We start from the raw sequence: 60,948 nt of genomic DNA on the forward strand, positions 1-60,948 counted from the left end.
ATATATATTATATATATATATATATATATATATATATATATATATATTTAATACATATTATATATATATATATATATATATATATATATATATATTATTATTATTTATGTGATATGTTTTGTATTATTTATTAAATGTTCATAATTATTTTAGTCTTTTGTATTGTCAATGTCAATTTTGAAATACGTTTGTGTCATGTCTAATTGACAAATGTTTTACGTGTTTGGTTCATACGCTGGTGTATGTGAGTTCGAATCCCAATATGAATTTACTTTTTTATTTTTGAAATATTTAAAAACCCCATGTTCATTTTATTAAATATATGTAATATACGCAAAAATGCTAAATTTTAAAATGAAATGAAAATTTACAACATAATCCGAGTTGTTGGTTTTTGAAGTTATACTATTATTATATTGAATTATGTTGCAGTGTATTGTATTGTATTTTTATATTAATAACAAAATAAACAATGAATTTCACTGCAGAGTATGTGTAAAAAATTTTTTTTAATTCAATTGCTTTTATACATATATAAAAATAAAAATATATATATTCATCAAAATATTGATTCAATCCTTTATTTACTTACTATACTCCTATTACAGATCAAATGTCTATATATAGCAAACAATGCACCATATACCTGTATACCTAATTCTTTTTCTCTTTCTGCTCTCTCTTACCTATAGCATTACATATGTAATGATTGTGCAGATTGACTCCCATATAAATTTGTAACGACGAACGCGTGTATAGAAGTATAACTTCTACCGGCAGTCCCACTGGACTGCCACACCAGTTTTTTTTGATAATTTGTCCCATTTTTCTTGCGTTGTTCTAATTTTGTCCTCAAATTTCTATTTGTTTGATATCTGACAAATATTTTTTTAGCTGCGGCAGAGGAGTTAGCGGCTAAAAAGACTAGAGTGAAACAAAGCCTTATGAAACGCGCAAGATCGGTGGCCATATTCTCCTTAAAATTAAAAGAACGTCGAGCAAGGGAAGCTCAAGAAAAAGGTTTAAAGCCTCCCGTTACGCCAACTGCCCCTCTTCCACCACCGCAACAAGGAGGCGAGTTAGCTTGTATACCTATTGAAAAGGTGAGTAACTAATGACTTACAAGTTTTAGATGGTATGAAAAATCCTTCGAGTTTTCGACTCACTTAATGGAGTCATCTTCAGGACTTTTGAGTCCGGACGCGTGTCTTAAAATATTTTTGTCTAAGTAATAAAAGAGTATCTCTTTTATTTTAGCTTATCCAATTGGATGATTTGAAACGTCTGCCGAAACCTTCTAACAGCCAACCAGGTGCTTTGTAGCAACATTCCCCGAACTGACATCGATAAGTAAGACATAAGGTCATTTTTCAGTCTTCAAATTTTGTAATAAGTGAAGAAAATGAGTCTGAGATATACTTTTTAAAAATTGTAATTTTTTTCGATGTAAGTATCTCCTATTAATAATTAAGTTATTTTATTTATGTTATACTACCTCTGACTATCAGATAGTTAGATGATCTGTTGTTTTGTAATTAATACGTACATGTATGTTGAAGGTAAAGGGTATTTTTATAAAAAAAACATTATTATATATAGGAAATTTAGATAGTTATTGTCTTCAGATAGATCAAAGATATAAATAAGCAAAGTAATTGTGTTGAATAATGAATAATGTTTACTTAAATCATGGTATACATGATGCCATGTTGATAAATAAGCTCAATCCGACAGAAAATTCCAATCAACAATTGTTCAGTAGCTAAAAATATCAACGAGAACTTTGACAATCTAGACAATGGTTTACCTAAGTCTGATGTCACCATGGGCGGGGCTTAGAAAACCCTTTATTTCTTTTTTGTGTTTATTTGTCCCATAAGAAATTGGAAATATTGATTTTTTTTTATTTGTTTGAAGAGTAAATAAGGACTTTTGGTAATAAACATTCATTCTGTGCGATTGGTATTATTTGTTGTTCATGAATTTGTGAGGTAAGAATATGAAATTATTAAGATATTTACAAACACTTAATGTTCATGTTTTAATGTTATGTTATTGTTGTAGTTTAAGTTGTAATATAACATTCTGTGGAAACCTTTCTATCAAATTACCATAATGGGTGTTTAAAAAATGTTTTTTGAATGTTGTAATAGTTTTTGAGTTTATTTTTTAGATCTGGGCATATAATGGCTAGTAAACATGTGTTGAAGATATCCAGTATTACTGAATTTTTCAGTAATGACAACAAGACTACCATTAGCTATTTAAACTACGAGAAAACGAATATATTTAGTCTTTTAGGGGATAAAATCACTAACACCTAAAAAAGAATAAAACATTAATTTAAATTTTTTTTAACTTCGTAAATAAATTCAATGATTTATTGATTAATTTTGAAATAACCCCGATAAAAACAACAACAAAATACCTTGAAATACAGTAAAAAATATTTAAAGTTTTAATCAAACTTACCTACTTTACTTTATCGTGTCCTGACATCATTCATAAAATTTCGGCCTAGTATCCGGCTACGTCGGTTCCATCTTTGTTGGCGAGCCACAAATCTTCGAGGGTACATCGATGAGGACAGTTTCTGCACATAAGAAGATGTTCCATATTCTCTGTTTCTCCACAGTCACAGTTCACATCATCTTGGTCTATTCTTCCCCATTTTGCCATGTTTGATTTGACTGGAGCGATCCCCGTTCTTATCCTATTCACTGTTTTCCACGTTTTAAAGTCTAGGGACTGGCCGGTCCATTGAACCTGGGGAATAGGAAAATACTCTATCCAAGCTTTTCCTCGATTTTAGTCGCTTTCGTGGTGTTCGGACTTTGTATAGGGCATGTCACTCATCCGCGATCTGTTTAATTTTCTCTATGTGCTCTGCAACGCCTCTGCGTGTTGAGTGTTGTGCAAAACCCGCTGCTTTATATAGATTTGAGAGTGGCGTTATGCACCCCTTTACTATCGTGCATGTCTCATTTAACGCAGTATTAACTTGTTTGGTGTGGGCATATTTGCATATTTGAGAAACACAATGCCGTTGTTCTTATAACGCCAGGACGTGCACTCCATTTACTTCCCGTTAGCTTTCTTAGTATGCTGTTCCTACTTGGTACTTTCCCTCTCGTTTTTATACAATGTTGTCTGTAGGTGAGGGACCGGTCCAGAGTTACTCCAAGATATATAGGTTCTAATGTATTAAGATTCCACGCAATTTGGAGTTTTCGCTTGGCTTCCTTTGCGCGAAGGTGGAAAGCGCAGACTTGAGTTTTAGAGGGATTGGGTCTCAGGGAATTCTGCAGGTAGTACGCTGTCATTGGTTTTAAAGCAGTTTCGAGTTTCTCCTCCACTTCCTCAAAACTATTTCCTTGAGCACATATTGCAAGGTCGTCAGCATAGAGGAAGTGCTTGGTTTCGGTTGGCTTAGGTTAGTTGTTTGTGTATATATTGAAGAGCACTGGTGTTAAAACACTTCCCTGTCGTAGGCCGTTTTTTTTAACTCTCCACCTACTTACTTTACCCTCCAGCATAACGAAAAAACGTCTGTTTTGCAGTAAGGAATATACGACCTTACCCAGATGGTGGTCATTGAGAGTGTCGTAGAATTTGCGGAGCAATGTTTTGTGCCTTACTGTGTCATAGGCCGCTGTCCAATCTACGAAAGCAGCCCCTGTTATAAGTTTTTCTTCAAAACCCTCTTCAATGTGTTCTGTTAGTGCGAGGACTTGACCGGTGCAAGATTTGCCGGGTCTGAATCCTCCCTGTGGAATGGGGTGCCTGTCGACATTATTTTCTATTCTGGCGAGTATGAGTATCTCGTATAGCTGGAAAAAGTGACACAATAACGAAATAGGTCTGTAGCTACTGGGACTTTCTGAGTCCTTTCCTGGTTTTAACAAGGCTTTAATCAAACAATAACATAACCTTAAAACATGAACATCGATAATAAATATCCTAATACTCTGATCTTTTTACCTCACAAATTCACGAACAACAAATAATACCAATCGTACAGAATGAATGTTTATAACGAAAAATTCTTATTTATTCTTTAAACGATTAAAAAAACCAATATTTCCAACTTCTTGTGGGACAAATACACGCGAATTAGAAATGTTTGGAAAAGTTTTTAAAATCCCCGCCCATGTTGACGTCAGAGCTTATGTAGTCCTTTAACAAAGATATGTCATAATTGCAGCTTTACATAATATAAATCGAATATAGAATCGAATGAAACAGAATGAATCGAATAATAATCGAATATCATCTAGAACTTCGAACAATCTTTTCAATTAAAGATATTAACTCATGAAATGAAATTTGAGAATACAAATTTTTTGTGCAACGTTAAGATATCTATATACTTTTCATTAAGAGCCCAAAAGTTAATTCCAAAACGATATAATAAATAAAAATCACATCTGATGTCTCACTTATTTAAATGCAGTTCTACTCCCAAATTACTTTATCAATTTCTGGTTTACTAATTCAAAAGCCACACTAGGAAGTAAAAATAAAACGACACAACTGCAGTGCTCATTATATTTTTCTATTATTTCAATACATTCATCATTAAATATCGCGCATCCACCAACACGACTGTATTACAGCACTCAGTCTATTTATATTATATGTCTATGCATTTTACTAGTGAAATAACCTAAAAAATGTATACCTAACCTAGAAATATTTGCAAATGTCTTAGACCATTAAAGCTTATAGACACGCCTTATGCTATACCCCCCGTTTCGAAGAGTGAAGCAAACATAAATTGCTTTGTGCAGCTATGAGTGACGTCAGTTTATGGCAGAGAACGTTAGAAACTAAAATTGCTTATAGGTATTTGCAAACTTTTTATAAGTTTTAAGTTCCAATTTAAAACTTTTTCAATACATTATTTTTTTTTTAATTATCATATTATCTTTCAGTGCATTTAATTGTACGCAGCGACACAAAAAGGGCACAAATATATCATTTAATGGGTAAAAAAACATTCATAAATTAAACTTGGAAAACCTACCAGAAATTTAGCACCCATTTAGCATCCAAACTGTTTAAAATAGACACATATGAGAGTCTTATATAATTTTTATTTTATAATTACTTTGAAAACTGAAGGATAAAGTAAATAAATTGTTTTAGATTTCCTAAAGATCCATCATTGCAAAAAAATGGATTATAGCAATGCACCGTGAAAATTTTAAACCATCAAATAATTCTAAAATTTAAACATTTCACGTCGGATTCGTTTATTACTAGCGGATGGAGTTCAAAAAAACAACTCAAAAAAGATGCTGTACCCAGCATTTTCGATTTTCCAACCCGTTTAATTAAGCAAGTTAAAACTAGAAAATTTTCAGTGAAAAAAGAAACTGTCTCAGACAAAACAACAGGCTCTAAAAGTGAAAATATAAACATAACAACGAGTGAATCTACTACCATAAAGACTCCAGTAGAAATTCTAGAGGAAACTACCTTAGAAAGATCCTTCAGCGAAAAAGCTTCATTGAAAATTATCTTGGTGACGTTGTTGAACAAGAATCATCTAACAGAGCAGGAATATAAAGTGGTAGTAAACAAATTATTTCAAAAGAAAAATAAACGAATCAAAATGTTGCAACAACAAAATAGAAGGCTTGTTAAAAAAGTTTATACCTTAAAATCTTTACTAGAACATCTTAAAGAAATAATATAAAAATTTAATAAAGATAATTTATTTTCATTATTGCAATAAAGTTAAGAACTTCAATAATAATGTCAATAGACTTAAAAGTAAGTTAACAAATCTATTTTATTTTGTGGTCAATAAATAGATTTATATACATAATTTTTTCCCCTAAAATGAAACTTCCATCCACAAGTAAAATTTCTATCCTTTAAATTTATTTTTCATTATCAAACAAGAAGAGGTAGGTACACTTTCAAATTAAACGTTTATTTTTACAAAATTACTTTAATTCAACAATATTCATTAATTCCTTTGCTAAATGATTTATCTTCCATATCTTTTACAAAATATTGCAGTTTTATTAAAATTCATCTAAAATTAGATAATTTTATTAGGGCTTTTCGAAAAATCCAATCTAACGTTAGAGTTCGTGCCATATTGTGACGTCACTTGCGCAGAAGGTGTTTGCTTCAACGATTCGGTACAAGGCGTGTCTATAAGTTTTAATGGTCTAAGCCAAATGTGGATAAATGTGTTACATTCTTCTTAGCGAAATATAGAAACGAAGCTTTTCAAAACTTATTTGATTGCGTTTTTCAGTAAATCAAATAAAATTTGTTTTTAATATTTTATCAGTTATTTTTATCAGCACATCTTAGGAGTCGCGTCACATAGATGTGGAATTGCTTGATTAAGTTATATTATTTTGTTAGGTTAGTGATCTAAGTGATCTCCTTTTGATTAGTGTTCTAATTGAGGGCTCCCATTTGACCTTATATAATGAGGTGACGACTATGTTCATTTTACTATAACTATAATATAATATAAATCGTTACGATTCCGATCACTTATTGACTTTTAAAGAGCATCTCACAAACAACAATTTAAGAAAACAATAATATATTTTACCCTTTACTTCACCATACATACCAATATCAAAAGTCTTTTGGAATGATGTACAATACTTTCCAACCGTTTAAGAAATCTCAAAATAAACGTAATTTAGGTTTGGACCATGGGCATATCATTTTTACAGAAGTTTTATAACTTTTTAACGTAAATTCTACCATAGGAAAATTGTTTTCTTCTAAAGGACAACAGATATTTTTATTGGAACTGATATTGTCAAATACTTCCAGCAAAACTCGCGGATTTACATAATTTTTTAACCATTATAAGTTACTATTTGTTATAAGCTAATATTAATAAGTTTAAACAAAAAAAATACGGAATTGTCACTATTATGCTTGGGAGAGCTAAAGTCACAGTGAGGTAGATACTTTTAATCGTATTATTTAGATTGAGATAAATTGAGATATATTAATACGAATAGAGTATGGTAAACCAGACACTTTTTAGATCGGTACAATATCAAACTGTATGCGAACAAAGAGACGTATAATCTGCTTGCGTTTCTTTATTTTTGTTTTAAATTACGGTTGTATGTACATTCAAAATTGTGTGTTGGATTATAATAATGTAACAAACTGAAATAATTGTAACCAACGTATTGTCATATGTTGTTAGAAAATGTCCACAAGTAGACATAATGCAAAGATTTCTTCTCGTTGAAAGAGAACATATATAAACCCATAAGACATTGCGGTAAGATAGATTTGAACCTATTGAAAAATGAAACGGAAATGAGCGCTAAATGCAAAAATTACGGGATCTGTGATAGTACGTAGAGCGATGCCACTCTAGCAGCCGATCTAACCCGCCGCATTCGATGTTTTACCTAAAAATATTTTAAAACGGATTAAAAAGTATCAAATCATTTTTCATAGATTCGTAGAGTTTTAAAACCTCATACAGATTCATAATTTCATACATGTTGTTATAAGAAATTTTGATAGTGAATGCAGTATAGGTAAATAAAGATTGCGGGAAGTAATTATCACTGAGAATATTCCTACGATGATTCATATAAATGTCGCTCAATTTTACGGTGCAATGAAATTGTTAAAATTACATATTTCATGCACAACATGTTTTTATTTTAAATTGTTAAAGTATTTTCATAATTACTTAAATTCGCTATAACAAATCTCTACATGATTATGAATCTCAAAGTCTGTAAGGAGTTATAAATCTCTATAAATTTATGAAAAATTATTTTATACTTCTTAGTCCGTTTTAGCAACGGAATTTTATAATAGTCTCTCGCTACAGACAGAACAAGAAGCAACATCCATAAAATCATTTTAAATAAAAAGATAAAATGGTTCATAAAAACGAAACTAACTTTATTATTTATCCTCCAGAACGATAGATTACCATTTTAAATAAAGCTTTTGCATATTTTATAAATTAGTAATAATTCTTGTAACAGTGAGTTCTTAGAAAGTACATTTTTTCTCTTCCTAATACGAAGTTTATTTTATTTGATAAGTGTCTGGGTCTTTACACATTTTTTACTGAATAATAAGCTCACCCATGCATAATTAAATTTCTAGGTTCTTGTGCACTTTATAGATATGAAAATTTGGTCAATTTTGTTAAATATACAAAGATGCCATGTGATTAGAAATGTCCAAAATGCTGTTTTTTTACTGTTCTATATAACAGTTACTTTAATACAGTTATCGTTATTTTAAAAATATTTATATTAATCGAGTATACCCTCTATTAACTGTATGGAAAATTTAAAATCCGGTATTGCTGTATAGTCATCATATAATTGTATACTTTTATTCGGGTTAATTTTGTTTTTTATTAATCTTGATAATTATTAATTTATATAAAGTTGTGTGAACATATGATAACTGGGAAAGGGTATGGACAAGAAGAAGGAAGTATTATTTCGACTGTATCATTCCTGAACATGTTTTTTTCAATGGTGATTCTCACGTCGGTGGTGGTGGTCTCACGTCGTTTGATTTGATGTGTCATGCTAGTATTAGGCTAGTTGTTTATGTTGTAATAAGTCAGAGGCCTTTTTCAGGTCAATAAAGCAAATTTATCTTGTATTTATGCTTTATTTTATTTACCTTATGCTTTATATTTAGAGCAAATATGTCTATTATCATCCATAGTGTCATGTGATATGTTGTATGTCGCTATACGTTCAATAATAACGAAGACGATGTATAGTGCCCTTTTGGTAGTCTCTTTGTTTGTTTTTTCTATCTGAATATATTCGTTATATCCTCCCCTTTTATTTGCTATGTTGCATGTTAGGATTAGATCAGTTGTTCATTTTGTATTCAGGCTCTGGGGCTGAATACAAAATCTCTGCCTTCTTTAAGTCAATAAATCAAAATTTGTCTTTTAGTTAAACTATTTTTATCCATAGTGCCCTATGACATCTCATATGTATCTATACTTTCATTAATAATGAAGACATCGTGTAGTGATCTTTTGCATATAAACCAAATAAATATAAACTAACATTAAGCTTTAAATTATTTTGCAAAATAAATCTTACCTTTAAATTACAGCAACCAAGATTTTTGTCAATTTTGCGAAAATAAAAATAAATATTCGTATTATTAATTATCTGTGTAATTAATATGTATTAATATATGTAATCAATATTGTTAGTATTTTCAATTAAACGTATCGTTTCAATAACAACACATGACAGATTTCTTTGTTCAGATGGTGTTAGAATTTTATATCTAAACTAATATAAAGCTTTAAATTATTTTGTATTAAATTGATTGAAATGTCAAATTTTGGTAGCTCATATTTCTTTTCTAGATGGCGTTGTTACCTTACTAGACAAACGGTGAGACTTGTCATCATAGCATTTTATATAGATAGATATTCCTGGTACAGTTATTACACCTAATTCTTTAAATTTTCTTTTGCAGTAATTTCTAAATTTCAAACCAAGCAGTATCCCAACTATTTTTTTCTTAATATTAATTTGATATTTCCTTCCTAGAAAATTATTCCAAATATTATAAGTGAGTGAAGGTTTGCAAAATAGACGTTTTTATGTGACATATAGTACGTTTTTATGTGACATCTAAATATGATGATATTACTCCAATTGAGTAACAAACTGATGTTAGCTTAGCGCATAATTTACCAACCCGTATTTCTTCTTCTTCCTATGCCGTCCCCATTAACGGAGGTTGGCGACCACATTTTTAAAAGCTTCTCTGTCTTTTGCAACGTGGAATAATTCGTCTACAGTCATGTTTGTCCAGTCTCGAATATTTCGCAGCCATTACTTCCTCTTTCTACCTATTCCCTTTTTGCCATCGACTCTACCCTGCATGATGACCTGCAGAAGACTATATTTATTATTTCTTAGCATGTGTCCAAGGTATGCAGTCTTGCGTACTTTTATCGTTCTCAACAATTTTTTGTCTCGACCCATCCTTCTCAGCACTTCCTCATTGATGACCCTGGCAGTCCATGGGATTCTCAACATTCTCCGGTATATCCAAAGTTCAAAGGCTTCAATCTTTTTAACTATTTGCGCTTTTAGTGTCCATGTTTCTACCCCGTACAATAGTTTCTACCCCCGTCTGCGACCAGACGTAACATTCAACAAACCTCAGTCTCAGCGCAATATTCAGATTTTTGTCACAGAACAATTGTGTGAATTTTAAGAACGCTGCCCTTGCCATTTCTATTCGTACCCGGATCTCTTGGTCTGGATCTAATTCTGTGTTGATGTAAGCTCCCAGATATTTATATTTTGTCACTCTCTCTATTTGCTGTCCACCAAGAGTTAGTTGTTCATTATTTATTGGACTCCTTGATACTATCATAAATTTGGTCTTATCTGTGTTGATGTCAAGTCCCATTTGAATGCATTCACTATTTATTGCATCTAGTAAAGTTTGTAGTTCTTCTATACTCTCAGCCATAATTACCGTGTCATCTGCAAATCTCATGGTGTTTATGATTTCTCCACCAATTCTTATTCCCTCTTTTCTTTCCCATAAGGCTTTTCTGAATATGACCTGTGAGTACACGTTGAAAAGCGTCGGAGACAAGACGCATCCTTGCCTAACTCCTCTCGCAATCGGTATATTATTTGTTTCTATATCGTTCACCTTTACTACTGCTTTCTGGTTCCAGTATATAGCCTTAATAAACTCAATGTCTTTTTTGTCTAAATTGATGTTTTTTAATTCATCTATTAACTTCATATGCTGCACTCGGTCAAAGGCCTTCCTAAAGTCTATGAAGCATACATATGCACTCTTGTTATATTCCCGACATTTCTGCAACCCGTATTTAAAAGTCTAAATTCTGGTCTTTATGTATACCCAGAAATTTGGCGTTATCCCTAAATAATTCCTCCTCCTGTATCTGAATATTCTTGGTGCGGTAGTGTTGTTCATTTTAGATTTGAAAATCATATAATTTGTTTTCTCCCGATTTACTTTCAGTCTGTTCATATTGAATCACATTCGGGCCTCATCCAAAATATCGTTTGCAATATACAGAAGGTGGTTCAAAGACGACTAAGATTAATATCCACAAGGAAACTAAGTTCCTGTAGTTGGCTGTATACCATATATTAAAAAAAATTTTTGAATAAAATCCTTTATAAAAAGGTATATAAAAAACCCAGTTGGGCTATGTTAAATTGACAAAACGTTTTCGGAATAAGTATTCCATCATCAGTGTCAGGTTATTACATGGATGTAGCCACTAAATATGGGGGTAAAAACCCTTTTAAAAAAGGGTTAAAGGGTTTTTACCCCCATATTTAGTGGCTACATCCATGTATTAACCTGACACTGATGATGGAATACTTATTCCGAAAACGTTTTGTCAATTTAACATAGCCCAACTGGGTTTTATATATACCTTTTTATAAAGGATTTTATTGAAAATTTTTTAAGATTAATATATTTGTGTTATCGGCAAAGTTTACCAGATGAGTGTTGTCCCTTTTTTTTGATAATTTTCATAGCTAATTCACTAACATAAAAAACAAATAACAAAGGGCCTATAATACTGTCCTGTGAGATACCTACAATAGAGAGCCTTCCTCGGAGAAATGCTTTGGTTCTGAGAACAAAATTCCGGATCGTACTTGCTCGGATGCCGTTCGATAATAAAATAGAATAGACATCCACATATTGGATATAATGCCATCTACATGATTGACAGCATTTTGCCAATTATTAGCTGTAATATTATTTAAGGCTTGGTTGAACGATACTTTTACGTCGCATAATTTAAAAGTATTATTTTTTCCCACAACTTTGTCAATTCAAAAAAAGGAATTTTATAGAAACATAGTAAAAATACAGTATTTAAAAAAAAATTTCATTCGTGTGGTATATTCGTATATTTTTAAAACAATTTTCTCAAGTCCTCACGTCAATAAGTTGCACCTGACTCTTATATTCACCTTGTATGTAAAAAATATTACAACGAATTCACATTGGCACAAAAATTATTTAGAATCCCCACTTAAAACACTAAAGATATTTAGAACAATCAGACTGACACATTCTTAATATTGTCAATATTATTTGTACACCATTTGACGTTTGGCAGAAACTAACTAAGCAGTGTGTCAAATTTTACCTTGTAATAAGTACAAATATTATGAAAATATATTTAAGTAGTTGCAGTAGTTGCTATTCTTCATTTTAAGTCGAATTTTGTTCAAATGATATTGAAAATATACTTGCAAAATTAAAGTTATTGTTATATGGTCAAAAAGTAATTCTATTCGATTTAATATTCTTAGCTTTAGACTATTAATTAAAATTAGAAGACTTAATTAATGCTCAGGACGTAAAATAGGCCGTTAGTCCAAACATTATTTACAAAATGAGCGTACATGATCCAAATTAAATCCTCAACTTGCTCTTTTTTCGTCATTGGTTAAATGTAGAAGTTAAATCTGTTAGTATAGTTGCTCCAGAAAAATATAACCTACGGTAATTTCATATATCAATTCGTTTTTAGAAAATTCTCAATAATCTTCATTATCTCAATAAATAATATAGAGTTGGGATAAAGTATGAAACCAAGTAAATATCTTTGAAACAAAAAACGGTAACAAAAGTAACAAAAATATGGCATCAGATGCGTTATATGTCATTGTAATTGCATGTAAAGTTTCATCAATATCGTCGTTTTCGTTTCAAAGATATTTGCTTGGTACCATATTTTAGCTTTATTTTATACAACAAATAATTGGTAAGAGTAGTGCTGACAGCAACTGCGAATTATAGTGAAACAGTGGCGAACCGACACAGCAAAGACGTCACTAAATGAATATCGAGCTTCCAATTGCTTCAAGGCAGTATGACCAAGAACAAAGCTGAAACATTTATGAAACAATTGGCGAGAATAAAGAATATGAGATTCTTAAGCTCGAAAAAAGAAATCACACTTAGAGTCTTAACTGAAAGTCGCCAGAACAAGATAAAATACCCTGCTAAAATATGTAAATGTGCCAATGGTAGAGCAAATACAAAAGTTATTGCATAGAATCCCAAATAGCTGAATAGTAATTAGCAGGATTCTAGAGATTACAGAAGCGTAAATCTAAAATTGGCCACCAAAATTCAATAACATTATATCAGAAGAACAAAAAGATGGAAGATCATGTACAGGCGCCCTATTTATTATGCGACAAATACATATTAAAAATGAATTCGAATATTATAATATACCATCATTCTTATGTTTCGTCGTCTTATGGAAAACCTAGAATTTAGCAGGAGGATGTTATTAAATTACTGTGCAACAACAAAATTCCGCAAACTTTCACAATCACACTATTGATCTGTCCATAACGGTTTCTTGTTTCGTGATTTCTTAGTGCTTCCATTTCTTCACGCATTTCAGTGTCCCAAACTTCATTTTATTTTTCTTGTGGACCTGTTTCTCATATCTTCTAAGCTCCTTATAAGATTTAACAGTTGTTTGTTGTATAAGCCTGTATGAATGGTTCTTTTTTCTTGTGACTTGTTCACATTCAGTGTTAAACCAACCATTGCCTTAAGACAACTCTTCCCTTTCTATTATCTGATTTGCTGCATATTTTACGATTTCTTTACATGCATCCTGCTTCTAACAATGCCTTTTTTGTAGAATGATTTGTCTTTAGCCTCAAAATACGTTCCAGTTTGCATAATAACCTTAGATGTGTATTCTTTTGATGTCTGCAAATAGCCAGTACTCACTGGAGCCAGATCTAAAGGATACTGTGGGTGCGGAAGCAATTCATGTAGTTTTGCCATTCTTGTATTGAACTTGTGACTGGGTACATTCGCTTGATAAAAAATCTTAATTTCTTCCTAAAAACTTCTTCCCTGTTGTTGGTTATTCTTTTCTCAAGAATATTTGGACCACTAATCTCCACTTCATTTAGACTGTCGTGAGGCAGGTTAGTTTTACCCTACTGATGCAATAATCCTGCTCAGTACGAAAGGAACCTCAGGTTCGGACATTTGGTTGACGCACTTACTCGAGCGGGTAATGGTGCGAAGCTACCATCCGTGGGATTATGCCTGAACGCCTCTAAGGCCGTATCCTTTCTAGTCAAAGGTGGCAACGATATCTCTTGGAGTTCCGAGAGTCGAAAGGCTCAAAACAATGTGACTTTACTAGGCAATCGTATCTTTTAAACTAATGGTCCGATTTAGCTCCTCAGATTTTGAGGGGTTTTGGAAGGGTTTGAAGGTTTTGAAGAGGCTCTAAAAGATATTGATGAATGCATCTCAATAAATGGAGTCAAGCTCAGAAAGAGGTCCTTAGGACGAAGAAGAATATCCTGGCTTGCTAACCTGAGAGCATGGTATAGAAAGACCTCAACACAGCTATTCCATGTAGCAACCAACAAAGTCATCATAGCCAGAATGATCGCCAACATTCGGAACGGACAGGCACCCTAAGAAGAGAAGACGTCTGAAGGTTTTTACTTTCTAAGTAATCTGTATTTTTTATTAGTAGCGCCATCTCTATACGTCAGGTCTTCGACTTATTGACTTGGTGCTATGGAGTAAGACTGGTTGGGGAAATGGTATCCAAATTTCCATGAAATAATTTGAGGTCTAACGACTATAAAATAGAGGAAGATAATATTTCTAAGCTGAAGACACTAAATCCTAAAAATCTTTAAAAATGTGCGATTGGGAGAACTACTTTAAATCATTTAAAACTCTTCGGGCACGAAACAAGAAATGAGAGACATCACAGATCGTTCGTATCTATGAACATAAAGTGCACATATATTTAAATAGCATAGTTTGATACGTATTAAATGACTCAAATAACAAGCTAATAACATACTAAATGAAGATGATATAGAACCTGTATTTAGTTTAGGTCACAGATATCGGTATTTGCGACAAAACTCTTGCGTAAAGAATAATAAAAGGAAACTAAAAGCAGGATTCAACGATATCGAAAATTCAGGAATAAAATATTTAATAACCCAAGGAGGAAGTTAACCGATTTAACTAATTCTAAATTTAGAGTCCCTAAAAAATCAAATACCATCCAGGCTAAGTATTGATTTTTGTCTCGTAACACATTCAATGATATAAAAAACTTAATAATAAAAACAAACTTTTAAAAAAAGACAAACTTTCAGATTATACAAAATACCAATTATAACTTATTTTGTTTACATCAATGATTTGTGTTCTACTAAATTTAGTTTTATATGTCTTTCTTGCTTACAAAATATACTATACTATAAATGATTCAGTTGTCAATTTATGTTTCCATGATTTAAGAAAAAACAGAATGTAAGGTTATCACTTTCTGGACAACTATGACATTCTAAATCTGCTACTAAATTACTAAATGGTAATAGACGTATGACAATTTAAGCAAAAAGCAGGCTCCAGAAGTATTTTAAAGAAAATTAGTATGAGAATATTGTTTAAATAACTCTGCTCTGTATTTCCTTTTCTAGTGCTCTCTCCATTACTGAAAATTGGCTTAAGTTGCAGCCAATTAATCTCTACACGGTTCTTGGTACTGAATATGTATCCATACCTGTTCAATCTCTTCCATTTTTAACTGCGAACATTTTCTGCTTCTGTAGGGCCTTTTGGATTCAATTATGAGACGTAAAATCAGTCTCAGATCTTTTCTAACTTCCTTTTTAATTTTATTATTCAAAATTTTTAGTTCATTTTGGTTATGATCCTGATTATCCCTAAGTTTTCTTCTTTCCTCTAGAAGATGTTTTGTGTTGTGGCTTAATTTTTTGTTATTGTTTTTAGGACGAGGACAGTATTTCTTTTCAGCTTCTTTCAATATTTGAGTAATATTATTGTTCATTTCATTGATGCTGATATTCTCTAAGTCGTGTGTATTCAAACTAGTCTTAATATTTTCTTCGTAAAGTGTTATATCTTCTGGGAACAGCTACCTTCCACTTTTCTTTTTGAGGATCATTTTTGTTCTTTCAACTTCAGTGTTAAAAGTGGTTTTTGCTCTAATTTGTCTATGGTCGCTCCCTGTTGAAAATTTATTCAATACTGTTACATCCTGAACAATATCTTTCCGATTTGATATTATGAAATCAATCTCTTTTTTGTTCTTTGGTTCGGACTCTTCCATGTTACGTTGGGGTTTCTTTCCGAAGAATGAGTTCATCACAAAGAGATTTTCCTGATGTAAGAAGTCAAGAAGCCTGTTACCTCTCTCATTTCTCTCACCAAATCCAAAGTTTCCCATAGCAGATTCTGCATCATCTTGTTTGAATACCAATTTGGCGTTAAAACGATTAGTAGGATTATCTATATTTCTAGTGCAGGAACAACTCCAGCATATCCAACATTTTCCACATCCTATCAATCGACTACATTTTGAAGATTTCTAATTTCTCTACACTACACAACATCTATCTGTATACTGAAGCTAAACCATCTGAGGATGAGAGACTATAAGGTATATAAAAGATATAATGATATCACGGCTGCATAATATAGTCTTTATTTTTCTAAAATCATTTCTAGAGAGCGCATATTTTGCGTGGCTTCAACATATTGGTACTGCTAAAAGCGTTCTATGGATTTTACATCACACTGCTCTTGTTCACTAGCCATTTGTTCCTGATGTTCTTGATGGTTTCGCTAGAACTCCAGTAACATTTGCTTATTAACTATTATTAACAGTAATACCTTATTGCCTTTCATTAAATAATTGCTCGAAGATTTCATTTAAGATCAGAGTTTCCCTGCCCACCTTAAACGAGACCTAATTCAGTTATTTAATGCTCATAATTCACCTTGCATGCGATTAGCAGTAATACTATCATGATTACCTCTAATCACTATAACTATATCCTTTGCATAGTCTAGAGCTCGAAATTCATCTCTTTTAAGATTTTTTAAAGGTTCGTCTACCATCGTAAACCACAGTAGAGATGGTAAGATTCTCCTTCAGGACATTCTTTACCTGTTAAGTTATAAATGATAAGTATACACTTCTGCTAAGTTATAAACGATAAGTATTCACTTCTTATGTAATTATTTAGTATTTTTTCAATACTCTTCAGAATAAAGGAGGTAAGGCTAATAGGTGTATATGATTTTGGTTTCTATGGAGAGCTTTTGCCATTCTTAAAAATAAAGCAAATCCTAACCTGTTGCCTTTCTTTTGGAATATAGTCTGAGATGAAACTTATCTAGAACTAGAAGTCATCTCCTTCTCACAAGACTTGTAGAATTCTATTTTTTGTAAAGATTTTCCACCCTAGACTCCTTGATTTTCTTGATGATCTTTATGTAGATGCATCAAGCTCTGTCTCTGCTTCATCGTCAATATATGTTGCATCAGGAAGTTGGGAATTCAAAAAGTATCCATGTTTTCCTCATTGGTTTCCGTTATCTCCCGTTTGACATTTAAACAGTCCAATAGTGTTAGAATGGTCTCTTCAGATATATTATTTTTGAAGTTCACGCATCAAATTGGTTATCACATCGTAGAACTGTCCGCATATTTTCTTTTTAGATCTTCTTAGCTCGGTGTTATATTTTGTTTGAGCCTTTTTGCAGCCCTTCCAATTACCTGAACTTTTGGCTCTGTTGAAGGCTCTGCCTGCACTAGTCGTTAATTTTCCCAATTCCTTGTTGTACCAAGGCAGATCTATGTTGATGGCTTTATTCTAGATGGAACAAGCAGTTTCCACAATAGCTTACTATCATACTATCCAATAATGTGAATTCAAGAGCAGGTTCCTCCAAAAAACGTGTTTTTTTTTTAAATAAAGTTTATTTATAGTACAAAAAAGATTTGAAAATCAAACTTTTTGCAGGTGAAAGTACATACATTAAAATACTTGAAAACATTTTTTTCTTTTTTTCCTAATGGATGCTGTGAAAATGGCTGCCCAAACTCATCAAATTTGTTGGTGAGTGTCATGATTTCTTCGAAACGAATCATCCAAAAGTAAAAAACAAAATGGTTTCATATTCTGTATTGAATTGGCGATAGTCAGTACTACCATGAAACATTTTTACCAAAAAAATGGCGGACTTTTGAATTTTTAGAATAATTGTTTATAACTTTTTTAAATAACGATTATTTTTGGTTGTAGTACTGACCATAGAGAGACATCTAAAGAGTAAAATGTCGTTTGGTTGTTCTTTATAAGTGAAATAGTTTCGAAATACGACTGATACTCAGTTGAAAAACAGCCCGGCCCGCTTGAGTGGCAGGATTAATCGCTTGGAGCACTCCGCTCTCCCCTCTTCTCAAAGATCCATAATAAACTCATTTTGTTCTATAATTATAATGGCATAATTTAAATTATTTCTGGAGGTTGTGTAAATGTCATATACTAAATTGAATACCTTTATCTAACTAAACAACATAAAGAAATCATAGTAGCAGGTATAAAGAAAATAATTTTTGCTATAGACCTACACTTACTCCATAAATAGTTATAGAGATGTAATCTTTAAGTAAATTAATTTAATAGCAATAACTGTTTTCGTTCAAATTGAACTGTTGTTAATATTACACTAGATTTAAGTAAAAAATCACAAATTTTGATAGTTGTCTAAGGTTGTTTTAAATTATTTTTTATAATATTTGTAGTAGCCGTGTATTGTCAATGTAACGTAGATTTTAAGACTGTATTAACTTTATAGACAGTTGGGCCATTTCTTGCGTTCTGTACTTTCTTTTGTAGTAATACATTTTATGTATGATTTGTTCTATAAAATTGCAGGTTTATGTATACCAAAAAATTTAAAGCATATATGAAATCTGCAATTACTGGATGGTCATTCATATTAACAATGTTTTTAATTTATACCCAATTCATTTCGTTAATTTGCCATGTTTTGCATCTCAACAAATCATGAAACCTTTAAAAAGGCATCATATTTTTTGTCACAGAAATAAACAATAAATGAGAAAAAACGACACAGCTAAAATAATTTTTACATCTTAATTTCCTAATTTAAATCTATAAAGTTAAATACTTTTTAAGCTCGCTAAGGATTCTACTTATTCAGATATACAAGAACATATATCACAGTATCAGATCTAATCAATTTTTATAATAAAAAAATAAATTTTAACTGGCAAGACAGATGTAAAATATTGGCGAATACTTCAAATAATCATTATTACAAGATTCATCCTACGTTACCATCCCTAACAGAATTACGATATATATAAACGATCAGCAGCAACTATCACAAGATTAAAAACTGGTCACGGTGCTGTTCCTGCTCACCTGGCTAGATTAAACATTATAGAATCAGGAAAGTGTTCATGCGATATTTTATTACATTGTATAATATTTTTATTACATTTTATGAAAACCTGGTTAAAAGTAATATGCAACTTCCAGTAAACATAACCCATCTATTGTCACTGAATCAGAAATCAGTATACGAACTCATATGATGTAATCACTTATATGCATTCCTTTATATAATATAAATTTGTTACAATCAAGTTTTAATTTATAAACATAACATAAATCATTCAAAAATCTGTTGCAAATGGACTAGTTTCCATGCTAAGCACACTATCATCATCATTAAATACTTTTTATCGCAGAAATAAACAATAAATGAAAAGGATAGTGTGATTCTAACCACTAAAAACTTGTATCAGAATCAAGCCAGCTTTTGCTCTATGCGAGGTTTCTGTGCCCTCTGAGCTGGCCTTAGGATACCTGCCTTACTATTTGGCAGATGTACTGCTTCAGTTAAACTCCCCGCCTGACAGTGTCCTCAATCTAATCAGGCTGTAGGTAAGTTGGCGCTCGAAAGGAAACCAATTGAGTAGTCGTACACACCACGCCCCTTACACTCCCTCATCCGTTCATTCTGTTGAATCTACTAGTCGTTATTCTCACTACTTAATTCTTCTCTCTTTGTCAGATAGTTAGATAATAGTTCACACACATTCAATAGAAATCTCTGTTCTAGAGGTTTTCTATTGTTGAATATTACTGTGAGTACTGTTTCTACTAATGATTTTTGAACAATTAATTCATGTTAGATACCTCTATGAGCTACGTAGAAGCTTAGATAGCTCAGAAATGAAATTGGCAGTTGCTCACTAGTCAAAAAAATAATTATACCATACAAAGAATTGTTGACGGCTTTTTGTAACTAACAAATTGCTTACGTTAGACCACTTATTTATTTTTCCAGTGTCCATACTCTATAGATATTGGCCATCACGTTAGTCAAAACACCTCTGTTGACTGTTGATCTGAAGAGGTCCACTGTCTAAGATCTTTGGGAGATCTCTTAATTTCTCGAAAGATGTTCCATTTTCCTGGTTTTGATATTTTTTAAAATGTTCAACTCTTTTGGTATACTCTATACGTTAATGTAACAGTCTAAACAGTCTATAAAATCTCTATACATTGGCATGTTGACTCTGTACGAGTCCATGATATTATATTATTAGCGAGTCCCAGTATTAGCGTACACCAAGGCTTCGTTTTCCAGCACCAAGGAGGTAAAGATCGTCAATCTGGATTGGATATTCATTTGGATAATTCATATTGCTTTCACTACAACTTCACTAAACACTACGTCCCTAAACAATTTTTAGAAGGATCCTGAGAAAAGTGTACGGTCTAATACAAAATGCTGTATTCAAAAAAACAATTACATCAATCAATTGAATGATAAGTATGAGATTGTACGATTCACTAAACATCTGAGGTTGGCATAGCCGGAATATGTTCACAGAAGACACGAAAATAACACAGAAGCTGTTATATTGGAAACTGGCAAGAAGGCAAAAGTTCCATATTTGTTTTCGGGTGTTGATTATTTAGATTTGAACGGAGACCTTCTGACGGACCTCTGCAGCATAAACGAGATACGTATGAATAACACATTTTCCCTCACAAATAACAATACAAATGCACTTTTGAAAACATTAGAGGACAAAGATATATGACAGACTATATTCTGTCGAATAGAGAGTTACAGCCCTCAACATATACATGTGATAACAAAACACCAGAATACACTACAAAGATAAAAGTCGAAAGCTTACAGGATGACTCCACAAGATACCTATTCCAAAAAAGAATAACCGAAAAAAGCAGAAACACATATATCACAGAAAGTGATGGAGAAATACAAATAAAAATAAATCGTTCATAAAGCTAAGAACTCCATGGTTTTGCACAGAAGTGAAGGAAAAATGTAAAGAAAAGAAAAAAATCTTACCTGAAATACATGTCAACCAAAACACAAGAGGCATACCATAATTACAAGACAATTAGAAACGAAACATGCACTTGTAAGAAAAAGAAAAAATGATCACTGGGATCGCTTTTCGAAAAAAATGGAACATGATTTTTTACGTTCTGCAAAAGAAAATATGACGCTTCATAAGAGGTCAAAGAACGGAGGTAAAGGAACTAACAGAACCAAAACACATAGAAAAGGATACGTGGATTAACTATCTAAAGTCTGTCTGCATCAATTTTGTGTCATAAAAGCCATAAAGATTCTTAGGTTTCATAATTTTTTTTGTCTATTAATCTTTTATGTACAAATAGTTTTCTTATAAATAATATTACACGTGTTTAGTCAATTTGTAGTTATCCGGCGCTGCATGTACCAGTTTAATTCAAAGTAAATGCTTTGTTGAAATGTAAAAAAAAGAAAATTTGGTATTTCGTCATAACCTTTTTAAATACGTATTCATATATATTTCGCGAATGCTTAGAAATGGCCCATATTTTTACAATAGTGTTTCGTGTATGAATTACGCAAGTCAGAGGTTTATTTTTTATAAAATTGTTTGTAGTGTACAGGTTGTTTCGCAAAATATAGTTTCACGACGTAAGTATTGGCTACAAACTAGTAACAATAAAGTAGTTAAAGAAATTAGAAGTACTAAGCTTCGTGGTTATTGAGACTCCTGTATTTAGTTGATTCGATTTCGTTCAGTAGTTCATTTGGGCTAATTAGCAATCCAGAAAACCGTACCTACCCAGCGATAAATGCGATATTTTTGTATTTGTTAAATGAAGACTTCACAAACATGGTAACTCAAGACTGCGTAATGATTGAAAGGTTTGATAGTGATGACATGCAACGAGAATCTTTAGAATATTTTTCAAAGTATACGATTAATTGTAAGTTATTTTTGGATTGGCATATTAATTATATAGATACATTAAGTAGCAAAGTAGCAGTCTCTCTACAGTTTGGTTTTCTCTTTTTGTAGTGCTCGAGTATCTTCTTCATTTGTTTGTTTTCCTTCGAAAGTTCTATGGATTTTCTTTAATCTTCTTACAGTGCTACTTAGCCCACTGTAGCAAATTCCTCAACCAAAAGAGTTTATTTTATCCTATCCATTTCATACTTTCGATTTTACCTAGTTGACATTTCGTAATAATATTTAATAGAAAAAAAACTTACAGAGAAGTAAACACTTCTGGTGAATAATGGTACATTTTATTAAAAATATTTAAAATTTATCCAAAAGGATTACAATTCTTCAAAACGTTTTCTGCCCAGTCGGACCATCATCTTCTTCTTCTTTGTCAACCATTTTCCATCCACTCCTGAATGTAGGTCTCTCCTAATTGCTTCCATCTTTCTCTATCTTGCGCCAATCTAATCCACTGTTTGCCTGCCACTGTTCTTATGTCATCTACCCATCTTTTTTGAGGTCTTCCCGTGCTTCTTGTTGTCGTCCTTGGTCTCCATTCTAGAATTCTCCGTGTCCACCTGTTGTCATTATATCGGGCTACGTGACCTGCCCAGCGCCATTTCATTTTTGCAATTTCTTCCACAATATCTCTAATCTTCGTTCTACGTCTTATCTCGGTGTTTCTAATCTTGTCTCTTAGTGATATTCCAAGCATGGTTCGTTCCATTGCTCTTTGCGTTGTTTCTAATTTTTTAGCAGATTTTTTGGTAAGGGCTACTGTCTCCAAGCCGTAAGTACAAACTGGTAGTATGCATGTGTTATACACCTTTTTCTTTAAGTTTACAGGAATGGAGGTGTTTTTCAAGATATATGCTAATTTACCGAAAGCGCCCCATGCCAGTTGTGTTCTTCTTTTAATTTCAGCATCTTGATTTGGTTTTCCTAGTTTGATAACATGACCTAGATATACATAATGGATCATCATCAGTGAAACATTTTAAAAGTAGTTGAAACCAATTACGAAAATAGCTGTAAAAACCTTTTGAGTTACATGTCAATCATGGTTAATTGTAATAAATAATATAATGATACTAGATCGATATATTACAATTTTTTTTTATTAAAAGGGATAAAATTAATGGATGGATTTTTTATTAAGGATGGAATTGTAGTAGAAGCTATCATAAATGGAGGAGATATACTATTAAATAAATTTCTGTGAAACTGTTTAATCTGTGTTTGCAGTAAAGAGAGATGGAACAATGCTATAACCATCCTTTTACATAAAAAAAGGAGATAGAACGGACCTAGAAAATTATAGACATAGTAGGCTGTTGAATCACATATACAAGCTCTTCACTAGGTTAGTGATATCAAGATTGGAGAAAAAATTAGATTTCTACCAAGCCAGAGAGCAGGCAGGATTCCGTTCAAATTATGGTATCAATGATCACCTCCATACAGAAAAGACACTCATTGAAAAATCTATAGAATACAACAAACCTCTTATACTCACTTTCTTAGATTCTCGTAAAGCGTTCGATACGATCGAAATAGACAGCCTTATAGAAGCAATGAATGACAGCAGGATTGACCATAGGTATAGTGAACTTATTTACAATATTTACAAAAATGCCACTATGACTGTTAAAATACACGATAAAACCCTACCAATAAAAATAAAACGTGCGATAAGGCAAGGAGATACATTGTCACCGAAATTATTCATAACGGCATTAGAGTATGCCTTTAAGATGGTCAATTGGGACCACAGAGTAGTAGCAATAGACGGCGAAAAGCTTAACTATCTCCGTTTCGCAGATGACATTGTCCTTATCACAGATAATTTAGGAGAAGCCACAGATATATTAAATGAACTGGACTTTGCACGTTCGAAGGTGGGCCTCAGAATGAACTTGACCCAAACTAAGTTTATGACAAATATGGTCCCCAACAACCATTTAACTATTCAAGAAAGTGGTAGAATTGGTGGGGGAATATACGTATTTGGGTCATGAAATAAGAATTAGCAGGGATAACCAAACATACGAAATCCAAATACGAATTACTTTAGCATGAGCAGTCTTTGGAAAACTGCGAGACACACTTAGGGCCAACATACCAATTAGCCTCAAAAGAAAAGTATTTGACCAATGCGTATTACCGGTCATGACCTTCCGGGGCGGAAATTATGACTCTAACCAAGACTATTACTTCGAAATTGAGAGTGGCAAAGAGACGAATGGAACGGTTTATGCTGGGAGTGACGTTGCGGGATCGAATAAGAAACGAAGATCTGCTAAGAAGGAAGGCTAAGAGCAAACGACACAGGCGTATCACCAACAATTGGCAACAAATGGCACAAAATCGTAAAGAATGGCGTAGTTTGAAGGGATTCCTATGTCCAGCAGCGGACGTGATAAATGAAGGCTGGATGATGATGATGATAAATCTAAATTTGGGGTCTTACCAGTAAATCAAATATATTAATTATCCGAAGATGCCAGTCTAAGATCCTTTGCATTGTGTCCCACGAACAATTCGATGTACCTACCTTATGTCAGTATACATGGAGAGAAGCGTTAAAAATCATGACAAACTAGAAAATATACACAATAATATGAATCTACTTTATCCACTTCTTCATCTACTAGACGCCAATAGAAAACTGCAGAGGCATTGGTCAGCGGACCTACTATTAAAACCTATTATTAAAAGAGTAAAGTTAGTTCAATACATATTTTCAGATACTGATGAATTACTGTAAGTTCTAAAGCAATTTACTGGAATTCCTTGAATAAACTTGTAATTACCGTAAGTTAAGCATAAAAATTAACTCCTCTTGTTTACATTATACACAGTAAACTATTATTAACAATAAAAACTTTTGAAGAAATCAAAATTCTTCAACTATTTTACAATAATCTAAGAATTCTCATTGATTGTCATCATTTGAAGTGAAAATGTAATCGGAATGCTGGAAATGTAGTACCTACTCAACTTTTTTCATGTTTGAGAAGTATCTATATATTTAAAAGAAAAAAATACCCTAATAAAAGCCTGCCTTTTTCGATTGGCCGTTTTTAAATAAATTTCAGGTTGATCGAATATAAATGTTGCGCATTAAGTGTTGACGCTTGTTAAAAAATGTATTTACCAAAATAAAGTCATAAAAATAAACAAGAAAAAGTTAATTTTTATTTACTACCTTTTTCCTACAAACAGAAAAATTACAAACAGAGACATTCATAAGAAAATAAGGGGCGAAAATCTTTATTGGTGTGAAAATTATTTTTCTATGCGAATTATTATTTTGCAAGCAAAGTTGTAGATAGAAATCCAATCGATCGTTTGTTGCAAGGTAAGGGTGTCTCCTTAAAGAAATAGATGAGTCTCGAGATTTTAAGGAAAAAATCAAAAATAAACCTGAAATCAACAAAAATTTTTGTGATCGGAAGTTACAAGACATGTTTTTAGACGTATTTTTGCTTGCTGATCACCAATATGTTGTCAAAATAGGTGTATCTATCGTAGTTTGTGAGTAATACGATTTTTATTTAATTTTCTCAAAACCGGAAGTACGCTCTGATGCAAAAAAACGCAACGGAGAAAATTTTAGTTAAATTTGAAGTATTTCAATTTTTTTAAATTTGGTATAGTCAGTTTTTTGATAAAATTTTATATTTGAATTATTGTGTGGGATTAATTAAAACGTGGTTTTGTTATCCTAACTTTGAAACATCCTGTGGACTAATTCCGTTTGTGAATTTTCGTAAAACCTTATTTCTCGGTTGCAACCATGTCTCCTAAGTATTGTGTTTTTGTTTCATGTCAAAATACGCCTTGGTTTATTTTTTAGACCAAATGAATTTGCCACCCACAATTTAGGACTTTTTTAATTATGATTATTTTGGAGTTATTTTATAATATGACGAGGTGGCTTTGGTGACTGTTATCATTATGTCATATTGACACTTACATTTTTACCTATGATTGATCATGGTTCTTAGTGTCGAAGATTGTGCGAAACGCGTTGCTCTGGTTGAAGATGGGCGAAATTATGAATATGTGGCTAGAGTACAACACACTCATCGCTCTACCATCCAAAGGGTAGTGGAACGTTTTATACGAATTGAAACAAACAAAAGGCAGGAAGCGCAAAACTACCGAATTAGATCATCATTTTATACGAGTCAACGCTTTGCGGGATCGTCATTTAACAGCGGTGCAAACAAGAAATCAGTTTCAAGAGGTTCGAGGCAATAATGTAAGTGTATTTACAGTACGTTGAAGATTACATGAATTTGGTTTGCAAAGTTGCAGACTAGCAACTGGGCCCAAATGACTTCCACGGCACAGAGTGGCTAGACTACAGTTTTCCAGGGAATATTTACATTGGAATTTAAGACAATGGAGTAATGTTCTTTCAATATAGTAATGTCTTCACTCATCAGATGGGAGAAAACGAGTATGGCGTTGAATTGGAGTAAGATTGGCGGAGTGCGCTTTCAGTCTCCGCGTTAGCCATGAAGGGTGTTCGGTGATGGTATGGGCAGGAATATCCCGAGAGGCGCTAGTACCCTTTTCTCAATATATCGGAGATGATTTTCTATTAATGCAAGATAATGCTCGACCCCACTCTGCAATGTGTGTCACGCAATATTTAGAGGAAGTTAGTATTAATAAAATGAAATGGCCAGCATGTTCGCCAGATCTGAACCCAATAGAGTACGTTTGGGACATGCTTAGTAGAAATATTAGAGGTCGCGAAGTCGCACCAGCCTCAATTAACGAACTTCGCTTGGCTCTAGAAGAGGAATGGCAAAACATCCAGCAAGATGATATTCGCAACCTCATAGACAGCATGAGCCGACGTGTACAGGTAGTTTTTTAGTAATTTTTCTTTATTTATTTCTTAGTTATTTGCTTACTTAGGTTAAATTACATTTAAGTTGTCTTTTTTTTATGTTTTTTTACTGTTATCATTGTTCATTAAAACCAAGATCATGTCGTTACTTTTAATCACTATTTAAATACAGTGCTTCTGGAATGTAGATATGACATTCCTTCGATATCAGTCATCAAAGCCCCCATTGCCGTATTACAAATTAATACAAAAAATAATGGTAATAATAGCAAAAGTCGTAAATTGTGGGTGGCAAAGTCATTTCGCTCCAAAAAATGAACCAATCCATATTTTCACACGAAACAAAAAACATATTACTTAGAAGACACGGTTGCTACCGAAAAACAAGGTTTTACGAAAATCCGCTAACGGAATTATTCCAGAGGATGTTTCAAAGTTTGGAAATTTTATTAAAAAACTCACCACACTAAATTAAAATTTATAAATTTTTATATAAAAAAAATAATCAAAACAGGGCTAAAAATAAAAAAACTGAAATACTTTGAATTTGACCAAAATTTTCTCAGTTGCTGTTTTTTTTCATCTGACTGTATTTCTGGTTTGACAATTTTAGCCGTAATAAATGAAGTGCTGAATCGGAATCCGTCGTCAGTGTTTCTCTATTCTATATAATCAAATTTTTCAATCTAAGAAACTTTCCATTTCCAGTTATAATGTCCATTTTCCATATTTTTTCCTCTTTTTGTTTATTTTTCTGCGGATCATAAGATTGCTTTCTTTATTGTAATTTTTTTATTACGTTTAGAATAATCGCTCTATCAACATCGACCCATGATTTGCGCCGGAATTTTTTATGATTTATGATAAACGTATAAGATTCCTAAGCGATAGGCAACAGTTCATACGTAAAAAGAATTCTATAATTTCGTTAGAACTGACAGGTTTGTAGTATTTTTACTTTCTTAAACATAAATTCTGTACATACTATTAAATAAAATATGATTATAACTTTTCTAATAACACGATACAGTAGTAAAGGGATGATAAAATACACTAATTTTCCACAAAAAATTATGTTGCCTAAACTGACCGTCTTACAGTTGGTAAAAGATTAATCAGCTGTTGTATTATTGACACTGACATTCAACTTTATTTTGGACAAAGAATTGTCAAATAAACCAAAACGTAATTAAGTATAAATTGTTTTCTTCATGGTATTTACGAATTTGCGCTTAAAAACAGAATGTTGACTCTCGAAGTTGTACCTGAACGTTCTTTGGGCTGTGAACAATGGGAATTTATATTAGGTAAGTTCTGTCAATCGAATTATTTTGGTAAATGTTTTTTGCAATTGTGTAATAATTTACCTTTTTGATTGAATGGAAGGAATGAACTCTTCTGATAATTTATTTAGTATAAATAGCATTTGTAAATTGGTATCACGGCTTTAACATCCAATGAGTTAATGTTATAAACTTAAATTGTTTGTTTTAGTTAAGGTTTTAATTATTTAGAGCTTTGTCTATGTAGAAATAAAACAAAAACATTGTTGCTTTAATTTTTATATTGTAGAGTATAGTGTTAATAAAAATATTGTAAAAATTCTCCTTTATTTATAGAATATAATGATTTTTTATAAATAGGTCTTCTTGAATATTGCTGAAATGGTGACAGAATATTACAACAAATCATTTTTGTTTTCATACGAGAAAAGTATTTAGAATATGTACAGGATTTTCATTGCCTCTTCTGATAAGCATTAAAAATATTTTTCTAAACGATGTGAATTTCTACTTCATCTAGTGTTATTCCAGTTGTGTTGGTAGTGTACAATGTCTGGTTATACAATGACAATAGACTGCAAAAATGCAACAATACATAATATAGAAGGAAATAAAGGCATAGAAACACAGGATACAATATTAATTTAAAATGGTGGTAGATAAAATAGAGAAATAATGTACATATAGTACAATTTAGTACCCCCCAACCCATATCTCTCCAAAAGCCTCTTGAATCTTCATCACTAAGTCCATGAAGGCCTTCTTGTATTTAGATCCCTTCTAAAACCAATATTGTAACTCTAGTTTATAAATGGATTCTTGTAAATGATTATTTTTTGGCAACTCTTTATACAGTCCTCTTTTACTATTCTATTCTATTTTTTCTTAAACTTTATTTGACGAACAGCATATCTCTTATCTCAAATACATTTCTCCAAATTGTATTAGGAATAAACTGCATGTTAAATAATAAAATATAACTGTAAATTATAACAAAATATAAATACAGTAGACTCCCTCTATAACAAGAACTGAAATGACAGACTAATTACCTCGTTATAAGCCGATCTCGTTATATCAGACAATCATAATACTGTACATACATATGAATCTGTAGTTTTCTAAACTATTAACTTCCTATAGTGCAATATAAGATGCTAGTAAATATTGTTTGAATGGCGTTTTTGAAAAAAAGTTATTCACTTTTATTGTCAATGAAATATATTAAAACATAAAAGAGTTGTTAACTTTTATTATCAATGATATATGTTAAAACAAAAAAGCTGTACTTATATTTTTTTCAACTACATAATGTATAAATCGTATTTTCAAGAATAACATAAACTATTGCTTCTGCAATTTTAAGAACTCTGTTATTTTTAACTGCTTTAAATGGTCCAGTATCATTCTATCATATATTTTCTAAAGATGTGAAACAGTTGTATTTATTCATTGTAAAGAAGTTTATTGCTGGCTGCAGTTAAGTTTATTGAGGGGCTGTTTGAAAAGGTATTTATTTATAGCCACAACCGGACTAAAAACGTAAAAAACACGTTTTTGGATCTTATTTTTTCTCGTTATAACCAAATTTGCCTCGCTATAGACGGTTATAGTTCAATAGAAATTTCACGGGACATCTAATGTATCTCGTTATAAGCGAAACCTCGTAATAACCGTGTTCGTTATAGAGGGAGTATACTGTAGTATTCAAAAAGTTAAATTAGTATTGAAATTGAATCATATTACGATGAAAGGTTGTGTAATAAATATGTTTATTATTTATTGTAATTAAATATATTTTTAGGAATGCATTTTTCACAAGCTGTTGCCATCATTCAGTCACAAGTCGGTATTATTAAAGGTGTTCAAGTACTTTACAGTGATATAGTAAGTATAATATTAAATCTTTTTTACTAAATTAATGGAAATTAAAAAAAAATAGAAAATATGAAGATGAAGCGGAAATGTGAAAAATGTGTGTGCAAATAATAAATTAGTAGGAATACAGAAGTTGATTGTGACAATTTTCTCAATTAATTTCTTGTACATCTAGATAATAATACTATTAAGTTTAATTGAATGTATTTAATTGATATGAACTTTTCTCATACAAAAAATATAAAAACAAACATATTAGAACCTATACAAACTGAGTTATTAGCAAAACAAAGAGGTAACTCCAAATGTCACAACTTGTCCCGAACTGGGATTGGTTGTAATAACCCAAGTTCTTTATATAAAATTGCAGCTTCATGAACTTACTTTGAACAGCTGGTGCACTGTAACCATCTTTCTTTTGGTCTAGAGTTAAAAAAAGGTTTAATACACCAAACAAACTTTCATCCCTGTCTTCAGAACTGCTTTTAACTTAGGTTTTATGGTTGCGTTTACCTTTATTGCATAAATTTCTTTTTACATTGATTCTTTTGTCCTCACTTTTCTATGTGATTTTCAATTCCTCCTTATTTGGAGTATCAGTCCAAATGGCTGACAGGTCGAGTTTTTGCTATACATCTGACATCTACTGCCTCTGTTATAATACATACATAGGGTATCCCCTATGCCCCCAGAGACATCAACTGCGATTTATACGCATGTCTGGTTGATTACGAGAAAGCGTTTGATCGAGTACATCACGCCAAGATGATGCAAATACTAAGAGAAACAGGAATTAACAACCAAGATCTGAAAATAATTAGAAATCTTTACTGGAATCAGACAGAAAATCTCAGAGTTGAAGGTGAACACACCGACTATGTGAAAATCATGCGTGGAGTGAAGCAAGGCTGTATTTTGTCTCTTCTAATCTTCAATCTGTACTTTGAAAGAATATTTATGAAAGCTTTACCCTAAACTGAAAAAGGTATTCTACTAAATGGTTACCGGCTAAACAACATCAGATATGCAGATGACACCATAGTATTTGCGGACAACTTAGAAGACCTACATGTTCTTAAGAAAAATATCACATATTACAGTCAAAAATATGGACTCAATATAAACGTTAAGAAGACAAAGCTTATGATAATTAGCAAGAAAAGGATAACAGAAGGTCAACTCTATGTCAACCAATCCCCTGTAGAAAGAGTGACGCACTACAACTACCTCGGCACCATAATAAATGAAGAATGGGCCAACAACCAGGAGATTAGAGCAAGAACCGAGAGGTACTGACCACCATCAAATCTCAAAAGTTAGGCATATCAAGAAAAAGAAGATAAATACGTCTATATTCGTTGGTATGATTAACTACAAGAAATTGATGAATACAAAATAAGCAAGAACGTAGGGAACTTCTACCAATGAATAAAAAATAAATAAACACAGCACACAAAAGTACATCAGAAAGTATTACATATACCCCATATATTATACCATATATGGACAAATTCCCATTATTTTTTATTTTCAAAAAAAACTTGAGGAAAAACCACTCATGATAAAATTTAACGAAATGTTGAATGCTGTAGAAAAAAAAAATGCATAAATTTTTTGAAAAAAAAAGTGTAGAACTTTAGATCATCCGCAAAAAAGAAGAGGTAAACTGTGCTGTAAGCAGTGGTGTATATCACTGATGAGTATGTTAAATAACAGAGGCCCCAAATGAGAACCCTGGGTACTCCTGAATGAACCTTAATCTCACTGGAAACAAAATCTCTGATACGCACCATCTGACCTCCGTCAATCAAGTATTTTCTCAGTCATCAAAGAAGTGGACCATTTTTTTCCCACTCATTAAATAAAATCCAATTCAAGTTTTTTAACACCCATTTTAAATATTAAAATATCATGGTTTACCCGATCAAAGGCCTTGGAGAAATCAGTGCATATACTGCTAGTTTTTTTAGTTTACTATCTTTTTGATGATCTATTATAACTCAAGTATACTACGGAAAAACCTACAAAATGTAAAATAATTTGTTTTTTTTTTGGTGTCGTCAATAACATTATTGTTTATTGATGTGAATGGACTAATTATAAAAGTGGTATATACCTAAGTAGTTATTGGTAAGTTCATGGCCACTGTCAGTAAACAATACCTATACAAAGTTTTTGTTTTAGTTAGTTTTTATACATGTATTAAAACATAATTGTATTTATTTATATACTTAAAGCTACTGTTAATTCCTTTGTTTTGGTTTTGCAATTTTTTTAACTTTTATTCCTTACATGTATTTTAAACTCGGCACTATGATACTCAGTGTTGTCATGGATATCGCAATAGCCAAGTGTTTGATGAGTTTTTCCGTTAATATATACAAATAAAGGCTGATTAATGATAGAACATAGGATTTATGATAGAAGGGCGTATACGAAACGGCTGTCCTGCGAGACATGTTGAAGAATCGTGTGATATGAAAGACATTGGTTAGTTTATAGTACAACGGGACGGGGCGGCAACGGGGTCGGGTGCCGTCTATCGGCAGAACTGAAATAAGTTAAACACTGATAAACAGAGACAAACTAGACATTGAGAAAACTAACGACAAAAGTATTAAAAGTGGCAATAAAGACCGTAGACAAAAAGAGAAGATGAGAATGGGACAGTGAATAGTCTAAAAGGGACATACAAGAAATAAATGGAAAGAAGAACTATTCGTGCTTAAAATACAATTTTGGACACTGATTTGATCTAGGGCATTCCAAATTTCAATCTGAAGTCGCTCCAAGTCCTCCAAGTTGTTGGATACATTCGGTTGACATCATCTTTGCTCCCCAAGCATATCCCAGACATGTTATATGGGGTTAATGTTCACATTACGTGTTGACTTCCAAGAGGTAATCATTAACAATTTTTTTTTACTAAAATAAGTTGTAAAAGGTACTACATGGGACACACCAAATCTTCCATGTATTCGACGATAACACCATACTTCTTCGTGTAGTATAACGGCTTGAGTACATTCCTAAGGTGTTATATTTTTATTGAGTATGATGAATTTTTATTGCAGCTTAACACATTAACTGCCACGATAAGCAAGTGTGCATCTCATACACTGAACTTACTGAAGCCACAAGAAGCACTTTTGCATCTCACGCTCTAATGTATTTTAGACTGTATGATAAACTTTGTTTCACAATATCCATTCATTTATATGGAATACGTTTTCTCAGTGGCCTTGTGAACACTTTCATATTTTTTAGCCTGCATTTTTAGGATACTAATAAAATAAAACAATATATTATTCAGTAGATTGAAACTAAAGTAGACTTTACACTACGTGATTTTATTATATGACAATATCATATGAAATTTGTTATGATTCCTCGTTTCTATGATGTTTTAAAAAATCGTGTTTACACTACATGATAAGTTATGACTTATGATATGAGTGACAATGAGTGAGGTTTTATTGATTTTTGTTTATGGTCATAGAGATATTGGACACAGTATAGGTATCAACTATTAGATTTTGAAACCATTATAATGGAAAATATATCTTTGATTGCATTGGCTTCCCGACTTTTAATAATAATACGCCGGCAACAACTGCGTACAGCGTACAGCAGTAAGAAGAAAAAGATCAGGCGCCTTTGGGCTCGCAGGTGGCTCTTACGAAGAAATCGTGGACAGGGTATATCAAATTTAGTGTTGATATTATACCAAATTAAAAATAGTTAATAAAGAAACTAAACTAAAATTATGACTAAGAAGACTATAAAACACTAAACTAAGAATAAAATAAATAAATAATAAAAGAAAAATACGACACAATTTCAATATCAATGCAACAAACAAAAAATAAATAAATAAATAAAGAATGTTGTCTCTCGATCAGGGAATGTTGCTGAATTGACATAAGAATAAGGCGCGACATTTAAATATGTTGGTGTTACCCGTATTATTACCGAAAATCATATGATTTTATCATGCGGAATTTCTACCGTCCTATTCTCCTGTGACAAGCTATGACGAGCCGCATGACAAAATCATATGACAAATCACACAGTGTAAACATGTAAATTTCACTTCATAACCAAATCATATGACAAATCACATGATAAATCATGTAGTGTAAAGTGGGTATAAGGTTTATTTATATATGACATAAGCAGTTGTTTATTTTTTAATGTAAAAGATCAGTAAATGTTCTTTAAAATTAGAAAAACATATTTCTGATTAAGAAATAAATGCAAAAATATAACATTTATGTACAGATTTGTATAGAGTACATGCATGAACCTCATAAGAGCACGAAATACAATGAAATGTATTACACTCAATCGACTTAAAACGAGAAACGTTAGTTTTAGTCTGTACAAGCTTTCTACCATTCTCTTCTGAATTTTTTGCGTAACATGTGACACATTTTCTTCTGGTCGAACTTTGCTTTTTCTCTAGATGGTTACATTTATGATCATGTGACATCTGCTGCTCTGGAATAGTTAGTCTACAGAAATGTACCAGTTGACAAACCAACTCTTCCTTGAAAAATATAATGGACATTTTACTGTTGGTTACTTTTCAGTGAATTATATAGGCGTTGACAATAGCTGACCCTAGAAGGAGCTCTTTATTTTGCATTGCAACGGAGGTAAAGGAACTAATAGAACCAAAACTCATAGAAAAGGATACGTGGATTGACTACCTAAAAAAGCTATATGCAGAGAAAGAACAAACGACGCTAGAACCGGAAACACCAGAAATTACCACAAATGAAGAACTTAATATAAATGTACAGGAAGTTTGGAAAATACTTGAAAACCTGAAGAACAGAAAAGCAGCAGGTAGAGACGGGATACCAAACGAATTACTGAAATATTGTGGAGCAGCAATGACGGAACAATTAACATTAATTAATAAAATTATAAAACACAAAATACCGGAAGAATGGAGAACGAGCGAACTAATTCTACTTTTCAAAAAAGGAGATAAAAAACAGCCAGAAAACTACAGAGGTATAAACTTGTTAAATACTACGCTAAAACTTACAACTCGTGTACAGATGCAATCATCATCATCAGTGGCGTTACAGCTCTTTATGAGCCAAATCCTTCTTCAGAACAATCCTCCATTCGCCCCTGTCTCTGGCAACTCTTCTCCATGCTCTAATTCCGATAGACTTCAAATCATTTTCTAGGTTGTCTTGGTACCTAAGTCTCGGTCTTCCTCTTCTTCGTTGTCCGATCGGCCCTCTTCGGTCAAAAACTTTTCTGACTATGCTGATTCTGATGATGCATCTTGCATCTTCCTCTCGTCTGATTACATGACCTATCCATCTGAGGCGTGCTACCTTAATGAATTTGACAACGTCAGGTTCTCCAAATCTTCTATACAACTCAAAATTGTAACACCTGCGCCACAAACCTTGTTCTTTTATGCCTCCATATATTCGTCTTAGTATTTTTCGCTCAAAACGTTTGAGCAATTCTTGGTCATTCTGTGTAAAGCTGGATTTATAGTTTGACGGACTGTAGACGTAGACGCACTGCAGACGTAACAAACGTACTGTAAATATTATTTCAATTTATAAATCGACGGAGTAGAATTTTTTCGCATGAGTAGAAACAGTGGCTACAGTTGGTGACCATGATACTATAATATCCTTTTATTATTTATTATTATTATTTCATAAATTCTTAACATTAATTGTAACAAATAATCAACAAAATCAAAATTAGAATATGTTGACAAACAACTTTACAAAATGGTGAGCGTACCAGACAGTTCACTTTGGTTGACAGCACAAAATTCTTCCTTTTGATTGGCCAGACGCAAGTAACGCACTGTAAAAGATGAAAGTTGGCCAACTCTTCCGTTGCAGTGCGTTTGACTTACGTTCCGTCATGCGTTTACGTTCATTTATAAATAAGAGTACACAAAACTCTATGCTGATCTTTTTCCAGTGCGTCTACGTTTACAGTGCGTCAAACTATAAATCCAGCTTTAGTGTCCAAGTTTCTGAACCATATGTTAGCACTGGTCTTATTAGTGTTTTGTATACAGTCAGTTTAATTTTTCTAGGCATTTTTGAGGCCATCTGTCTTCTTAAGCCATAGTAACACTTATTGGCGAGCACTATTCTTCTTTTGATTTCTTCACTGACGTTGTTATCTTTGGTTAGCAGCGACCCTAAGTATATGAAGGTGTCAACACCTTCCAGTTCTAGGTCATCAATTATTATTCGTGTAGGTGTCGGGTTGCTTGACCCACTGCAACACATATATTTGGTCTTTTGAACATTTATATTTAGTCCCATTCTGTGTGCAGATGCTCTTAACGACCGAAATGCTTCAGTACAGATGTACTATTCGTTTTAAAGCAAACTACTGAGAAATCACTAAATCGTTTGACAGAGTAAGACTCAAATATGTAATCCATCTTCTGTATAATAGAGAAGTTCCCGTAAATATTATAAAAAACTGTCAACATCTACCAAAACAACAAAATGGAAGTCAGAATAGATGGACAACTTACAGAACATCTAGAAATAGGCAGCGGAATAAGACAAGGGGATACATTGAGCCCGATGCTCTTCAAGCATGGGGCTCAATGTATTTTGGAGCAGTGTATTTTGCTACTCTAAATTTGATCTTGACGATGTAATTTACAAGATTGTTTATTTTTTAGAAACCATTAGAAGCCGATTTAGTTATCAATCTTCCACATGATGGAATTAGACTGTTTTTCGACCCAGTTTCCCAGAGACTTAAAATTATCGAGATTTATTCAATGAAATTTGTTAAGCTGAAATATTGGTACGTATTTTAAGGTTACAAATGTTCAGTAAAAAACGATTATACATGGATAAAGTAAATGTCATGTTGTTGTTTTAGTGGATTAGAATTTAATTCCCCAGAAATTTTGCCTTCTATAGAACAAATCGAACATTCCTTTGGAGCCACTCATCCTGGTGTTTACGATTCAGAAAAACAACTGTTTATGTTAAACTTTAGAGGACTTTCTTTCTATTTTCCCGTAGAGTCGAAGTTTCAGTGTGGTAAGTATATACTATATCAATTCTAGGTGATAAAATAGAAGTTATATCAACAAATATTTCATTCCCGCATTACCAGACTGTACGCTCATGAAATACTGACGATTGACATTATAACTGGATTGTGATCGTTATGTATATCAGTTCCAGGGTATGTTTTCGTAGATCGTATGTACTTCTTAAAGGTGTTATTGAACAAAATGAAGTCAATTTGATTTCTAACAATTCTGTCTTTTTTGTAAAGAACACTAGAAACAGAAAAAGCCCGGGGCCAGTTCAACTGCCCATTGATATTCTTAAAATAATAGAAAATGAGTACATGTATGTCCTCTTAAAGCTCTTTAATGAAATTTATCAGTCGGGTGACACACCCAATGAATGGTTGACCTCAACAATTATTTGTCTCCCAAAAAAGAAAAGTGCTAGATAATACACTGACCACCGCACCATAAGCCTGATGTCTCACACACTTAAAATGTTTTTAAAGATCATCCATAAACGCATTTACCAAATACTTGATATGGATATTGAAGAAACCCAATTTGGATTCCGTAGAGGCGTAGGTACCCGTGAAGCTCTCTTTGCATTCAACGTACTAATCCAGAGATGCTTGGTTGTAAATCAAGATATGTACGTCTGTTTCATAGATTACAACAAGGCTTTCGATAAAGTCAGCCACAAAGAGCTAATAGACGTCCTCAAAGCAAAACAATTACAATACAATGACCTTCGAATTATAACAAATCTATATTATAAACAGCAGGCACACATCAGAAGAGTTCGAAATTTAAAGAGGAGTACGACAGGTGTGTGTATTGTCACCACTACTATTTAATGCACACTCTAAAGAAATTATGAAAAGAGCTCTTGAGGGAGAAACAGCAGAAATAAAGGTCAATGGAACACATTAGATATGCAGACGATACTATCATAATAACAGACAACCTCCGAGACCTCCAAAAGCTAATGAACAAGATAGTTGAGTATGGAGAAGAATATGGATTATCAATAAACATCAAGAAAACTAAATTTATAAGGATATCAAAAACTACAGTCGAAAACTACAATTATCTTGGCACAATAATTAATCACGCAAACGATTACTCCAAAGAAATCAAAGTTCGAATAGAGAAAGCACGAACAAACTTCAATAAAGTGAGAAAGGTACTTTGTGCAAGAGAACTGAAATTAGACTTGAGAGTTAGGCTGGCAAGGTGTTATATTTTCTCGACTCTGCTTTACGGGATAGAAGCATGGACACTTAACGCGTCGACTACTAAAAAGTTGGAAGCATTTGAACGGTGTGTAGAAGAATCCTGAAGATATCATGGACCGAGCATGTAACAAACAACGAAGTCATGGGAAGAGTCAACAAAAGAATGAAAATATTGCAAACCATCAATGCACGAAAGCTGCAATACCTGGGGCATGTTATGCGTAATGAAAGATAGAACATACATCAATTAATTATACAAGAGAAAATCCAGGGCAAGAGAAGTGTAGGAAGGAGAAAAATCTCATGGTTGCGTAACTTGAGGGAATGGTACAGATGCACATTAATCGAACTATTCAGAGCGGCAGCATCTAAGATCAGAATAGCCATGATGATTGCCAACCTCCGTCGCGGAGATGACACGTAAAGAAGAAGAAGAAGAAATTATGTCCTAGGGTTAATAAAATAGATTTTGACTAAGTCTAATATTTATTTCTACAACCCTTTTAAAATGGACTCACATGTGCATCCCATTTTCATACAAAAGACAACATACAAAGGACTTTCATACAATTTTGTCTTTTTTGTAAAGAACACCAGAAACAGAAAAAGCCCGGGGCCAGTTCAACTGCCCATTGATATCCTTAAAATAATAGAAAATGAGTACATCGATGTCCTCTTAAAGCTCTTTAATGAAATTTTTCAGTCGGGTGACACACCCAATGAATGGTTGACCTCAACATTTATTTGTCTTCCAAAAAAGAAAAATGCTAGAGAATACACTGACCACCGCACCATAAGCCTGATGTCTCACACACTTAAAATGTTTTTAAAGATCATCCATGGATATGGATATTGAAGAAACCCAATTTGGATTCCGTATAGGCATAGGTACCCGTGAAGCTCTCTTTGCATTCAACGTACTAATCCAGAGATGCTTGGTTGTAAATCAAGATATGTACGTCTGTTTCATAGATTACAACAAGGCTTTCGATAAAGTCCGCCACAAAAAGCTAATGGACGTCCTCAAAGCAAAACAATTACAATACAATGACCTTCGAATTATAACAAATCTATATTATAAACAGTAGGCACACATCAGAAGAGTTCGAAATTAAAAGAGGAGTACGACAGGTGTGTGTATTGTCACCACTACTAAGAAATTATGAAAAGAGCTCTTGAGGGAGAAACAGCAGAAGTAAAGGTCAATGGAACACCAATTAACAACATTAGATATGCAGACGATATTATCATAATAGCAGGCAACCTCCAAGACCTTCAAAAGCTAATGAACAAGATAGTTGAGTATGGAGAAGAATATGGATTATCAATAAACATCAAGAAAACTAAATTTATGAGGATATCAAAAACACGAAATAATGATGAAAGCCTGACCATTAACGGTAAAACTTTAGAACAAGTTGAAAACTACAATTATCTTGGCACAATAATTAATCACACAAACGAGTACTCCAAAGAAATCAAAGTTCGAATAGAGAAAGCACGAACAAACTTCAATAAAATGAGAAAGGTACTTTGTGCAAGAGAACTGAAATTAGACTTGAGAGTTAGGCTGGCAAGGTGTTATATTTTCTCGACTCTGCTTTACGGGATAGAAGCATGGACACTTAACGCGTCGACTACTAAAAAGTTGGAAGCATTTGAACTGTGGGTGTGTAGAAGAATCCTGAAGATATCATGGACCGAGCATGTAACAAACAACGAAGTCATGGTACGAATGGTACAGATGCACATTAATCGAACTATTCAGAGCGGCAGCATCTAAGATCAGAATAGCGGTGATGATTGCCAACCTCCGTCACGGAGATGGCACGTAAAGAAGAAGAAGAAGAAATTATGTCCTAGGGTTAATAAAATAGATTTTGACTAAGTCTAATATTTATTTCTACAACCCTTTTAAAATGGACTCACATGTGCATCCCATTTTCATACAAAAGACTTTCATACAAAGGACTTTCATACAAAGGACTCTAAGTAAGAGCTGCAAACGTTCTTTGTATATGAACGTATGATCCTCATTATTGGTGATTATTAGTCTCTCATGTATAAGTTTTATATTTAAAAAATACGTTGAGGAAATATAAGGTTAGAATAATTTTATGTTTTTATAGGTAGTACACACAACTTGGGCTCTTTACAGTTTCCAGCAGGTAGTTCTCCATTGGTATCTCGTCTTGCTATCTATAGTGGTGCCGGTGTTGAACAGGCATTTGCTCCCGAACTACCATTAACATGTTACTATGGTCAACTGTATCTCAAGAAAGCCTCCGTGCTACGAGGAGAGTCTTACACTAGAGGAATAAAACTCCAATTATTATCAGGTAAATTATGATATTATTTGTATGAAATACTTATATATATATATATATATATATATATATATATATATATATATATATATATATATATATATATATATATATATAACGAGTTTATTACAGCTGCCGCCGTTTCTCGCAACCTAGCTTCCAACGCTTGCGATCGTTCCAGTCATCTACTTGTAGACCCCTATCTTCCATTGCACCTTTTACTTCTTGTCTCCACGATCTTCTTGATCTTTCCTTTTTCCTGTGGTTGGTGGGGATCCACTGTAACATTCTCTTTGGCCATCGTTGATCATTCATCCTTTCTACATGGCCATACCATTTCAGCCTTTTGCATTCTATAGTTTCCAGGACGTCAGTGTCTATGCCCATACGCTCTCTGATTTCAGTATTCCTTATTCTATCTCTTCTAGTGAGTTGGCAACATCTCCAAAAATTCATTTCCATTGCTTTTATTTTGGATGCGTTATTTTTATTTATTACCCAAAGCTCTGAACTATATGTAGCAATGCTTTCTATGATACTTTTGTATATCCTAATTTTTGTGTTTCGGTTGATGTGGTTGTTCCAAAGTATACTATTCAGTTGACGTATTGCTGAATTTCCTTGACCAATTCTAGTAGCTATTTCTTTTGTATTCCGACCATTGTTTGTAATGTTTACACCGAGATATTTATAGCTATCAGTATTTTGAATTTGTTTGCTTCCTAGTTCTAAGTGCTTTCCTTCACCTCCCACTACTACGTACTCTGTTTTTGATGGATTAATTGATAAGCCCCACTTAGTATATTCTTCATCTATTTTTCGTAACATGTAGTGGATATCATCTTGATCTTCTGCAAGTATTACTTGGTCATCAGCAAAATGCAAGCTGTACAGTGTATGGTCTCCAATTTTAACATCCATAGGTTCACATTTTCTTTTTCAAATATCCAAAACCCCCTCCAAATAAATCTTAAAGAGTGTAGGTGCAATGCAGCAGCCTTGGCGAAGTCCTTTGGTCACTTTTATCTTTTTTGTCACTTTTTGTCCAATCTTTATTACACTCGTCATATCATCGTACAACTCCCTTACAGCATTAATGTAAATCGGTGGAATATTCTTGTCTTCTAGCACCTGCCATAGCTTGGCTATTGGGACACTGTCATACGCTTTTTGAAGATCAATAAATACCATGTGTGTCTCCATATTATGTTCCAAACGCTTTTCTGTTGTTTGTTTTAGGCAGAATACATTGTCTATACAAGAACGACCGGTACGAAAGCCACTCTGATCTTCAGCGTCTTCCCAACAATCTTCAATTCGGCTTTTAATTATCTTCCCGTAGACTACAGATTGAGTTAGTTACACTAAGCCCTCGGTAGTTCTTACAATCTTTTCTGTCGCCTTTATTTTTATATAGATTGCTGATATATGCAGTTTTCCATTCTGTGGGTAGCTCTTCTCCTCTCAAAAATAAATTAAAAGTATAGGCCAATAGCTGAAATAGTTTGTCAGGGCCATATTTAATCAGTTCAATGGGTATTCCCCCCGGTCCTGGAGCCTTTCCATTTTTCATAGCGTTGGCGTGTTTTTTAATTTCTTCAAGTGTTATTTCAGTTTCTTCGCGGTAGGAAATATCATATTTTTGGTAGCAAATATCTTGGAATTCTGTTCGATCTTCTGTCAGCATTTGTTCATAATATTCGACCCATAATTCTGGGGCTATTAGAGTTAACCTACTGCATTCTTTCTATCTGTTCTACTACCTCTAATTTTTTCCAGGCTTCTTTACTTCTTGCTGTACCCATAAAATTTTCTACGTTATCGCAGGCTTTATTCCACATCTCATTTTTGGCTTTATTTACCTCTTTTTTTACTTCTTTGCTTAAGCTGTTGTATTGTTGTCGATCGTAAGGGTCCTTTGTTGCTAGCCATTTGTTATACATATTCTTCTTCTTCCCCACAAGATCTTCTATTTCTTTATTCCACCATTCATTTCTATTTTTTATGCTATCCACTTCTCCAATAGCTTCCATTGCAGCTTCGTCAAGAGCTTTCATAATTTCGTTGTACGTATTAATTGGTGAGGAGTAACAAACATCGTGCAATTTCAGATTCAACCTCATTCGATACAGAAATTGGGTAAACTCATTTTCAAAACCTTGTAGATTATATCTCTTTGTTGAAATGTCTTGCAGTATTATTGAACTTTCGTTTTCATTTTATCGTTGGCTTCCTTTAAATGTAAATAGTAGTGACGCTTTAAGCAAGTGGTGATCAGATCCACATTCTGCTCATCGATGGACTCTAACGTTATTAACCTTTATTGTGGAGTTTTCTTTGCATATACAGTAATCGATTATTGATTTCAAATTCCTCGTTGGCTGAATCCACGTGAATTTATGAACATCCTTGTGCTGATAATATCCATTCATTATCTTTAAATTCATATGATCGTAGAAACTTATTAATCTCTCACCGTTTTTATTTATTTTTTCTTCTCCAAATGGACCGACCACTTTGCTATTTACTTTTCTTCCGGTTCTAGCATTTAAGTCACCTAGTAGAATTACTTCCTTCCTAGTTCCAATACTCTCTACCAGGTCCGTCAATTCGTCGTAAAATTTATCCTTTACCTCGTCCTTTTCATCTTCAGAAGGTGCATATGCGCCCACTACCACTATGTCACGTCCTTTTAGCTTCATCTTAACTTTTATTAGCCTTTCGTTATGAAATACTTTACACATTTAAAATACACTTTAAATTGTATGCTAACCGTGTGCGGTTTCTGTTTCTAAGGACTTAGACAGACAATTTTTATGACAAAGTCCGCGTTTCGACTAGAAGCGATAAAAATCCTGTATAAAATCTCAACTAGAAGAGTTTTAATCACTGATGAACCACATCAGTGTTTGGAATCACTACACCATGGTGAAAACCCTTCGGTAGTCAGCCCGAGCGTATTCCCATGAACTCACGTATGACGTAAGAAAACCAGTAGATTTTCAGAATCGTATAACTATTAATAACCATTTATGGTGAGAAGAAGGTAGAAGAAATTGGAAGCATCCAAAAAGTAAACCCATTCACTTATATGAAGAACGAAAAGTTACCATAAATAAAAAAAAAAGAAAAATGAAACAATAAAATATTGTTTTAGGATTTAGCAAACTAAAACGAACAATTTTACCGGTATGGGAAAATAATAATTACCTTGTACAATGGATCTAACCCACAACCGATGTTTGACTGTTTTAAACAACAACCAATTTTTTTTAAACCCTTCTCTCTATTCGGATTGCCGAATATAGGCTCCTCCTAATTCTCGCCATTCATATCTGTTATTCGTAAGACGTTTCCACATTGGTCCTGCAGGTCTTTTAATGTCGTCGCTCCAGCGCATTTGTGGTGTTCCTCGTGGTTTATTTATTCCATCGGCTATCTTTAAGACGTTCGTTATGTCCAACCCATTTCCATTTAAGTTTAGCTGCCTGTTCGACAGCCTCTTTTTACTTTTGTTCTATTAAGAATGTCTTCATTGATTTTATGGTCTTTGAGTGAGATACCCAGCATCTGTAGTTTCATAGCTCTCTGAATTTTTCTGATCTTCTCCATGTTTATTTTAGTGAATGTCCAGTTTTGAGCTCCATATGTAAGTACAGGTGTGAGTCTTCCGAATGCCGCCCATCCCATTTTTACACGTCTGCTTATTTCGGTAGTCTGTTTTTCTTTGCTTGCCTTGACATTTTGACCCAGATATGTATATTCATCTACGTGTTCTATCTCTGTCCCTTGGATGTTTATCATAGGTTTGTCATCTTTGTTTGAGATTAGTTTGGTTTTGCTGAAATTCATTTTCAGTCCTTTTTTTAGGAGTTCTGTGTGTAGCTCCTCAATCGTCGTATTCAGTGCATTCCACGTGTCGACTATTAGTAGTACATCATCTGCGTATCCAAGATGGTTCAAATATCTTTCGTTAATAGGGATTCCCTTATTTTCCCAGTCCATTGACTTAAAGATATCTTCTAGAGCAGCTGTAAATAATTTTGGAGATATTGTGTCTCCTTGTCTTACGCCTCCGTTGATTTTTACTGGTCTTGTTTCGATTCCATTGCCCAACGTCATTATCATTTCAGCTTGTTCGTAAATATTATGTATTAATATTCTGTACCTGGAGAATAGACATTTATTAAATAGTATTTTTAGATATGTGATGGCTTCTTCTCCGCCTTCCTTCGGCATTTCTGCAAGGATTCCATCGCTTCCAGGAGCTTTATTCCTTTTTATTTCTTTTACTGCTCTTCCTATTTCTTCGTGGCTTATTTCGGGCATTTCGGACAAAATCCGTTCTTAGTGCTCTGTAGAAAGTAATCAATATTCCTTTTTTATTACAGAAAGAAACGATGTATAGAGGTGGCAATTAATATATTTTTGTAGAGGCTCTTTAACTGTAACATTTTCTTCTGAAATTCCTATTTAGGTTAACTTAAATATAAACATGTTTTTATTTTTAATATTAATTTTTATCATATTTTTATTTTTTTTGTGTTTTTTTATATTCAGGATTACTTCTACCTTGGCCCATAACAGGTAATTTGGACTGTGTGTGGTTTTTTATTTTAACCAGTTTTTGCGTTATTTAGCTTTTACTGACTTCTGTTTTATTCTTTTTTTTTGCCTTGAAAGGAACATAATAACATAAATATTGAATCGATAATATACAGTACACTGTATCGGAAAGAATTATTAAGGTGGGTATGCGATCGGATTTAAATCTGGGATGTATGGTGACCAATAAAATCTTTTAAATTGAACCTCATCAAGGTAACCATTTACTATTCTAGCGACATATTAGCACGAATATGTCATATCCAATATGTCAGCTGTCATTCACCTAATCACCTCCACAAGTTTGGCCCCATAGCACTATGCCATCATCACCAAAAATAACGCTCTGTATGAGATTATAACTGGCATACCGTTCGTCAGTTCTTCTGTAGACGAAGTTTCGTCCATATTACTTCCATAACTGAATTCTCGACTGATCTGTGAACAAAACATTTTTCACAGCTCGATAGTTTTCTTCTTTCTTCTTCTTCTTCTTTTTATGTAGGCATGAACATGACTCTCTGTTTTTCAATGTACCTCCAGTAAGTTGTCGTTCCATCGCTTTCGTGGTCGTCCTACTGATCGTCTTCCTATCGGGGAACCGTCTCTTGCCGTCTTTACTACTCTATTTGTTGTTATTCCGCTTATATGATTGTTCCATTCTACTCTTCTATTTCTTACACTTGTTTTTCTCCACCTTGCATCTACGTCGTATATCTGTACTTCTAGCTATGTCCCATAGTGTCTTACCATCAATTTTTTTAAGTGTTTTCATCTCTGCTGTTTCTAACATCCTTTTTGTCCTCTGTGTGTCAGGTCTTGTTTCTGCCGCGTGTGTCATTATTGGTCTGATGATTGTTTTGTAAATTCTGCCTTTCGTTTCTTTCCCGATATTTTTATTTCTCCATATTGTTTCATTCAACCAGCCTGCGGCTCTGTTTGCTCTATTCACTTGATCTTTCACTTCAGTTTCGAGCTTTCCGTAGCTAGATAATGTGATGCCTAGATATTTAAACTCCATCACTTGTTCTATTATCTGACCTTCCAGCTCCAATTTACATCTTAGTAAATTTTTTATTGCATTGCATTTATTTTTTTGCTTAGTAAATTTTACATAGCAGAATATTTTAAGTTGTTTTTCTCCCATTTGGTATCCTTTTTTAGTTCTTACTTTTTTTATTATTTCATTCATAATCAGGTTGAACAATAGAGGACTCAGGGAATCTCCCTGTCTTATTCCATTGTCAGCTTCAATAGGGTCGGTTAGTTCCTCTTCTACTTTTAATTTTATTGTGTTGTTTTGGTAGATATTTTCGATCGTTTTGATTATTCCTAGAGGTATCTCTCTTGCGTACAGTAAGGGGATAACGTCTTTTAATTTGGCGCGGTCAAATGCCTTCTTAAGATCCACGAAACATAGATAGCTCGATTGTCCAATTATCATATCCAATTAAAATATTCCATATTTTTGTCCATGAGTGTATTTTTAGTAAATTTTAAGTACTTGGCTCATGAGTACGAAAATAAAGATAGATTTTCACTATTCTTCTGATATTCTCAGTATATTATATTACATTAAGCAAAATTTCTAACAGATCAAGACTATCATTTTCTATCAATTTGAGTATTTCAGGATAAACTTGGTCAGGTCCAGGACACTTGTTGGTTTTTAATTGTTTAATGGGATATTCCGCTTCGATTTTTAGAATTGGTGAGCTTTCAATAGGTTGTTCGTTATTGATATATAAAAATTCTTTCACTTTCTTTTACATATTAAAAGAATAATGCCACTTTTCTAATTCTTCTATTTCTTTATATTTTTCTCTAGTCATTTCTCTTTTGCTTCTTTTATTTTCTCTCGCATTGCCCTACTTAAACGTTTGTATTCTTGGATTGGATTGTGTTTTTATTTTTAAATTTTATTCTTTCATCCATCATGTTTAAAATGTGTGATGTCATCAAATTTTTATTGTCCTTAACCGTGTTTTTGGAATTTCTTCCAAAAACTACGAACATATATATTTATCACGAAAATTTGTTATATTCTGCAGGATCCCATAACAGATTACCGGATTCTATACGGCAGGAATTCGAAAAAGAAGTTTTACTCGGCCAGTCCGCGCAAGAAATAGCTACAGCCTTAGGAGCCCCATCAAAAGTATTTTTTAAGAGTGAAGATAAAATGAGGATACATAGCCCGAACGCCCATCGCAAAATTACTGCCATTAGAAGTGATTATTTTTTCAATTATTTTACCTTAGGACTGGTAAGTAAATTATATAAATTATTTTGTTTTTGTTAACTACACTCGCGATCATAAAATCCGGGTCACCTTGAAAATTTCAAGTTTCTGGAATATTTTTGCCTCTGGTGCAGTAATAACGTTTTTTTAGGCTAGCGTATTTTTTATTTGTCATCAATGTTTGTTTTGAAAGAAAAAAAACGGTTTTTATTGTTTTTATTGAAAATTGTTGATAAAACAGGCATACGAAAAAAATGGAAAATACAGAACGTTGTAAATTGTTAGTGAAATTTCAATGATTAATATCGTGTATTGTCTCCACTTGCTCTAATGACCTCTTGCAGACGACAGGGCATTCTCTCAATTTTTCTCCGGATTACATGTTGTGGTATGTTATTCCACTCTCTCACTAACAGATCCTTAAGCTCCTGTGCGTTGTTAGGAGGAGATGTTAGGGGTTGAATACGTTTTTTCAAATCGTCCCAGATATGTTCCATGGGATTCAGGTCCGGAGACCTAGCTGGCCAGGGTAACCTCGTAATTCCAACCTCGTCCAAGTATTGCATACTGATCGTGGCAACGTGCGTTCACGCGTTGTTCTGCATAAAAACGACGTTTTCTCCAAGCCTTGCCATGGTATGCATAACATGTTCTTCCAGAATCTCCGTAATGTCCCTTCGTGCAGTTAAGGACCCATTTTCGATGAAGGGTAATTCTGTGCGGAAGTCGGAAGATATACCTTCCCAAGCCATGACCGAGCCTCCACCAAATGGCATTCTTGGAGTAATGCAAGCTTGGAGCAAAAGCTAGTCGTGCAACTCGATGCGCCAGGCGAAGTGGCGGTCCTGTAGCCATTACCTTTATTAGCCATTATTTCGTACTTCCTGTAGACGATTTCGATGCATAATTGCAGTTGAGGTCCGGTTTCGTAAAGCCTGAAACACAAGAAAACGGTCATCTCGTACCGTGGTTATTCTTCGTCCAGAGCCAGATCGTCTGGATAGCAAACCCTTCTCCTGAAAGCGTTGAAGCACTCGTTGAACCGTAGAAAGGCTTACGCCAACAGTTCTTGCGACTTGCCGTTGAGTGTGACCGTCTTTCACACAAGGGTATTTTTGGCAAAAAATAAACAATAATAAACACTAATAATGGCACTAATAAACACTAATGGTGGCAATAATAAATGTTTGTTCGTTGCGTTTGAACAGAAAGTCGAAGCACAAATGAGACGTTTAAAACAAGCGACAGTTACAGGTACCGTTCATTTTGGGAAGTGTGCACTTTTCCGCGAAATCGGCACTATTGAAATTCTTTGTTGCAAAGGAAACCGCTAAGCCGACAACAATTCTCAGAAACATGCATTAGTTTGTATTTGTGTTATTATTATTTACGATAAAGCTCGTTAAAAATGAAATATCGGTGATTTTCAAGGTGACCTGGATTTTATGATCGCGAGTGTATTATTTATGTATTCCTCGGTTAATAGATGCGGTCAACGGGAAATTAATTTGTTCCTTACAAATCTTCTTTGCCTTCTATTAAGTAAGGGTAGCCTTTGTTTACGGAGCTGTATTCTATTTCTATAACTTTCAACCTGTTCGTTAAGATCAGTGGGCATTACTTAGAGGTTTGTTACAGAGTGAGCATCGATAATCCACGCTGCCTTCTAGGTATATTGCCAACCTTGAACCAAATAGGAGAAATATAATTCCCAAAAGTCGCTAATAGACAAACGCAAAATTTTAAAATGACACAAACTCAAAAAGAAAAAAACTGTTTACTCCAGCTGTGCCAATGAACCCTAATTCTAATTTGTTATTTAGCTGGAAAAGCCCATCGCCAAATACAAAATTAATACATCGTAAGATCTAAGAGAGCAAGATGTGCCATTCATTATAATGTGTGTTTGTTTGTTAATAAGTGAAGAATATGGAATCTAATATATTCTTCCTTTTTACAAAGATCATAAACTCTAATTACATTAATAATTATTGTCTACAATTCACACGGATATCGCTTACAAAAACGCTTTAATAAACACTTTTAAATAATAACCAGCGGAGGGACAGATCCCGAATTTCGCGCGATAACACGTAATTCCAGAAAGTTACTGCGACTAGAATGTCGATAGTAACGGCGCGTGGAACGTTTGGATGAAAAGAGTATTTTGTAACACAACATCGTTTCCTTCTTTCATGTTTTTTGCCCCAACAGCATCTAAATGGACCAGGTCGATGGATTTTGCCTTTCATATGGACAAAGTCTCTTCATATGGACGACCTTCGGCTTACTTCTTGGCGTCAGTTGCTCTCTATGTACAAGGCCGTCTATCTTCTTAGTGTTCAGGTACGCCCTCTCCGATGGCTCAGACGTTTCCTTCTCATTGATTTTTAGAACCAGACTGCTCCCATGTTGGAAGCTTCGGTAGGCTAGCAGAAACAGACGCACCTGTTTTTCCCAGTCTCTCTGATTTTAATGTACAAACAGGGACATGTAGTCTTTGATGGTCTGGTTGTGTCTTTCTACCACGCCGTCGGACTGAGGATGAAGCGCTGTCATTAACGCCTCGTTCTTAATTCCCATCAAAGCCATCATAGCCTTATAAACTTCCGATTCGAAGTTGCGTCCCTGGTCGAAATGAAGCAGAAGTGGAGCTCCATGATGGAAAACGACATTCTCAAGCAGGGCCTCACCAATTGTGATTGCTTCTTAGTTGGGTAGTACTTCTGGCCATTTGGAAAAATATTCCATAGCTACCATCCAATACATGTTACTGTATTGTAGAGTTTTCCTCTAAGTATCATTTTGGGTCCCTTGTATACACATAGGTCACATCTTTTGAGTCATTCTTCCACATATTGCCGACAGTTAACCCAGTAATACCTCTTACTAGAAAATAGGATCTTGTTGTGGCATAGTCTCATGACACTGTGGTTTAGCTCCGTTGTTCAACCACTCAAGGACTAGTTTTTGTTCTGGATATATCTTCTGCTCACGGACTAGCTTTACATTATTACTTTACAAACACATAAATTTTAATTACATTAATTATTATCGTCTACAATTCACACGGATATCGCTTACAAAAACACTTTGCTAATGCTAATAATCTAACGCCAACTTGGCGGGCTGATATAAACAGATCATCTGTTTTAGAAATAGCCAGTAGAACAACGGAGGCAGAATTTCGCGCGATACTACGAAATTACAGAAAGTTACCGCGACTAGAACATCGATAGAAACGGTGCGTGGAACATTCAGTTGAAAAGAGTATTATCGGCTTCTTCATAGCATATGATCGCAATTAGGGGCATGTAAAACAACAATATAATAAAAACACTGGTACTATTTCTTTATAATCATAAATTATTTTAGGATATTCTATTCGACGCGAATACGAACACAGCGAAGAAGATAGTGCTACATACGAATTATCCCGGTCATTACAACTTCAACATGTACATGAGATGTGAATTCGAGCTCACGTTGAAGAACGTCGAAATCAGTGGATACACTCACTGGAACGATATTTGCACAAAGCTAACGCCCAGTGAAAGGCCAGTAGTGTTGAACCGAGCAAGTTCAACCAACACGACTAATCCTTTTGGAAGCACACTGTGTTACGGGTATCAAGATATCATTTTTGAGGTAAGAGAATTCGTTCATTATTTAAATATAAAGCTGTAGTTCGAATTCATTTAAAACGCGACAGGTTATAGTAAACATATGTAGAAAATATGTTTACCTTGTAAAGCCACAGTTAATTTCTGTAACAGTACTGCAGCCAGTTTTTATTTCTTTCTGTAACTTGCATTCAAATATCAAGTTTTAATCAAGCAAAGTTCTACCTCTAAATATACAGTTCATTAAAATCTTGTATTCTCATCATAAAAATTGGTCCTTCGAGCCGAATTCTAGCATAAATAGTACAAACAAATTGTGAAATAATTTTAATGTAACACATAGACTTGTTGGCGTTTTATATTATGTTGAGATTCTCTAATCCATACTATAAGAAGACATTTAAAAAGGAAATTTGTATCGTTTTCAGGTGATGCCAAACCACTACATAGCCTCTCTAACTTTATACGGGGATGGTATTCCTTATGAAAAAGAAAGTTACCACGCGTGACAGAGGCTCTCCGCCACTTACCTCGTACTCACAAACAGGTACTGGCAGCCTCACCTTATTTATAAATGTATTAAGGCTTAAAACTTTCATCAAATATTTTGCCTAATTGTAACCGTTTGGGAGATCATTAGTCTAATTTTAAACTGTTCACTTTTCGTACTCTTATCCTATTTTTATAAGATCTATTTGTTTTGTTATTTATGTAAGAACGTACATATGTTAAGTTTCTACCATTCTGCCAGTTGTGGTGTCTATAATTTGTCAGAGTATATATAGTAATACATACATACAGTCCATCTAATTTACAATCCGTTGCACGTCATTATCTACGTCAGAGATCGAAGTTGACATAGTTGCCAAAGTATAAAAAAATCCTGAATCCATTTTAAATCAAATAGGTCACATAATTATTATTATACTCTTTACAACGACTATTTAAATTCTTACGTGACATTTTTGAAATAAAACACACTAATTTTGTTCTAAAAAGAACAGATTTTATTAAATAGGTAAAAATATAAAACAAGAGGTATTCACTTTAAAATTTAAAATAATAATGTACAAAAAGTGTCAACACCGCAACTGTCAAATAAGTGTTACCAATTTATGCCAAAATTTCACCTTCGTTCGATTACAATTACAGTGTGTTCCGAACAAATGTTCTTCATAAAAACGCTTTATAATGCATTTATACAAATTAAATGAAACATATTGTTGTCTATTTCTTTAAGTTAACATTAATAGAAATCTTTAAATATTAGATCTACTCGTATATAATAAAATGTCTAGTGGCTGTAATGCCAGTGTACTCGGCAAAGTGATTCTAAAAAAGAACACACCTACCGCCTAAATATTTCGTGTTGGTATCATGTGACGTCACGGGCTATGACGCCAATGACGTGCAACGGTATGTAAATTAGATGAAGTATACATAATATATACATAAGTATATATTAATTAACCAATTAAAAGTACAGGCCCAGTAGTAAAAAAATGAGTCTTAATTTCAAAGGCATTGTTGGAATAATTCTTGATCCAATTCATGAAAATATCAAAACTGATTACAATTTTCACATTTATATAATTTTACAAAGTTTGTGGTTCTATCAGATCATCATCAGTGAAACCTGAAAGCAAGTAATCCCACTCTACTATAATGAACAAAAGAGGGTAAAGTAACTGTTGACACTCACAAACGGTATAAAAACATTTAAATTTCGTCTTAAAGTTGTGAAAATTAAAATTGAAACGACGTAATGTCGAAGATTTAAGATTTAAACGAAAGGGAACATTACTCGAAACGTCGATTACATCTGACTCTGACAAAGTTTACCAGCCAACTTAGTTGGCTAATCTAATTAAAAAAGCTTTTTCTTTAAGTGACATCGTCGTTACGAAAATCTAATGAACACAGATCAAGAATTTAATAGTTTCATATAAGGTGAAATATTACCAACATTTCTATATAAATACTTTTGACATCTCTGGAGGTTCTGGCAGAATGGATCGATTAGATAATCAGTGTTTTAATATGAAAGTATTGCAGTATCCTTAATTTATATTGTAAAAGTGAAATTTTATTTAATTGTTATAGGATGTTTGTTTTCTTTCACGGAAATATTTTAATATGTTAAAGAAAAGTGAATAGATTATATTATGTAAGTCATAGAGAATCGTAGGTTAAGCTTTTGCGGGAAAATATTAATTGCCTGGTTTTATTTTTGACGAAGTTATAACTTATTGAAAAAGACAGAAAAGATTTTATTTCACGTTCAAAGCGTCTATGTACCTATTGATACGTATTTCGCTTTAATAAAGCTCATCAGAATAGTTATTCATAGCCGTTCTTAACGTGAAAAATAAAATTCTCTGTCTTATTAGAAGTAACAATAACATGACTTCGTTATGGACGCAATAGCGACATCTGATAGAAAAATCGGTAAGATAGTTTCGAAACAAATTCAGATTTCTGCTTTAATCTGGAGCCTTCTAAAAATTGCAAGGCATGGCCAAACGATGATAAAGATGTTAATAGAGACATGGGGAATCTAAAATTTGCATTCCACGACATGTCTATTCATCTAAGCAGAAATCCTAACGAATTTGTTTCTCGTACTCATACAGAGTAGATCCGAAGAAAATGAAAAAGACAGAAAAGATTTTATTTCACGTTCAAAGCGTCTATGTACCTATTGATACGTATTTCGCTTTAATAAAGCTCATCAGAATAGTTATTCATAGCCGTTCTTAACGTGAAAAATAAAATTCTCTGTCTTATTAGAAGTAACAATAACATGACTTCGTTATGGACGCAATAGCGACATCTGATAGAAAAATCGGTAAGATAGTTTCGAAACAAATTCAGATTTCTGCTTTAATCTGGAGCCTTCTAAAAATTGCAAGGCATGGCCAAACGATGATAAAGATGTTAATATATAACTTATTCTGAATAAAATAGGAAGTACCGAATTTTAAAAATATTTTTCATTCACAGCTTATGAATTATTTCACTCTAAAAACTGAATTAGTAGTTTTTAATCTCGTATCCTAGCATTTGTTATGTTAACTTTACAAGTTTCATACCATCTCTTGGATTATGTTCCGTTTTTGTTTGTTTTTTTTGTCCTTTTGGTTTTGTAGCTTTTAGTGTAAAATCGTAAATTTATTTATCAGTTTCTCTATACCTCGAACTAAATAGATCTTATATGAGTAACTCTTTTTATGTTTTTGTTTTGTGTACTGTTTGTCGAGCAAATGCCAATTTTTTCAGTAAAGTCGTGTCGTTATTTTTACAAGACCAATCAATTTTTGTATTTGCTTTTCTTAAAGGTTTACGCTCATATGGAATTTGACCTTATTCTTTTATATTGTTGTATATTGTTGTTCAATGGAAACGTATTTAGAAGCTGTAAGCTATAACTGTATGAATCACGTGCAGTATTGCCATGGAGAAGAATGATACAACCAGTGAGCTCTTTGAGAGTTCGATATTTCTACTGTGTTAGCAACATTTCTCAAGCCAGCAAGAATATCGGGTTCCTAAAGTCACTTCAAAAAGATTAACATGAAAAAACAGCTTCGAAGTGTTTGAAAGCACTGCTATGCCATTTTTTTTTTCATAATCACGTGTTTAGGTGCATTGTGGCATGATTAAATGTCCCAATAATTAAATTAAGGAAAAGCCAGAAGTGACAACCTCCCATACCCATAACCATTATACTTAGTTGTCAGGGGCGTGCAGTGAAATTTAAAACAAGGGAAGCAATTTATAAAAAAAAATGGAAAAATCACCTATTTATAATGTAATTCAATTCTTGTACAATTTTTCGCAAATTCGTATATAACTTCATTGTAAAAACTTGGATATTGTGATATTTCTTTAACCAGATTATTTTCAATTGCCAAAAGGGAAACATTAGAGAGTCGAACTTGTCTTGCGAGTTTCTTAAGTAAGTCTTTATTCGTTTTAGTGTTGAAAAACTACGTTATACAGAGGCACTTGTATCTGGAATGGTCAGTACTAACTCACATAATTTCACTACCTTCGAATATGCTTTGTCCAAAGAAGTTCTTTTTAAAAAATTCACATTATTTTTTGTGTCAATATCCTCAGTTTCGTATAAAGCTGTTAGCTCCGAACGTAATGAAATCAAATCAAACTATTATCCATAAAGACGTATCAAAGATATATATATATATATATATATATATATATATATATATATAAATATATATATATATATATATATATATATATATATATATATATATATATATATATATAGTCGACGGTAGCACGATTCAATATCTCCAACATTATCAGTGCGTATGCGAAAACTTCTTGCCATCATGTTATTCCAGTATTTTTCAAAGTCATCTCGCTTTTTGTTAATAACATCTTTAAATTCGTTAATTTTTTTTATACAGAAGCCTATATCGTTTATCTTGCATTGTAATACATTAAATAAATTATCTGAGAATGCAAATATTTAAGAAAAAAGCAAGATTAAAAATTAAAATTAAAATCATTTTTTAAACTATCCAAAAACCCTCTCGAGCTATTTATGGTTTCTGTATCTCACTTTTCACCAATCTCCACCATTTTCAAGACTGTTAATACTAGTCTGCCGTTGTAATTCCATCGCGTCACTGCAACTTTTGGTAGTCTTCGTTTTACAATTGTATCCAAGGCTTGAGTTCGTTTAGAGGATTTAGAAAAGAAAGTAGCCATTCCATTTGAAGTTGCAAAAAAAACTTTGCATTCTTTGATCTGCACGACCGATTGGGATAAAACTAAGTTTAGTTTGTGGGCAAAACAGTTTATAAATATCGCACTAGATCATGTTTCTCACACTTTCAGTTGTAGACCCCCCAAATGCCCAGCCATAACCGCAGCGTCGTCATAACTATGGGCAATTAGCTTGTCATAACCATTAATGGATTTTAAAAGTTCACAAACAATTTTATATAATGCGAGTGCCGTTCTATCATCTGATACATTTATAAAACCTAAAAATATTTCCTGTATAATTCCGTCTGTATTAACAAATCGTACTATTGCAGAGAGCTGGCTAAAATTGGTAACATCAGTTGTTTCATCTAAAATAATTGCAATGAAGCGTGTTTGTTTAATTTCATCAATTATTTTGTTTGAAACTACTGTCGAAATAGCAGAAATCAAATAATTCTGAATTCGATTTGAGATGCCCTGAAACACACTGGACTGTTCTAAATGAGTTTTTAAACAAGGATCGTACTTAGAAATTAGTGAAACAAGCTTGTAAATGCTATAAATACAAAATATAATTAAATCATCTAATAATAATAGTTGTAAAGTAATAATTTTCTTAAATCACTTATTTGCTTTCGATGTGGATGCATGGCACTGCATCCACACATCATCCACAAATTGTTTGTAAGATGTTTCGTAATTACTGAGTGTCAACCGCAAGTCTGATGTGAGATATTCGTCCGTACTCATTTCGTGTTTGAAATATTGCTATTTTACTTCTTTAACTTCTACTTGTCGTAATTTAATAAAGACTGGCATAATGCTCCGTCATCTCAACTTGTTATACATGAAACAGACACTAGAGAACAATCAGTAACATTCGCCAAACGTCGAACGGTAATGTTGCCTCAGAAAATGGAATATTTCGATCAGGACCTAAATAATTTTGAATTCTTTTGTGATCGACCTCAAAAGCTGTCGCAATCGACGGGTCGATCGGTATCGTTGCTCTAGCCTTTGACAAATCCTAATATTAGTCTTTTGTCTCATCTTAACGAAGATTTTTCCCTGGATCTCTCATCTATATTTTTTCAATTTTTCCAAACCAAACCCCTCTTTTTCTATGTTCACTCCCTCCCCCCCCGTCTCCCCTGTCTAATTTCTGTTTGTATATTCTCTTTTTTCTTTTCTTGTGGATGCTAGGACATTTTAATCTTCTTTAATTACTTAAAGCTAATAATTAAGTAAATTCAATTTTAATTTAATGTTCTTTTAAACTTATACTTTCATTTTCGTGTAACTATTTTAATAAAAATCCTTAATTACAATAAAAATACGATTCTCTAAGCACTTTATATTTCAAGGTAAAATATGTAGCTTTAAAAAATTGGAGTGGAATATATTTCCACTTCATAAAAAAGAAAAAAATAAGACTTGGTTTAGTAGTTATTATAATTCTAATTTGTTTTGTATATATTAATTAATATTTTGGTGATGAAATTACCGTATAGGCATTTTTTAACAAAATAGGGTGTATTAAATGTCAACTGTCATAATAATAAAAGTTTTTAATACATTTTTTAACCCACGTTAGAAAAGGCATAGTAGATGGAAGAAGAATAAAAAATGAACTTTTTTATGGGTTGTAATGATCACTGTGTATCGAACAATCGTCATAATTCAGCATTTTAACAGTTTCTTGCCATTTTATCAGATTTGTCGTCATACTTTGAAATTTTTGACCATAATCGTAATATTACGTTTATATATTATTTTTATATACTTCTAACTATAAGTTAGTTGGTAACACTAACGGTAGCTTTCTGTCTATGAGCATGACATTAATAGATGCAACCATATCAATAAACAGGCAAAGGCAAGATCATCAAAGGAACGTGAAGAAAGAACTAATTTTTTTTGCTGCCATTTTCATTTCATACGATTTTATGTTTGCATTATATGGGTAGAGATCCATTATCTCTTCTATTTCCTAATAAATATTTTTAATTGCTTCACTGAGAGTTTCTCGTTTCCATGTCCTGAAAATAGTCAGTTTGTCGTGGACTTTGCACAATCACTTACTTGGTTTTAAGATGTAAAATTCCATGATACTCCAATTAAATTATTTTTCTTAGAAAAAAAAATAATCAAACGTTAGATTAATTTGACTCAAAATGACTGTTTTCAAAATTTTTGTTATATTTGTCTACATTTTATTCTTAATACATCACATTTTGTTCTTAATACACCCCATTTTGTAGGAATGCATATATGGACATTATTTTTAGTAAATGTTAGTGCCTGTAAACCATGTTAGGTTTCATTATCTGTTTTTTTTTTTATTTTAATTTATTTGTTTCAACAAGATTATGTGTCATATACTCAGTCATTTACCGTTTTTAAGATGTAGACATAAAACTGTTAGTATTTCATTAGCAATGATCTAAATGAGTAAAAAATTTACAATCTTAAGTACCTTTTTCAACAGTGTTATATGTCATATTTTGAAAAAATTTAATGTGAAACTTTCAGTTTCGGTCTAAGTCCGCTCGATGGCTCAGTTACCTGGCGGAATCAGTTTGATGTGAGTAGTTATGTTGATGGTTTAAGCTGAGCTGGGTTGAACTATACTTCAACCAGAAATTATTAAAATGTCGTTTAAATTTAACTTTAGATATCATATTATATATAAGTGTAAAAGGAGTTTGTTAATAGTCTTGGATAAACCGGGAACATGGTATGTGACAAGTGACAGTTGACACAGCGAGGCATCTAAATTTGAATAGTATTTAAAATAATTCTGTTGAAGATCAAGTGAGGAATAGTACAAGGGGAAGTAAAAAAATATCGAATCATTTTGTAAAATCAATGATGAATAAACTTGACTCAAAATGTTAATGTTTTTTTTGTTTAAAGAAGATGGATGTTTGAAAATTTGACATATTTCAATATCTACTGTCCTATTAAGGAATTATTTCCTATATAAAATTTTAACACCAAAAAAATCTAATTGGTGACTGGAAGAATTATTATGCTGGGTTAAAGCACAAAAATGCTTAAATTTGTTGAAGTTACTTTTATGAGAGGTTATGTGGGCTTTAAAACAAAGAGTTGGTTAAACAATGGTAACAGGAATTACAATAATAGCAAAGCAAGGTAACTAATAAACAATATTATCTGTGGTAAGCACCTCATCTTAGGGTTCGACAACTCAGGGTTCGTGAGTTCTTTGTCCGATCACTGGAACAATCACTGTTTGATAGGGCGGCGAATCAATTCTAGTATTTTTAAATTAAAGTTACCGTCAAGAGAAACAATCTTGCTTGTATTGTGCATAAACCATCGAGCAAAAAGACAAAAGAGGGAATCTAATCATTATGAAAAGGAGACCAAAAAAGTGGCCTCTGATGGCGGACATATCCGGAAATGCGAATGCGCCAAATTTAAATTTCATGACACTTCACAATAATCATACAGTGGTGTAGGGGTTCTAATTTATCTATTTATTTGTTGTATTTCATAATATTAATATTACATAATATTAATACATAATACACTTAAAATACTTTGTTTAACACTAGAACACAATAAAGTTTTAATTAAATAATAACAATAATAGTCTAAAATGTGAAACAATTGTTAAAAAACTTCAATAGAAAATACAAATAATCTTTCATGTGACAGTTGGGACAAACAATAACATCAGCAATAACATAACCCAACTAAATTTGATTTCTTAAACAAGGAAAGAGTCTCTATTTCCTTGTTTAATGCGGCCTCTCAAGATGGCACTTCCTGTCTAACAATATTTTTGCCCCCACTACCTTTACATTCCCTCTTTTGTCTTTTTGCTCGATGGCATAAACACAGTCGAGTGAACCGGTCACGTGGCAAAAATATGCCGCACGGTAAATTGGGACGGTTAGAAAATAGCGATATTTTTAAACAGTTGTATTTGTCGCGACGATATAGTAACTCCTATTACCCATTTTTAGCAGATATACAATGTTATTATTTTTTCATTGCAGTAATAATAAATAAAAACCTAATATATAAAAATACACGAAAGTCTTGCAGTGAAATACTTCCAGTTTAGGGTGTAGGTATGCATTAAACATGCAGGTACAATAATCATGTAGAATTGTCGTTTTTAGATGATCAACCATTTAAGTTTGTAAATATGTGTAGTCCTTAAGTTTAACTTAATACCATAAAGCATTCGAAAGTACTGTAGGCGTCAAGTTAATTGATAAAAATGAACAAATTATTTAATTTTAATTGTAAGTCGTTTGTTTAAATATATTTTTTAAGTATTTAAAGGTTTAATGTGTATGCTAATATTAGTTTTAAGGCATGTAAATTTAACATAAAAATTATCGACGAAAACATAGAGATTTTATGACAAAAGTTTAGCACCAGTAGTTTCTTTTAGTAGCTTTAAATTGGTCAGTATTTACCGATGATAGCTGTTCGAACGATATGTATGATTTTTTGGTACTGTTGCCTATTTCGTTTCCTTCATCATAACTATCTTTTAGGAAGCAATAAAACACTGAAAACTTATGTTTTCAACACTTCCACAAATTTTTATTATAAATAATTATCACTACAGCTGTTGTAGCTTATGTCTACATAACAACTTTTTCTGTAAAGAAAAATATCCAAAGGAACATTATTTTACCGTTTTCTTTTTTTTTATCATCTTGACCATCATTCTGCATTATACCTGCCATTTGCTAAGGATATAAAATAGCCTTCATTACTGAAGGATGGCAACACTTTTGATAAAGATGTTCGTAGCACGAACTGCTCTTACCAGATCATATGCAGTCATTCTCGTCCACCTAGTTGTCCAATATATGGGGACATACGAGGAAAAATAGA

At 32.9% G+C, this 60,948-nt stretch overlaps 2 protein-coding genes across 3 annotated transcripts in view; both read left to right on the forward strand.

The window, feature by feature from the left end:
• Nucleotides 1–1,834, forward strand: part of wwk (anoctamin 8 white walker) — a 90,544-nt gene extending 88,710 nt beyond the window's left edge. The window contains exons 19-20 of the mRNA XM_072531585.1: nucleotides 895–1,103; nucleotides 1,258–1,834. Of these exons, the coding sequence (XP_072387686.1) occupies nucleotides 895–1,103; nucleotides 1,258–1,323 (275 nt within the window). The 3' untranslated portion in view covers nucleotides 1,324–1,834. The remainder of the gene's footprint in view (nucleotides 1–894; nucleotides 1,104–1,257) is intronic.
• Nucleotides 1,835–28,177: 26,343 nt separating this feature from the next.
• On the forward strand, nucleotides 28,178–53,759 carry LOC140441129 (PHAF1 protein CG7083). 2 transcript variants are annotated; one of them, XM_072531586.1, is made up of 9 exons: nucleotides 28,178–28,396; nucleotides 30,177–30,259; nucleotides 36,945–37,072; nucleotides 37,151–37,314; nucleotides 40,657–40,866; nucleotides 45,415–45,441; nucleotides 47,511–47,725; nucleotides 51,077–51,349; nucleotides 51,753–53,759. In XM_072531586.1, the coding sequence occupies exons 1-9, from the start codon at nucleotides 28,333–28,335 to the stop codon at nucleotides 51,831–51,833; spliced, it is 1,245 nt and encodes a 414-aa protein (XP_072387687.1). In that variant the 5' UTR covers nucleotides 28,178–28,332; the 3' UTR covers nucleotides 51,834–53,759. The 2 variants fall into 2 exon arrangements, with proteins under 2 accessions (XP_072387687.1, XP_072387688.1); XM_072531587.1 differs by lacking the exon at nucleotides 45,415–45,441 and having other exon boundaries at nucleotides 28,180–28,396; nucleotides 51,753–53,751.
• Nucleotides 53,760–60,948: the final 7,189 nt, after the last annotated feature.

The sequence above is a fragment of the Diabrotica undecimpunctata genome, chromosome 5 (assembly GCF_040954645.1).
Source record: "Diabrotica undecimpunctata isolate CICGRU chromosome 5, icDiaUnde3, whole genome shotgun sequence".
Classification (NCBI taxonomy): Eukaryota; Metazoa; Arthropoda; class Insecta; order Coleoptera; family Chrysomelidae; genus Diabrotica; species Diabrotica undecimpunctata.

What these genes read in the sequence shown, in the direction of transcription:
- LOC140441129 (XM_072531586.1), top strand. Translation starts at nt 28,333, where the DNA reads ATGTTGACTCTCGAAGTTGTACCTGAACGTTCTTTGGGCTGTGAACAA. An exon ending in TCTACCTTGGCCCATAACAG is followed by an intron (nt 45,442 to 47,510) that starts GTAATTTGGACT and finishes TATATTCTGCAG; the next exon opens with GATCCCATAACAGATTACCG. An exon ending in ATTATTTTACCTTAGGACTG is followed by an intron (nt 47,726 to 51,076) that starts GTAAGTAAATTA and finishes AAATTATTTTAG; the next exon opens with GATATTCTATTCGACGCGAA.